The sequence below is a fragment of the Ictalurus punctatus genome, chromosome 6 (genome assembly GCF_001660625.3).
Source record: "Ictalurus punctatus breed USDA103 chromosome 6, Coco_2.0, whole genome shotgun sequence".
Classification (NCBI taxonomy): Eukaryota; Metazoa; Chordata; class Actinopteri; order Siluriformes; family Ictaluridae; genus Ictalurus; species Ictalurus punctatus.
In genome coordinates, this window is record NC_030421.2 from 20711746 (window position 1) to 20783083 (window position 71338).

At 40.2% G+C, this 71338-nt stretch overlaps 4 protein-coding genes across 20 annotated transcripts in view; 2 read left to right on the forward strand and 2 right to left on the reverse strand.

Moving 5' to 3' along the window:
* The window catches only part of med14 (mediator complex subunit 14), a 17987-nt gene extending 16113 nt beyond the window's left edge, over positions 1–1874 (reverse strand). For 2 of the 3 annotated variants that reach the window (XM_017469407.3, XM_017469405.3), the window contains exons 1-3: positions 1484–1873; positions 858–884; positions 551–656 (exon numbers count right to left, since the gene is read on the reverse strand). In XM_017469407.3, the coding sequence (XP_017324896.1) occupies positions 551–656; positions 858–884; positions 1484–1653 (303 nt within the window). In that variant the 5' untranslated portion in view covers positions 1654–1873. Of the gene's footprint in view, positions 1–550; positions 657–857; positions 885–1483 lie in introns of all 3 variants that reach the window. The other variant, XM_017469406.3, reaches the window with a different exon arrangement.
* A 14789-nt stretch (positions 1875–16663) lies between these two features.
* On the forward strand, positions 16664–56903 carry usp9 (ubiquitin specific peptidase 9). 8 transcript variants are annotated; one of them, XM_017469399.3, is made up of 48 exons: positions 16664–16863; positions 20795–21036; positions 26143–26291; positions 26387–26466; positions 28099–28211; positions 28670–28888; positions 29033–29148; positions 29246–29497; positions 29592–29730; positions 29908–30060; positions 30185–30289; positions 30541–30747; positions 31542–31678; positions 31872–31907; positions 32396–32529; positions 32629–32716; positions 35192–35534; positions 39489–39584; positions 39731–39942; positions 40043–40283; positions 40414–40563; positions 40742–40862; positions 40955–41085; positions 41274–41552; positions 42287–42412; positions 42723–42860; positions 43095–43261; positions 43383–43491; positions 43597–43743; positions 43871–44017; positions 44200–44407; positions 45527–45747; positions 46317–46507; positions 46701–46874; positions 47000–47141; positions 47304–47507; positions 47611–48166; positions 48911–49034; positions 49157–49382; positions 49515–49644; positions 49840–50025; positions 50285–50505; positions 51357–51445; positions 51531–51687; positions 51808–52020; positions 52781–52888; positions 53556–53651; positions 53745–56903. In XM_017469399.3, exons 2-48 carry the CDS (start codon positions 20935–20937, stop codon positions 53880–53882), a joined length of 7821 nt encoding a protein of 2606 aa, XP_017324888.1. In that variant the 5' UTR covers positions 16664–16863; positions 20795–20934; the 3' UTR covers positions 53883–56903. The 8 variants fall into 8 exon arrangements, with proteins under 8 accessions (XP_017324888.1, XP_017324891.1, XP_053536957.1 ...); XM_017469397.3 differs by having other exon boundaries at positions 16665–16863; positions 32626–32716; XM_017469398.3 differs by lacking the exon at positions 16664–16863 and adding an exon at positions 16931–17388 and having other exon boundaries at positions 32626–32716.
* Positions 55845–58436, reverse strand: rpl8 (ribosomal protein L8). 2 transcript variants are annotated; one of them, XM_017469019.3, is made up of 6 exons: positions 58291–58436; positions 57264–57409; positions 57048–57189; positions 56686–56904; positions 56223–56338; positions 55845–56036 (listed from the first exon to the last, which is right to left on the reverse strand). In XM_017469019.3, exons 2-6 carry the CDS (start codon positions 57399–57401, stop codon positions 55878–55880), a joined length of 774 nt encoding a protein of 257 aa, XP_017324508.1. In that variant the 5' UTR covers positions 57402–57409; positions 58291–58436; the 3' UTR covers positions 55845–55877.
* Positions 58437–68075: 9639 nt separating this feature from the next.
* The window catches only part of ddx3xa (DEAD-box helicase 3 X-linked a), a 15514-nt gene continuing 12251 nt past the window's right edge, over positions 68076–71338 (forward strand). For 5 of the 7 annotated variants that reach the window (XM_017469543.3, XM_017469545.3, XM_017469546.3 and 2 more), the window contains exons 1-3: positions 68077–68415; positions 70047–70098; positions 70922–70969. In XM_017469543.3, the coding sequence (XP_017325032.1) occupies positions 68380–68415; positions 70047–70098; positions 70922–70969 (136 nt within the window). In that variant the 5' untranslated portion in view covers positions 68077–68379. Of the gene's footprint in view, positions 68416–70046; positions 70099–70921; positions 70970–71338 lie in introns of all 7 variants that reach the window. The other 2 variants (XM_017469542.3, XM_017469544.3) reach the window with 1 other exon arrangement.

Sequence of the window (71338 nt, forward strand, 5' to 3'; positions counted from 1 at the left end):
TAGGCCTTTATACAGCATGAGGCAAATTCTGTAAATGCAGGTCGGAATCGAACCGAAAACTACAAGCGGGACGATTTTCACTGCGCAGATTTCAGGGCGATGAACATATTTACATTTATTCATTTAGCAGACGCTTTTATCCAAAGGGAAACACAAGCAAAGCGATATATCAAGCAGAGAACAATACAAGTAGTACTACCATACAAGACTTATAATTGAGAAGCAAAATGCACGGAGCAGAAGACGAAGACCGAGTTTTATTCAGTCATGCATGTGAACTGAACAGAAAAGACAATAACTAATCTATCTGTAGGTACACAGTCGTATTTTCGATACTATTCCGGTTATCGGTAACAGAGGGGAAAACCACGGTATTAACACAACAATACCATTTAAGTCTTCTGACGCTTTAAAAAAAAGGCAGTCGATATTTTAACCTGTTCCTGATACGAATGGATTCTCTTCTGAGTTATATTACTGAAACAAGGCTTACGGGCTAGAAACTGTTTTTATGAAGACAGAAGAGAAAGGTATTGTCTGAAGCACATACCGCACACCTCTCCACTTTCCCAGCATTACTGGCCCATTTTACAAGCGCGAGGAGCCGTACAAAGAGCTGCCGCGTCCGGCTCGCAAAATGGACAATTTCGATTTTCCTGAACAGGAGGAGACAAACGAGGACATGGACATAACTAGTATGAAATACATTCAATTATTTATTTGACTGATGTAAAGCACAATTAAAACAACAGATCTGTGTTACATGAATGCATGACCATTATTTTACACACACACAAAAATAAAGATTTTGTTTTTATTATTACTACTTATTTTTCTTTTCAGTTGCAGTGACTAACCTTTCCATGTCGGATTTGCGTGGAAGTCTGGAAGAAGAAGAAGAAGAAGAAGAAGAAGAAGAAATGATGAGTTTCAAATACATGCCACAAACAAATCACAGATCAGACTCTCAAATCCAATCCAATCCAAACTCTAGGATTCAATGAGTAACACACTACTACCACATAAATGAACTGTGTGTGTGTGTGTATAGATACTGATTCTGGATCATAAGCGGCTTTCTGTTCCAAAATGCTAGAAGTTATAAGTCAGAAAAATTCTAAGTGTGATAATTATTGTCGTTTTGTTTCATGTTAAAGTGACTCCTATTAGAAACATGCCCACTGAGTCAGCCTGTGCTTACGTCACTGTGGCAGCTAAGCTAGCAGCTACTGTGAGCTAAATCATTCACTGGAAATGAGCTAACACAGCTAATTAATACAGCTACTGTAATTAAGTAACACAACTACATTTAATTTTCAGTCGCATTACGTAAAGCGTTTAATTTGTTTACTAGAACAGCCAATGGAGAGTGTAGAATTGTTAGTTTGTGTAGGAAGCTAAGCTAACTGCTAACGGGAGTTAACAACTCTGCTGGAACCCCAACATGTTAGCTCGTTAGCCGCTAAAACGATGGAGGACTCACAGCTCAGCCAGCAGCGTTATTTCGTGGTATGTCCGCTGAAGCAGGAACTCGATCAGGACGCTGAGGCGGACTCCCTGAGTGGCCGGAGCACCGGGGGCAGGCTGCGGCGCTGAGCTCGGCCCGCCGACGGGCACCAGCTGGCCCTCTGTACCGATCTGCACCGGAGCCATTTTACACGGCCGGTGTGTAGAGAACCGCGCTGCTCAGCCTCGAAACGCGCACCGCGCAATGATAAAGGGTCTGTTTGACTGTTTCTATCGCTCCTGGGTGGGGAAACACGCCTTCACCCCATGGAACAGCACTCTAAACCTGCTGCTGAATTAGCCGAGAAAAAACCCCATGGCTCCCAACCGCCATCACCGCCGAGCAGTGTGTGAAGCCAGCTGCTGTAGTGCTAGCGCACATATTGCTCTAGCGAGTTCCCAAAGTGTTTTGAAATAAAAGTTTGTTGTTTTCTTAGATTTGGACGTTCCTTGACGCAACTAGTTTATAATATCCTGTCATGTAAAGTCTGAAATGTTATATTAATAATTTATTTGTACAAAGTGTTTAACACTGAAAGGGATCAATTAACATCCACCTGATTGCATCACTGTGAGACTTTTATTTTACAAAGAAAAAACCCCAGCTCTGCTCCACCTTCTTTGATCTCCCGAGGAAGAGTCGGTTCCACGCCGTGTTTTTTCTCTCTCTGATTATCACTAAACATGTCTTTACAGGTTACACAGAGTCCACTGTACAAACTCATGGCAGTTTTCCTCTAAACCCTCCACCAGTACCACACAAGCAATCGTCGCAATGTACAGTATGGGGAAATTAAAGGTTAATCCGAAATGAGTATCTAGTGCACTAGAAAGGGTGCGAAAGTCTTGATTTCAAGCCGCATTTAGCGCCCTTTATAGGGAGCATGGAGACATGTCGGGTTTATCCCATATGTGGCACTGAACAGTCATTTCCCATCACACTGCTTTCGCTCTAATCCTGTTTCTACTCTGCTGAAGGAACATTTCGAGAGATGTTTCCAGATGTCAAACAGCAGCCTATCACTAACCAGGTTAATTAAAATCTGGAATAAATGATGACTTATTCAGTTGTTAATGACTGTTGTCGGCTATCATTTAAATCAGTTGTACAGAACATAAAATAGAATCTTTACATAAAAGTGCATGAGTCAGAAAAGGTGGGAATATATTTTTTTTATTATTTTAAATAGTTTGTATACTTTTATGCAGACACTTTATTTTGTACTGTAGTTTGAATTATAATGTAATATTGTGCATCCATCCATCTTCTACCGCTTACTCCTTTTCAGGGTCACGGGGAACCTGGAGCCTATCCCAGAAAGCATCGGGCATGAAGCGGGGTACACCATGGACAGGGTGCCAATCCATCGCAGGGCACACTCACATACACACTCACACACCCATTCATACACTACGGACACTTCAGGCTCGCCAATCAGCCTACCATGCATGTCTTTGTACTGGTTGAGGAAACCAGAGGACCCGGAGGAAACCCTCGCAATACGGGGGAGAACATGTAAACTCCGCACACACACAGCCACTACGGGACTCGAATCCCGGACCCTGGAGGTGTGAGGCGAACGTGCTAACCACTAAGCCACCGTGCGCCCGGTAATATTGTGCAATTGATTGTTTTATCTATTATTTTTTGCACCGTAATGTTTATTGTTGGGGCGCATGGTGGCTTGGTTGTTATCACATTCGCCTCACACCTCCAGGTTTGGGAGTTCAATTCCTGCCTGTGTGTTCAAAGTTTGCATGTTCTCCCCGTGCTGCAGGGGTTTCCTCTCCGAGTCCAAAGACATGCATGGTAGGCTGATTGGCATGTCCAAAGTGTCCGTAGTGTATGAATGGGTGTGTGGATGTGATTGTGCCCTGCAATGGATTGGCACCTGTCCAGGGTGTACCCCACCTCGTGCCCGATGCTCCCTGGGATAGGCTCCAGGTTCCCCACGACCCTGTAGGATAAGCGGTATAGAAAATGGATGGATGTTTATTGTTTGTCACAGTTTTGCACATGTGTACCATGTGCTTAGTACTTATTTTCTAAGAAACTCATCAGTTTCTTCTCACTGAACACCGTTAGAGCAGATAGTTTTAAATAGTTCAAGATTACCTGGCAAGAACAGTTAGTGAGTTTAAAATGTTTGAACCACAGTAAACCATGCTATTGGCACACTTAATTAAAAAATGAGCAAAGTGATTATATAAAATAAACATTACATACAATAAGTTTCCCAGTCAAGTAATAGGAGAAATTATTAACTTTTTAAAATAATATGTTCTCTTAAAAATGTTTTGCCAAAGTGTTTGACACCCTTCATTTTTAAAAAGAAATGCAAAACACATGTAAAATCCACCTGTCATGCATTACAGAGCTTTAAACACAAATGTGGCAGATGGTTGTTGATCTGCAAAAATTAGGTAATAATATAACTGGTATAAGCAGTTAAGAAAACACCGGTGATTCATCGATGGTGATTCATCCCCATCTCAAGATCTTGTGATCTTCCTGGACAGCTCTCAGATCTTACCTTCAGTCAACTGCACACAACCTTTGGGTGACCATGGACAATCAACTGTCCTTTTCCTCTCACACTGCTAATCTGACATGCTCATGTTGGATTTGTCCATTTCTATCCACACAAGTCACTCTGGTGCTTGTTCAGTCTCTTGTAAATTTGAGACTGGACTACTACAACTCGCTCCTGGCAGATCTGCCTCTGCGTGCCATTCAACCTCTGTCACTGATCCAGAATGCAGCTGCATGACTTATTTTTGACCTTCCTAAGTTCTCTCACACCACCCCATTGCTACGCTCCCGCCACTGGCTTCCTGTAGCTTCCCACAACGGATTTAAAACACTGATGCTTGCTTATAAAGCCCAAAATGGACCAGCGCCCTCTAACCTCAAATCACTTATCACACCCCACACTGCAGCATGCTCCTTCAGATCCTCTAGCAATGCTCAACTGGTGCCAGGGTACAAGGACGTGTTTTTCATACTAATATACCCCCCCAACGGAGTATTTTAGACTGATGGTATTCTTAGTCCATGACCTAGTGAGCCAGTATCAGGATGTTTTTATTGATAGAGACTACAAAGAATTTCTGTAAGTTGCTCTGGATAAGGGTGTTTTCTAAATGCCATAACTCTCAACTCAACACAATTTATTTTATTTATATAGCACATTTAAAAACAACAGAGTTGACCAAAGTGCTTCATAACCATAAAAACAGTTAAATGACTGTTGGGAAGCATTGTAAAGAAGAACCGCAGTGTAAAATATCAGTAATGGAGATAGTTCTCTGGCTTGTGGTCCAGGGTCTCTTGTGAAGATTGATGACATCATGAATTCTATTAATATCGGAATATTTCAGTCTGACGTCTGGTTGCTTCTGCCAGGAGGTTCAGATTTGACCACTGATAGAGTCCTCAACAAAATGATGAGCCAAACATACTTCCCAGTCAGAAGAAGAAGAAGCCTTTATTTGTCATATACAGTACATTACAGCACAGTGAAATTCTTTCCTTCGCATATTCTAGCTTATTAGAAATTAACAATAGAAAAAAATCGAATTCCTTTATTGTCATCATACAAAGTACAACGCAGTTCTCACAGCTGTGCTTGTCATGCAAAATTATCAGCATAAATACAATAGAATAAGTACCATAAAACTATTGTAAACAATAAAGAAAATATAAGAGGGGGAAAAAACAAACAAAACACATACACTGAGTCCAGGGTGTGTGGTACTGACTTAAAGGAAATGGTTTAAGAACACAAAATCTGTGTTTCCCAATAATCATCTTAGTTTCTGGGTTTGAACCCATACTGAAAATCTGTGGTTTGTGGTCTGAGTAGGAGCTTAAAAGATTCTGCATGGAGGACTAAACAAAGATCTCTCTATGAGCGTCTCCAACCTTACAGGACATGACAGGAAGAGACTCAGTGCTGTTATTCTCTCCAGGGTAGGGGTCACAAAATATTGTTTGTAAGAGTGCTAATAATTATGAAATCAGTGTTGTAAAAAAACATGGTTTACCGTGTATGTTAATAAATTAAACCATACAATGCCCCTCGCACGGTGGCTTAGTGGTTGGCACGTTCGCCTCACACCTCCAGGGTTGAGGGTTCGATTCCCACCGTGGCACTGTGTGTGCGGAGTTTGCATGCTCTCCCCGTGCTGCGGAGGTTTCCTCTGGGTACTCCCAGTCCAAAGACATGCATGGTAGGCTTTGGACAATGCATCGTAGGCTTAGGCAAAGTGTACGTAGTGTATGAATGGGTGTGTGAATGTGTATGTGAGTGTGCCCTTCGATGGATTGGCACCCAGTCCGGCGTGTACCCCGCCTTGTGCCCGACGCTCCCTTGGATAGGCTCCAGGTTTCCCCGTGACCCTGAAGGAAGGATAAGCAGTATAGAAGATGGATGGATGGATACAATACCCCTGTATGGGTGAGCTTACAATATCACTTACTGTATGTGTCATTCTTTATATACTGTATATTGAGTGTCTATAATTCTCCACTAATATTGGCACCCTTGGTAAATATGAGCAAAGAATGCTGTGAAAAATTATCTTTATTGTTTGACCTTTTGGTCTTTTCTTAAAAAAAATCACAAAAATACTCTGCAATCATGGATATAAAACAATTGGAAACACAACACAGGTTTATCGAAAAATTATCTTTGTTAAATATACGCGTGCAACAATTATTGGCATCCTTTTAGTCAATATTTGTGTTACCTCCCTTTACCAAGATAACAGCTCTGAGTCTTCTCCTATAATGCCTGATGAGGTTGGGGAATTCATGGCAAGGGATCTGAGACCATTCCTCCATACAGAATCTCTACAGATCCTTCAAATTTCGAGGTTCATGCTAGTGGACTCTCTTCTTCAGTTCAACCCACAGGTTTTCTATGGGTTTCAAGTCAGGGGCCTGGGATGGCCATGGCAGGACATGATTTTGTGGTCAGTAAACCATTTTTGTGTTGAAGTTGATGTATGTTTTGGATCATTGTCCTCCTGGAAAATCCAACCACGGCCCATTTTAAGCTTCCTGGCAGAGACAGTCAGGTTTTCATTAAATATCTGTTGATATTTGATCAAATCCATGATGCCATATTTCCTAACAAAATTTCCAGGTCCTCTGGGAGAAAAACAACCCCAAAACATTAAAGAGTCATCACCATATTTAACCGTGGGTATGAGGTACTTTTCCATATGGCTACCTCTCTGTGTGCACCAAAACCACCTCTGGTGTTTATTGCCAAAAAGCTCTATTTTGGTTTCGTCTGACCATAGAACCCGATCCCATTTGAAGTTCCAGTAGTGTCTGGCAAACTGAAGACGCTTGAGTTTGTTTTTGGATGAGAGTAGAGGCTTTTTTCTTGAAAACCTTCCAAACAATTTGTGGTGATGTAGGTGACTTCGGATTGTAGTTTTGTAGACGTTGTGACCCCAAGACGCAACTAACTTCTGCAATTCTCCAGCTGTGATCCTTGGAGATGTTTTAGCCACTCGAGCCATCCTCTTCACAGTCCATTGAGACAATATAAACACACATCCAATTCCAGGTCGATTCATAACATTTCCAACTGACTGGAACTTCTTAATTATTGCCCTGATGATGGAAATGGACATTTTCAATGCTTGTGCTATTTTCTTATAGCCACTTCCCATTTTGTGAAGCTCAACAACCTTTTTCCGTGCATCACAGCTATATTCCTTGTTCTTACCTATTGTTATGACCGACTAAGGGAATTTGGCCTGTGTGCTACCTCATATTTATACCCATGTGAAACAGTAAGTCAGAGAATTCTTGTGAAATTTTTTTAACAAAATATTTCACAGCCTTCTTTGCTCATATTTACCAAGGGTGCCAATATTTGTGGAGGGCACTCTACATGTTCAGATATTTCCAGTTTTCAATCTGCTTAAAACTAAACCCAATAAACACTAAATAAATTTCAAATAAAGAAGGACAATTTGACTGTTGTCCTACATGCTAAATCCTACAATGCTAATCCTACATGCTAGGGTCCTACATGCTAAATATGACAGTTATGCAGGGAGCAAATTTTATGCAGCAGACATCAATTAGTTCTTTTAACATTTTCAGCATATGGAAAATTACTGGATTCTGCCTCACTTTGAATAAAATATCTATTTAAGTTAGCTACTACTGGCTGTAGAAATTACCAGTGAGTGCATTTCAAGTGATTTTGATGTGCACTATGATTTTGTTCTTTAACTATAAACATTTATGTTCACAAATACCTCACACAAGACTCTACAGTGTAGGATTATGTAAAATATTACCATAACAACTTTTCAATGCTTTGATGAAACACTTGGCCTCATTTAGTAAAGTTGTGTGCAAATGTTTGTGATAAGCCAAATTTCCAAAAGTTTCATTAACACTTTCTTTGTACTCGTTTGCACATGTTGATGAATGCCAAGCACCCGTAAATGACCAGACGCATGCACAGCATAGCTGAAAATACAATCTGCTCTGAAGCTATTGGAACAGCAAGGCCAGTTCATTTTATTTTTTGCTGTAAACAAAGGACATTTGGGTTTGAGATCAAAAGATGAATAATGAGAAGAGAATTTATAATTTCAGCTTTTATTTCCTGGTATTTATATGTACATGTATATGTGTTAAACAACGGGGGCGCACAGTGGCTTAGTGGTTAGCCTCACACCTCCAGGGTCAGGGGTTCGATTCCCACACAGTCTGTGTGTTCTCCCCGTGCTGCGGGGGTTTCCTCTGGGTACTCCGGTTTCCTCCCCCAGTCCAAAGACATGCATGGTAGGCTGATTGGCATGTCCAAAGTGTCCGTAGTGTATGAATGGGTCTGTGAATGTGTATGTGAGTGTGCCCTGCGATGGATTGGTACCCTGTCCAGGGTGTACTCCGCCTCGTGCCCAATGCTCCCTGGGATAGGCTCCAGGTTTCCCCGTGACCCTGAAGGAAGGATAAGTGATATAGAAGATGGATGTTAAATGACATAGAACATAGCACATTTTGTATCGCAGCAACCAACATGTAGGCAAGCAAAAATGTCACTGACAGGTGTTTCCTTTTACCCAGTTGTGTCCTGTTAGATTGATTGTGTAAACAATAAATATCTCTGAACACCTACTCTTGAATTTAGCCTTCAGTTTCAACTGTGAATACTACATTTTTTGTTGAAACTGATAAGCCAACATGAAGATCAGCGAGCTCTCTATGGGAGAATAGCATTTTGAATAGAATTTTGAAGCTGAGAAAAGAGGAAAGATCAGTCAAAACTTCATTGGGCATAGCAATACAACAATTAGGAATGTCCTGAAAAAGAAAGAAACCACTGGTGTACTGAGCAACAGACACTGAATGGGCTGCCCAAGGAAAACAACAACAACAACAACTGATGACCAAAACATTGCGAGAGTTGTTAAGAAAAACCCAGAAACAACAGTCATTAACATCAACTACAACCTTCACAGGGCAGGGGGGAAGGTATCACAATCACAATTTGAAGAAGACTTTGACAGCAGAAATATAGAGGCCATACCACAAGATGCAAACCACTCATCAGCAGTAAGTATTGGAAAGCCAGAGAATTCTCGGTGACCTGATGACTGATTTCACCTGCTGCCCTGCTGTTCTTTATTTTTTTATTTTTTTATTTTTTTCAAATATATTTATAATGAGTCTTTATTGGTCACCTATACATTAGAGCACAGTGAAATTCTTTTCTTCGCATACCCAGCATACCAGGAAGTTGGGTTCAGAGCGCAGGGTCAGCCATGATACAGTGCACCTGGAGCAGAGGGGTTAAGGGCTTGCTCAAGGGCCCAACAGTGGCAGCTTGGCTGCACCGGGGTTTGAACCTCTGACCTTCTTATCAGTAACTCAGAGCCTTAACAATTAAGCCACCACTGCCCCCTTATTATTTATTTAATCGTTATTATTTTATATTATTGTGTGTCCGCTGTGCTCAATCGATCCTATATGAATTCGCCATTTGATAATAAATCGATAATAAACCATGTATGTGTTAGTTTTGACTTGCAGCGATACCATTCTCCTCAGCTCCGGAGAACGGTTTTGAACTGATTCATCACTGTACAGAGCGAAGATGAAGAGGAAGCTGCCAGTTGGAGCAGAGAGGAAAAGGGCACGCAAAAGGAAAACCTTCTAAAAACAAGCTGCAAAAGGTAGTAAAATTACTGACTTGTTCAGGGCTTCAAGTGCAGGTCAGTCTCACCTGTAAATACTGTAGCTTTGTGTTCCAAAACTTAGCTCATCAAATATTAACCACAGATTCACTACTAGCAAACGTTAGCACTTTTACTATCATCACTCAAAATATGCTAAAGGACAGCGTTATCTACTGTATAGTTATAATACTAAGTCATTTAGCAGACAAACAGCCAACGCGCAGTACATCTTGTTATTTTAAATGTTGAAATTTCAAATACTGCTAGGGCAAACAACAGCAATAACAACAACACTTTTCCAAGCTATGAGTCATAAAAGGCAATATCATCTTCAATATTATGGTTTTTCTATATAGATATTGTCATGATGTACTTAGTATTGTAATAACAGATGTTTAGGCAATTTAGAAAATTATGTCTGCCCATACTTGAGGTTGAAAAAAAAGCAACACTTTTTTCTCATATTTTTCACAACAAGGTGGAGAGAGTTAACCTGGCACTAGCTCTGTGCAGTGTTCACACTTCAGGGTCAACCTGAGATGACAGGTAGAGGTAAAATAAGAGAAATTAGAAATGCTTTAATATATTTGTATGAAATATAGTATGGTTAAATCTCAGGTATTTTAAGCATTTTTAAAATATCTGAGTATTTAAGTTTCAAAGTTGCCCTAATGTGGTGCTTTAATGTTGACTAAAAGAAATTTAGATTCTGTGCTCACAATTTACAGTGAGGTTAAAAACTTGTCGTTTTCCAACAATGTGGAGACAATTCTGTTCATAGCAATAGACCTGGTAAAGAAGTGACAGGTACATGAAAAATGGCACAAGAAAACAAAACAAAAAAGTGTCTTCTGTTTACCTCTCTTCTGCATTTAATGTACTTCTGTGAGTGAAAAGTAGAGATTTACTGGCAGCTTTGCACTTCTGGTGTTTGTTAAATGCTTGGCATACCCATGTAAGCTGATACAAATTAGGACTGCTTCACTACCTCTAGGTTGCTGGTTTATGTTTTATGGAATGGCCACACTGTGTGTAATCATATCCCAGTCTGGCCCTGTCTATTACTGTACTTTTGCTCACCTAAAAATTGGGTGGTCTGTAACAAAAGTTTCTATCTTTTATGTTGTTTGACATATCTACAGACATCCCAACCTGCAAAAACTCATTTCAGGGTGGTGGCTTCACTGGCTGGTGTGCCTAACACCCCCCACACACACACACACACACACATACACAAATACACACACACAAACACATAATCACACACAATCACACACACACACACACACACAGTCACCAAACATCTATGAACAAGGATGTGATATTTAATTAGGACAGAACACAACTATTTATTTAACAAGGTACAAGGTATTGCAACTACAGTTGCAATCAAAATTATTCACTCCCCATTACAAATCAGGTTTATTGTCAAAATTTACAGACTTTCAGCTGTTTGCAATAAACAAATCAAACAAAAGCAATTGAAATAGTTCAACACACCGAATGCTTCAAGTGGTTTCCCCAAATTCAACTGAAAATGTTACTTATAATGACTTTCAACCCCCTGAATAGACTCTCACAACAGCACAAATATGCAAAACAGGTGTCTCAAGCACACCTAATGCAACTAATCAAGGGCTTCATTCATTGCTCCAGGTGTGCTTCAGCTGGAACATATGAAATACCTGAACTGGCTATGGGCAGAAATACATGAAATGCCTGGAGGAGGTAGAAAAAGGAATCTATCGACGGGTACAGCCAGATTTCTGAGAAGGCAGGTTGTAAAAAAGACCTGCAGCAAGACTTGGTGGAAACAGGCACTGAGGTTTCAGTGAGTGCAGTAAGGCGCGTACTAAACGCAGAAGGTTTCCATGCCAGAACTCCAAGACGAACGCCACTACTGACCCAAAAGCACAGGAAAAGGCAACTCAAAATCATATAAATAAGCCACAGAAGTTTTGGGATTCTGTTGTGTGGAGCAATGAAACAAAAGTGGAACTTTTTGGCATGATGGATAAGTGGTATGTCTGGAGGAAGAAGAATGAAGAAAGAACACCTTGTCCACAGTCAAGCATGGTGGTGGCTCTGTGATGTTCTGGGACTGCTTTGAATCCTCTGCCACTGGAATCCTGCAGCGTGTGGAAAGCAAGATGGATTCATTGAAGTATCAGGAAATCCTAGGACAAAACGTTGTGCCGTCCGTAAGGAAGCTGAAGCTTGGGCATCCTCGGACCTTACAACAGGAAATGATCCCAAGCATACCTCAAATTCCACCAAGGCTTGGTTGCAGAAGACGTCCTGGAAGAATCTACAGGGCCATCACAGTCACCTGACTTGAACCCCATAGAAAATCTCTAGTGGGATTTGAAGAAGGCAGTTGCAGCACACAAACCCAACAATATTACTGCACTGGAGGCCATTGCTCATGAGGAACGGGTTAAGATTCCTCAGAAACACTGCCAGAAGCTGGTGTCTGGCTGTGCACCTCATTTGCAGCAGGTCATAACTACAAAAGGGTGCTCTACTAAGTAATAAAATGCTTGCCATGAAGGGGTTGAATAATTTTGAGAATGGAGAAGTCATTATAAGTTGTATTTTCAGTTGAATTTGGGGAAACCACTTGAAGCATTTGTTGTGTTGAGCTATTTCGATTGCTTTTGTTTGATTTGTTCATTGAAAACAGCTGAAAGTCTGTAAATTGTGACAATAAACCTGATTTGCAATGGGTGTGTGTGTGTGTGTGTGTGTGTGTGTGTGTGTGTGTGTGTGTGTGTGAATAATTTTGATTGCAACTGTATTTACACATACCATTTACACATGCTAATTCAAACAGCTTTTCTGGTTTATGCAGAAAATGTGACATTAAAATATGTACTTACACTGTTTTGTATTATGTTATACTATACTATATTATTGTATTATTCCACCCATTTTTATATTCAATAACTACTTTACAGATGTCTACAGGGAGTTTGGCCTCATCACCTAGACATCAATACAGTAGCTCCTTATAACAGCTAGTTAAAATAACATTAGCTATGCTAATGGACAAATGGCACCTATTAAACTCACATAAACATGTGTTTTACAGTTATTTAACCCACATTGGCCAATTGAGAAATCACTGCTGCAAACAGTACAGTGAGCTACACTGTCATTGTCTTTTACCCCTATTTTGCATGGGTACTTTAGTGTAGTCTGGGGTAAAGTGCGTTTTGTACTTTTTTTATTTGGACACTCTGCCATGGTGCTGCAGACATTAAACTGAACCGAACTGATGGATGAACTGGAGAGAGTAAGATCAACTGTAAAGCCTGCCTACCAAGAAAACTGATAGGTTAGTTAGCACAAAGAGAGACCAATCAGGATATGCACTGTGCCACTCTCTCGCTACATCCGTCACTCACTCTCTCGGTTTCTCCAAAGCCCAACTACCATTAGAAATGACCACTGAACTCTCCATTTCCGGGATATTGTATATAATTTGCAGGTATCAGGAGCGCTATTAGGATGCAGGAGACTCCCGGAACTTCCAGGAGAGTTGGGATGTCTGTATCTAGATGTAAAAACAACGGTTAGGGTTAGGGTTAAATAAGAGCTGAAATGTGGCTTACAGTCATGGCTGCCAAGGCCTACAGCAAACATCAACCTACAGAAATTGTCACATTCACGGCTTACTGATCACAGCCACAGAGTATATAAGGACTTTCACACCACCCACTCAGCATGAAGTATATGCATAGTGTCCTGTATCTTGGTTGATACCAAGCTTTGGGATTATATGCTACAGTGTTTATTGTTACAACTAAGTTTCTGACTCATATATTTGTCTCTTGCCCAAGTATTGTTGTTTGTACATCTCCTGATTTCTGCGTGTTTATTGGCCTTGACTCTGCTTATTATTTTGGATGTGTTTGTTTTTTGGAAGAATAAAGAAAATGAACCTTCAACTTTCACTGTCTCCACTGCCTGACAGTAGAATTCAATAATTTTCCCAAACTTACAGGATTCTCATGAATACCAAATTCTTTGTGTAAATGCTCCTGCAAACTATTTCCGAATAAATCTTTTCATATCCAGCTTGATAAATAAGGCCCAGTGTTATTTGGTTTGTTACTATTTGTCTTTGAAATATTTGTCTTTTATTTCGTTTGTTATTATTTGTCTTTTTAATGCAGTATCAGTGTTGCCCACTTGGCAACTCTGACTCTTTTAGGGTTCCTTTTGAGCAGATGATAATGACTGTCCTGCACTAGGTACGGTTCTCCAGCGCATATCACAGCCACTGGTTATATGAGCTGAGAGACCAGTTCATTCAACTCACCTCCAGTTTGTAAAGAGTGATTGACTGCTTGCATAAGCCAACAACCAACCACTGATCACCACTGTTCCATACACTCAATCACTATTGTTCCAAACAACCAATCACTGATCACCATTGTTCCAAACAACCAGTTCCTCCAGGATTTCATGATTTTAAGAAATTTACGCAAAATCAAGCAAACTTCACAATATTTGGAGGAGCTCGCAATTTTTCAAAATTACAGCAGAATTTCTGCAGATTTGGTCCAAGATGCCTCATGTGAGGTCATCACAATATGCATTCAGCCTAAGCGCTCTTCGATTCACGTGCATCCAACATGAGTACAACTAAACGGTTTAATTTACGAACAAACATCACGCTGAAAGACAGTGTAAAACAATTTTGTGCAATTGCTGTTTCTGCAAAAAAGCACTAAAAATTCTGAAAATTGTATCGCAGTTTCAAGTTACAAAAAATCAAGCATTAATTGTTCCCAACAACCAATCACGGATCACCATTATCCCCAATGTCCAAACACTTATCACCATGCATTGCTTTATTCTTCATTTTAAACTCTCTTTTCTGTCTCTTAATTACTCACTACTACTTTTGGTCTGAGTTCTTGATAGAAATAATAATATTGTCTAAATATTGTGTAATTAGTTTGTGGTACCAAGACAAAATTTTTTTTTCTAAATTCTATTTAAAAAATCCATTCTATTCTACAACCCCAATTCTGAAACAGTTAGGACAGTGTGGAAAATGCAAAATAGCAAACAAAGAGTCATTTCTTCAGTTCAACCTGTACTACATTGGAAACACATTATTTGATGTTTTACTTTGTGAATTTAATTTATTTTTGAAAATATACACTCATTTCAAATTTGATGACTGTAACATACTCCAAAAAAGTTGGGACAGTCGACTGTTTACCACCGTGTAAAACGTTTTCTTTTAATATCACTTAAGTGTTTGGAACTGGAAGACACCAGTTGGTTAAGTTTAGCAAGCGGAATTTTCCCCATTCATCCATTATGCATTTCTTCAGCTGTGCAAATGTACGGGGCCTTCATTGCCTTAATTTGCGTTTCATAATGCGCCACAGATTCTCAATCGGAGACAGGTCAGGACTGCAGGCAGGCCATGCTAACACCCGCACTCTCTGCTTACGCAGCCATGCGCTTGTTATCCGGGCAGAATGTGGTTTGACATTGACCTGCTCTGGATGGCAGCATATGTTGCTCCAAAATGTGTACATATCTTTCTGCATTAATGGTTCCTTCACAGATGTGTAAGTTACCCATGCCATGACAGACACTGGCTTTTGGACCTGATGCTGATAACAGCTTGGATGGTTCTTTTCCTCTTTGGTCCGGAAAACACGACGGCTATTTTATCAAAAACTATTTGAAATGTTGACTCGTCTGACCACAAAACACGATTCCACTGTGCTACTGTCCATCTCAGATGAGACCGAGCCCAGAGAAGTTGGTGGCGCTTCTGGACAGTGTTGATGTATGGCTTCTATTTTTCATGGGAAAGCCTTAACTTGCATCTGTGGATGCAGCGGTGAATGGTGTTGACTGACAAAGGTTTACCAAAGTATTCCTGAGCACATGTCAGGATATCCATTACAGACTCCTGACGTTTTTAAGACAGTGACATCTGAGGGATCGGAGATCACGTGCATTCAGAAGTGGTTTTCGGCCTTGCCCATTATGCACTGGATTCCTTGGATCGTTTAATTATATTGTGCAAGGTGTAGAAGGTGAAATGTCCAAAATCCCACTGATTTGTTTTTGGGGAATGTTGTTCTCAAAGTGTTGGATTATTCGCTGATGCATCTGTTGGTAGATTGGTGAGCCTCGACCCATCCTTGCTCTTGAAAGACTAGACCTTTTTTGGAGGCTCCTTATATACTATGATTAGTCAATTGCCTCACCTGTTTCACATCACCTTCTTATTTCAACTTGTCACATCACTATTAGTCCTAAATTGCCCCTGTCCCTAAATTTTTATAACCTGCAACAATTTCAAAACAAACATTTACCTTTGAAAAAAACCCCAAACCTATGTAGTTGATTAGATAAAACATCACATACCTTGTCTTTACATGTTTTTTGTTTAAATACAACTCAAAGTACATTTACAAATCACCTCCTCTTTGTTTTTATCAGCATTTTCCATACTGTCCCAACTTTTTTGGAATTGGGGTTGTATTCTAAAGTCGTCCTTTTTTTCATGTAACACCTTTTGATATGTAAATGACCGTAATGATGCAATGAATATGATACATTGGCCAATGACGTCATCTAACGACTTCTGAGCTTGCATGATCTTTCTCCTGAAAACGGTTGACAATACTGTGCAGCAGAATTTCACTGTACGAGGAAGTTTCGCATATGACAGTAAAGTTCTTAAATCTTCAGAAGTGTAACAACTTGAATAAATGTGTTAATTAAATGAGTAATAAAGAGGGCACTTGATCTGGATATTTGCTTTCGCTTTTGCTTTTTGTTTAGAAGTGCTTATATTTCTAAATATGTATTTGTGTGTGTGTAAGAAAGAGAGAGAGAGAGAGAGAGAGAGAGAGAGAGAGAGAGAGAGAGAGAGAGAGAGAGAGAAGGGGGGCAGCTGATGTTGGTGACGCAGGAAAAACACCCAACACAGTAGACAAAAAAGCGAGTAGCTGATCGCAGACAGTTTATGCAGGCTGAGCGCCGCACACACACAACACACACACACAGAACTCACACACAGCTGAATGACACAATCGTGCATTAGCGGTGCGTAATTGATCGCGTCTTGGTCAGTTGGAAGAAGGTCCGATTTGATTTTTGGTAAGTGGTTACAAGGGCTTCTGGCTTTCTATGGAGCTAGTCAGGCTTAGCTCAGCGGCTAGTTAAATGGGCAAACCTGCTAAGTGTGTAGCTAACAGGCTGTTTTATCTCTTTGCCGAATTCCTGTCATTGTGAACTTAAATGCTCGCATTTGTCACCACATATAGTCTTAGCCTATTGCTGTTTTATTAAATTAATCACACCACACCGGTGTATCTCTCCCCGAAGGTTAGTCAGCTGTTGGCTAGCTAGTTGCGTTAGGTGAAATAACTTTATTAATAGTAGCACAAAGAGGGTCGCTGGCTAGCTAACGACACCCAGCCTGCTAGATGGCTGATCAACACAAACAAGTGGTTTTATCCGAGGCCTGTTCGTGACAGGACGTGTGTTAGGAAGCTGGTGACCCATTTCACATGTCTCCGCTGCACGTTAAGTCGTGTTTGTTTTTGAATAACTTCCTAAGCCTGATTAAAAACAACAACTTGTCTGCCAGGCCTAACGTAACTCCCAGTGAGCTGCTAGCTGGTGAGTGTGTTCTTTTAAAAGCCGACAGCGCTAAGTTAGCTAGCATGCTAAACAGCCTCTGGTTGCTGTTTATGTAATTTAGATATATGCTCCTGTTAATGGGTGCAGCTTTTTCTTTTGCTATTAAGGACATATTTCATTGTACGAAGACACTCTAATGCTGAAGGTCGGCATTTAATGCAGTTAGCTAACGCTGTCTAACGAACCGAGGAGCTAAAAGCTGGCTGTTTTTCGGTGTTAGCAGTGGAGCTAGCTAGCGTTAATGATGAGGAACTAGGCCGTAGCTTCAGGCCTGAGCGCTTCTTGTTTGTCATAGTTATCTCTGTGTACCTTCAGATATTAAGCGCTGTCCAGTGCAATCGCTGGATATCTTACTGGGAACTGAAATCGCCTGTAAAGTCTGATTGAACATGAAAATGCTCATTTATATATATATATATATATATATATATATATATATATATATATATATATATATATATATATATATATATGCACACACACATATATTTTTACACCACTCAGATGGCTAACTTGGTAGATGAGCCAGTCATCTCTGCTGCCTAGCCTGCAGAAAGTCCAAGAATTTGATCCGTTTCACACGGAGTATGCAGACTTGTTCACTGGATTATTGTTCCACAATATGTTTATCTAATATATAATATATATACAGTGTTTTGTATATTGTAAACGACTGTTTTGGGGGGTTGGAGTCCTTGGGTTGTGGTGTTTTCTACATAGCTGGATTGCTAACCTGAAATGACAACAGTCCATCCGGACACAAGTGTACGGCACACCGAGCCATTTATCTCATTTATTATGGAGACAACATACACTGTGCGCAGTTCCTTTTTATTTTATTAAAACAATAGAAAATTGAGCTTGTGTGACTTGGACTGAGTGTGTACAATGAGCTCAGCTATCAAGACTAGTTAAATGAACGGATATGTAACGTTTGGGTGTGGGGATGTTGTTGTTTATTATTATATTATTATTCTGCCGTCTATTTGTTGATCATTATGAAGGGTAGTGCATTAAAAAGAAAGAAACCAACATTTTGGCTCTGTGGCCTGTGTGTTTCTGTTAGGTGTGACCCTTTTGAATGCTGTATGGTGAGCAGACTCTGTGGCATTAGGCCACTTGTGTAGCTGAGCTGTAGCAGGTGCTTATTTATCTATTGTTTGTTGTTGAAAGCTTGCACTTGCTAGTTTTTTTATTTAACACGAGAGACATTGGGTGCGTCATGGGTACAGTGTACGGGAATGTTGTTTCATTTTTGCGCTGTATATCAGCTGATGTTTGTGGTATCTCACCTGGGATTGTTCACGTTGACCAGCCATAAGTAAGGAATAAACCTCGATGGGTCGTGGTGTTGTAGGAAAATAATCAACGCCAGGGCGGTGTTATGCAGCCCAACATAAAGCGGGACCCTACCACACTTACCACCCCAACGTTGATATAAAAATAATTTTAAAAAAAGGAATTTATTACTCATAAACCACAGCAATTGTCAATTATTAAGAAATGACACCTTGTACCTTTTTAAAGTCCCCGTGAAGGACCTTAAAATGTGCAGTGTTATTCGATGTGCTGACATAATTTTCAATGAAACAGGAAGTCATGGCGGGACATATCAAATTTTTCCTCCGCTTTTTAAAATCGTCAATAGCGTTTAGCTTACCTCACAACCTGGGCTAAGGCGTACTTGACAGTTGGTGCCATAGATTTTTATAATGTTGGGGGCGGGACACTTCAGCTTCTAGAGCAATTGGACAGGAAATCTGATGAGAAGCTGAAGTGCAGAATGATGTCCTCAAAACTGTTGGTCCGTATTGGTGGTTGAAAGAGACCTGCAAATTTTGAATTCATAGATCATCTTCTAAATGCAAATTTTGTCATTGTCTTGGAGCACATTAGCTTATAGAGAACTTTTAGCTAACATATTCATACTAAGAGCCATGAAACCACACAATTTTGGTTTCTTGGGGACTTTGGTACGAGTTTTTACTACAGAAACTAATGTATTATAATGAGCACATTAATATAAACCTGTTTTATATTAATTTAATGTGGTTTGAAATTCAGCCCGTGATATTGTCAGAGCCTTGCTGTTTGAAATCAATCAACACCTTCTGACCAATCAGATTTGAGAATTTGACAGCCCTGCGGTGGTATGATCAATAGATGTAAAATACAAAATCCAGCATATCCATGACACTCGAGGCCCTGTCGTATAGTGAATTATTACAGGCAGAATATAAGCCATAAACATCTCTTTTGACTTTACTATCTGAAGTGTCTGGTTTTCAACCACTATACATGTTCATAAATATTATAGACTGGCATGTATCAGGTCTATTTTTTTGTGTGTGTAACAGATATGCTAAAGCATTGACTAATGGACAGGAACTTTTACATACCACATATATTAAATTATAAAGTCTCTCTGTCAGAAGTCCAATTTAAGATGTCTCACTTGGACATTTATAATACAACGCTAATTTGTTGTCCTCTGCAACAGAGGATGCATTATTAGATTTTTGGTAGAGCCATTTATCATTTGTGTATTGCGTTTATACCAAAAGTAGACCTGTGTCTGAATAGGTCCCTGACTGGATTTCTTTTCACCAAACATGTATAATGCCTGATAACCAATTAAAGATGTTATTAATAAGATGCGTCAATTGGTCAGATCACCTATTAGTGCAGCGAATCTTTCCCTTATTGACCAGTAAACCTGCTGTCCAATATAAAATGAAAATTAACACCTGCCTTTGTTTCCCTGTGTCCGTTAGAAAATATTAAAATTGAAAAAGCTTGAAAAGAAAAAAAAAAGTCATGCGACTCCTTGAAACTTGATAACTATCTTGTCCTGCTCGACTGAGGAGCTTTCTGCATGGGGAATGTTCTCACAGGGCACGAAAGGCAGCTGTTGTGGGGTTTTTTGTGCCGTTTCACAGTCGGTTGCTGTTCCGGTGCAGTGTATCATTTGAATGTTCCATTTGGTTACAGACACACTACAAGTCTAAATATATCCTTCTATGTTAATGTGTTTTGATTTCCTAATTTTTTTAATATTTTCAAAGTTTCTACAGGATTATCTCTTGCTCAGCTTTATTTCTGTACCTTTTGTATTGAAGCAAATGGTAGAATCGTGGGTTTATTTATGTTGGTGAGGATTTAGGCCTGTGTTTAAGCAGGTCTGTCAGATTGTCTCAGTACTTTTGTCCTTCTCAGAAGAATGAGACCTACTTATATTTTTAATAGCCTACTTATGTTTTTGCTAACAGAGAGTGAGGTGGTTAATGTCTTTTATATTTGATTAAAAAAAAATCTTTTTAAATTCAAGAGCATGCCCCATTATACATCATGCACCCTGTGTGATTTGATTCCCGTTTGTGTTCAGGTTATGCAATGGTCTCTGCATCAGCGTTAGCACTTTCAGCTGTGTGCTACTTCTCTATCAGTCCAGAGGAGGCAGTGATTTCATCCCGTGCACCAGTGACATAAGCAGACAAGATTGCAAAGATCTGCCCTGTGTCGAGTATGACTGCCACGACCCGTGGCTCCCCCATGGGGGGGAATGAAAGTCAGGAGCAAGGCCAAGCTCCGGACGGTCAGTCTCAGCCCCCACTGCCCCAAAATCAGGTCAGTGCCACACTTCCTGCTACTCTTCTCCATGTGCTTCTGTTGAGGACCTTTCTCACTCTAGCAGCTGTTGCAGCTTGTTTGTATGATATTTTATTTCCTAAGATATCTTAGGACATGGGTGACTTAAGTTATTGTGTTTTTCTCATTTATTTGTTTGTTCTTACTCATAGGTGTTTATAATATAATAAAATAGGTTATTTCCTGCTTTACCATGTTAAATATGATCTGTGGAAAACAAAGTTGCATTTAGAAATGTATAATACTATATTATAATACTGAATATGTATGTGTGTGTGTTGTGTATTTATTTATTTTAATTAAATGCTCAGTCAAGTCCAAGTGCGAAGGATCATTGGTGGGACTGTCCTCAGGATCTCTTTAAAAGTCAGTTGTAAATTTGTACAGGGGTATTTACCTTGACCGCTTTGTGCAATGTGAGTATAATTGCCTGTATGAAATAATCTGATTGCTGCAAACATTTAAATTTGCCAGCAGATTGACCAGTGTTTGATTGGATCCTGACACATAGTGGGGTCTTTGACAATGAACAAGCAGACATGGCTGCAAAAAAGCCCTCACAGAAACCAAGAGTGCAAAATCCAATTTAAGCCCTTGATCAAGCAATTTATATTCGACAACTGGCAAGCCAACTAGGAAAAATGTCGAATTAAACAAATAGTTTGAAATGAAAACCTGTAGTTGGAAAAATATGCGCCTGCCATTTTAAAACTAGACATGATCAAGTGATGTGTACACAAGGTACCGTGTAGGCCACACCAGACTGACCCATGGGTATTTATTGAAGGGTGAAGAACCACAAAAATGCCAATATTGTAAAACTCCCTTGACCATAAAGAATACTTTTTGTTCTGCCTAAATTTTTTATATTAATTATTTTTGAAACTTTGAAAGACTTGTTTTGTAAGATGGACCCAGGAGAACTTTTACAATTTTGTCACAAGCAAATTTAAAGAATATTTTATGGAATCATGATGATGTACAGAAATGTCTGATTTATTTATTTATTTATTTATTTATTTATTTATTTATTTATTTTAAAGCTAAATTGAATGTCTGATAAATACGTGTATTCGCCATGAAATAGCCATTGAAGCTGGTATGACGATAAACCCAAAAACAAACAAAAACCAATATGTGATTGCTATAATTTATGGGAAACTATACATTTTTAGTAGTGTCACGTAAAGTATACAGCGTACTTTAACTAGATTTTCCAGTAGTGCTGTGATGCCAGTAACAACTGATTTGTGGAGCAACGTTGATAAATCTTCTGGTTACGGTTTAATTGTCAGTTATTTGGAAGCCCATTCGACTCTGCCTGCGTCTAATGAGTCTCCTCTCGATTCAGTCTACTGGTGAATATTTACAGTGCCCTCCACTAATATTGGCACCCTTAGAAAATATGAGCAAAGAAGGCTGTGAAAAATTGTTTGTTTTTTAACCTTTTTATATATTATACATACATACATATCACACACACATCTCTAAGGATCCCAGTTGGAGAATTGCTGAAGTTAGTTGCGTCTTGGGGTCAGAAAGTCTCCAAAACTACAATCCGAAGTCATCTACATCACCACAGGGGTTTCAAGAAAAAAAGCCTCTACTCTCCTCCAAAAACAAACTCGAGCGTCTTCAGTTTGCCAGACACTACTGGAACTTCAAATGGGATTGGGTTCTATGGTCAGATGAAACCAAAATGGAGCTTTTTGGCAATAAACACCAGAGGTGGTTTTGGATCACTCAGAGAGGTAACCATATGGTAAAGTACCTCATACCTACGGTTAATTATGGTGGTGGCTATTTAATATTTTGGGGCTGTTTTTTTTTTTTTTTTTTTTTGCCAGAGGACGTGAACATTTTGTTAGGATTCATGGCATTATGGACTCTATCAAATATCAACAGATATTAAATGAAAACCTCACTGTCTCTGCCAGGAAGCTTAAAATGGGCCGTGGTTGGATCTTCCAGCAGGACAATGATCCAAAACATACATCAAAATCAACACAAAAATGGTTTACTGACCACAAAATCATGTCCTGCCATGGCCATCCCAATTCCCTGACTTGAAACTCATAGAAAACCTGTGGGGTGAACTGAAGAGGAGAGTCCACCAGTGTGGACCTCGAAATTTGAAGGATCTGGAGAGATTCTGTATGGAGGAATGGCCTCAGATCCTTTGCCATGTATTCTCCAACCTCATCAGGCATTATAGGAGAAGACTCAGAGCTGTTATCTTGGCAAATGGAGGTAGCACAATGTATTGACTAAAAGGGTACCAATGATAGTTGTGTACACATTTAACACAGATTTTTAAAAAATAAATCTATGTTTGCAATTGTTTGACATCCATGAGAGCAGAGTATTTTTGTGAATTTTTTTGAACACATGGTCAAAAGGTTAAACAATAAAGACAATTTTCCATAGCGTTTTTTGCTCATATTTTCCAAGGGTGCCAATATTAGTGCCGGGCATTGTATATCGGAGTTATGATGAGAGACAATGCTGTGATTCTTCGGACAATGTTTATTTGAATTGGACAGATAAAATATTTTATTTCTCTGTTTTATTGTCATTATGCATTTGTGCAGGTATTGAAATGAGACAGATGTTAGATTTATTGTAGAAATCAGCAGAATATCCTGGTCATTTGGCTGAAATCCAGGCTTTTGGTTTAAAAAAAAAAAAAAATCCTATTTCTTCAGGCTTTAAAGTGAATTATTGAGTCAGACTTATTGTAGTATGCGGTTTACTTGCCCACTTGAAGAAACTGCTAGCGGTCAGAAATCATGATTGGGTTATCAAAGCACAGCAGTGTAAAGAGCTGGGATGTAGTGCAGCTGCTTGTGTTTATATCCAGTGCATGATGAAGCAGACCAGTCAAAGAACTCTGAGCGCTCACGGTGAAAAGCCAGTTGGTATGAGATGCGTAGAGCTCAGATGTGAGAAGCAAACTGCATATGTAGGTCAGCCAAAGCAGAAGGAGCCTTTTCCAACACTCCCCCACATTTCCCAAGTTCTGTAGCTTCCACTTAACTCTGGTCCACACACTGAGAGATTACTGTGTCACAGAGGAGCCCCCGTCTTCTCCTGCTCCCTGCCACTCGCTCTGTTACTGCGTTTCTATTTTTGAACACGTTTGGATAAGGAGAAGAATATAGCAGTGTGACACAAGTTTTTACTACACTAAAGCCAATAACTGACTTTTTAACAATTGGGTAACATCACTGTCGGTTGTTTTTTTTTTTTTTTTTTTTTTTTTTTTTTTTTTTTTAAACTTTAAACATTGTTGAAGGTCTTATTTAAATTCCTAAAGCAATTTTATTGCAGCTAGGACTTGGCTGGTCACAAAGTTGCTGGTCACTTCTTTATGACAAAGCATTAAGCGTTAGTCATGTGAAAAAATAAATACACCCCATAAATTGTTGTTTTTCTTTTGACCCATTTGGACAAGGACACATTTGATCCTGTTTGAAACTGTGCCTATTAATAAAGGTGATACACTCTATTGAATGACGCACAAAATTTACATTTTGTAGTAATTTTCACTATTTAAATTGACAAAAAAACCAGATCAGTCACATGGAAAAGTAAGTACACCCCTACATTTATCACACCTTCAAATCCATAAAATTTGAATTAGGTGTTCAGGATTGGGTGACGGTGATTAGAATCAGCTTAGGAAGGGCATGTTGAACCTGTCTTGTTTAAGTCTCATATCTTTGTGTCTGGTGTTCCCTTTGTTATTGAGGGGTGTGTTGTCGTCATGCCAAAATCCGAAGAGTTCTGTAAGGCCTTCAGAAAAAAGGTTATGGATGCCTATGAGTCTGCTAAGAGATTTTAAAAGACAACTGGCAATTTGTCCATGACTCGCCGTCTCACCAAATTCAGCCCAAGAGCAGACCGTCTGATGCAAAAAGAAATCTCCAAGAACCCCAAAATTTTATTACAGGATCTGCTAGTAAGTCTTGCAACTGTTAGTGTCAAAGTGCATGCTTCTACAATCAGAAGGAGATTGCACAAATTTGCATGGGAGACGTGCCAGGAAAAATCTATTAGACTACAGTTTGCCAATGAGCATATGGGCAAAGACCAGGCCTTTTGGAATAATGTGCTCTGGACAGATGAATTAAAGATAAAGTTGTTTGGCCACAGTTACAGCAGACATGTTTGGCACTGACCAAACACAGTTTTTCAGGAGGAGATCCTTAACCTCATACCAACTATGAAGCAGGTGGTGGAAATGTTATGGTTTAGGGTTGCTTCGCTGCCTGAGGGACTGGAAAGCTTGCATTCATTGATTCAACTATGAATTCTGCATCATATCAAAGAGTGCTTGAAGAGAATGTGAAGCCATCTGTCCAAAAGTTGAAGTTGAACCGAAAGTGGACCTTTCAACAGGATAATGATCCAAAGCACACTAGCAAATCCATCAAGGAATGGATCAAAAAGGAGGGTTATGGAATGGCCTAGTCAAAGCCCAGATTTGAATCCCATTGAAATGTTGTAGGGGATTTGAAACAGGCAATACATCTTGCAGCTGAAAGAATATTGCATGGAAGAATGGTAAAAAATTCCAGCAAGTCTGGTGGACAATTATGCAAAACGCCTACAAGAAGTTAATTCTGCTAAATTGAGCAATACTTGCTTCTGAGGCCAATGGTGTACTTACTCTTTCCACAGAAGAATATCTCATCTATTGATATTTCTGTAGAATAAATGATTGAAAAAGTTCATTTTCCTTGTGGTTTTGTTCAAGTAAAATCAACTTTATTAATAGGCACTGTTTCAAAGATGATCAGATATTTGCTTTTCCAAATGGGTAATTCCATGGGGTGTACTTATTTTTTCACATGACTGTATATTTTCTTTTCTTGTTCTTGCACCTGCATGGGTTGTTTAGCTGGTAATTTGGATCTTAACAGGCAAACACGGTCCACTTTAACTGAATTGAAATGCAGTTGGAATGTGTAATGGATTTTTTTTTTTTTCCCCCTGAAGAAACGTCTGATTCTAGATCTTCCTCTTGGGAGGGCTGTTTATTTGACTAAACTGCTTGGATTTATATGACAATGTTTTTCCCAGACGTCCACTCCCACATCGTCCAATGAGAACTCTCCAGTGAGTCCTCCAGATGAGCAGGTCCAGGGAGACTGTACAGGCCAGCTGGAGGAGGAGGAGGAGCCGGCTTTCCCCCACACAGACCTGGCCAAACTGGATGACATGATCAACAGGTATGTACAGTGCATGTACCCTAATGCTCAATGTAATGGTCATAGCTCTAATCAGGATCACAATGTACTATAAAATTCTGTTTTTGTACTTGCAGACCCCGCTGGGTTGTTCCAGTTTTGCCAAAGGGTGAATTAGAGGTTCTTCTTGAAGCTGCTATAGATCTTTGCAAAAAAGGTAAACCAATCTGTTCTTGTATGTACGTTACAAATGTTGTCTTGCATCATATTGTACATAAAACAGCTTGTCTAGTGTTAAATGTACACATTCTGACATTCAGATGTTATAATAAGTAAAGAATAAAACATGACGTGGTGTGTGGTTATAGGTAAATAATCTATGCTGGGATTATCTCAGTGAAGTGGGTTATTTTACTGTAACAGCACAGTCCAAAGTATATTGTCATGCCTTTACCACAGCGAGTTGCCAGTGATTGTTGCATTTATTGCTGGTAGACAAGTTAGTTCCTGTCATTTATGATGTACGGTATGGTTTCCTCACCAGCCTTTCTCTTTTTTTTCCCCTTCCCCCCGCTCTCTCTTGAGAGAAATTGACAAAACTTAAGTTAATATGAGAAAAAAAAAACCTACCGAGAAACCAGAAAGCACAGGATCGTCCTGTTGACTCTTCTGTGTTGGAAAATGTATTGACCATTACAGAGTGCTGACACCAGACTCCTTCCATAAACGTTAAACAAATGTCTCCTTACAGTAAGCTTCATGATATCATGGTTATGGTTTTGTTTGTTAAATAACAACATATTACTATCACTTTAATGATGAGTCTTTATTAATGACATATACATTACAGTGAAATTCTTTTTTTCACATACCCCAGCATGTCAGCAAGTTGGGGTCAGAGTTCAGTGTCGGCCATGATACAGCGCCCCTGGAGCAGAGAGGGTTAAGGGCCTCGCTCGAGGGCCCAACAGTGGCAGTTTGACAGTGCTGGGGCTTGAACTCCCGACCTTCTGATCAGTAACCCAGAGCTTTAACCACCAAGCCAGCACTGCCCCTGCCCCCACTTAACCACTGCCCCCACTGCCAATCTTTATTAGCCCGAGATTGTCATACAAATCTCTGTGAATGAGTTATTACTATAAAAATGTTCATTTACTAGACACAAGCACATTAATGCAAACCTCCATGTTAATACACACCTATGCACTATTATAAGCCCCATGCTGTTATAGAAAATAAATCAACACCTTCTGACGAATCAGAGTTGAGAATTAAACAACTCTGTGGTTAAAAAAAGGGACTGATGATTTAAATGATGATGTACCTAAAATGATGCATTCTTTATTGGACTCTAAATTTATTGATTACATGTCATAATGTGACTACAAAATATTAAGAAATAAGAAGCGATAGAATGAGAAATTAGTTGGAGGGATTTCAAATGAGAACTAAATTTTGCACTGACGGGAGAATAATAAGAGAATCTGTGCTCTCTGCCTTCTGTGAGCTCTTTTTTTCTTTCTTGTTCCTGCTACTCTGCACTTCGTGTGCATTTAAGACATTACACAAACAGTATTGGTGAAAACAAATAGACAACCTTCTATCAAAGTACACAGTATATAACAACATACTTTCTGTTCACAGAACTTTTCGTTTTCTCATTGGAATATTCAGATCACCTTGTATGTTTGTCCCTGTGTGTTCTAGTGCATCCCTTTTTTGTTTGCTCTATTAAGGGCTTATTAAGCCTTTGTATGTACTGTGTTTGTCAGGCTTAATAATTGTTTAGACTTACAGTATCTGAAAATGTCAATCCTTTAATTGTTTTTTCTTTGATTTCTTTCCCAAGGACTTGATGTCAAGTGCGAAGCCTGCCAGCGATTTTTCCGTGATGGTTTGACAATATCTTTCACCAAAATACTGACTGATGAGGCTGTCAGTGGATGGAAATTTGAAATCCATGTAAGTTCTGTGACTGGAATTTAGAGACCATCATTAGTTCTCCAATACCATATAGGCTACTCTAATAGTTTGTGTTCCTCTTAATCAAAAACCATACGCAGTGCTTCGAAACAGCATAGTTTCTCTTGAATTGAGTTTTTCATTAGCCAACAGGGCTAATCGGTTATTTTCAGCGCTTTAGTCGTGTTTTTTTTTTTTTTTTTTTTTTTTTGTCCGTTTCATTAAATCACCACAGCAGTGATCAAAGGCCTTCTTTCACTAATGTCGGGGAAGATGCCAGCAGTAGGAGACCGCTCTGACTCATACCCCTCTTAAGAGGCAGTGGCTTCTTTTAGCTCAACACAATTGTCCAAAATAAGATAGAGATTTCTCACAATACTGAGGAGTACAATATATCTTTCACAGTATAACTCAGACTTTGTTTCTCTCTTGTCATCACCTGTGTTTCTTCTCTGCAGAGGTGCATAATCAACAACACCCATCGTCTGATGGAACTGTGTGTGACCAAGCTCTCTCAGGACTGGTTTCCTCTCCTAGAGCTCTTGGCCATGGCCACAAACCCCCACTGCAAGTTTCACATTTACAATGGTACCCGGCCCTCAGAGACGGTGCCTGCTGGGGTGCAGCTGGCTGAAGACGAGCTCTTCGCTCGCCCACCTGACCCTCGCTCTCCCAAGGTAAGGTGTTGTCTTTTTTTTTTTCTTTTTTTTTTCTCCCTCCCCCACACACACATTGGTTTGTTTATTTTCAACAGGTTGAATAATCTGACTTCCATGTGCTTCCTGTGTTTTGTTTTGTTTTGTTTGTTGGTTTTCCTGCAGGGCTGGTTGGTGGATTTAATAAACAAATTTGGCACGTTAAACGGGTTTCAAATTCTGCATGATCGATTCATGAGTGGTCAAGCTCTGAATGTTCAGATCATCGCTGCACTCATAAAGTAAGAGAACTCCAAGGACTTTGACCTGTTATGTATATGTCAGGTGTTGCAGTTCTTATGGTTTAACGTTGATTTGGTTTGTGTGGCTTCTTTGCAGGCCTTTTGGGCAGTGCTATGAGTTTCTCACTTTGCACACGGTGAAGAAGTACTTCCTTCCTGTTATAGAAATGGTTCCCCAGTTTCTAGAAAACCTCACTGATGAGGAGCTGAAAAAAGAAGCCAAGAATGAAGCCAAAAACGATGCCCTGTCTATGATAATCAAGTCATTGAAGAACCTGGCTTCACGAGTACCAGGGCAAGAGGAAACAGTGAAGAACATGGAGATTTTTAGGTTAAAAATGATTCTTAGGTGAGGGCTCCAGGAATTTAATACGACACAATTTCTATATTTATTAGGTTATGGAACTTTCAGAAATAATTCTGACTAACCACCTTTGTCACAGGTTATTGCAAATTTCTTCTTTTAATGGCAAAATGAATGCACTAAATGAAGTAAATAAGGTGATCTCAAGTGTCTCGTACTACACACACCGTCACGGCAACCCAGAAGAGGCAGAGTGGCTCACGGCAGAGCGCATGGCGGTAAGTTGTGCTTGTGGTCCAGTTCGAAGGCTTGTAATATTTTCGAGGTTATGAATAACTACATTTAGTGGGTGGTGTTTAGTCTGCATTAGGGTGTGGTTTGCCCTCTAACACTTGACAAATGTGCTATAGCTCTTACATAAAGATATAAGATGAATGTAAGCTTTTGTCCTTTAGGAGTGGATTCAGCAGAACAACATTTTGTCCATTGTGCTGCGGGATAGCCTTCATCAGCCCCAGTATGTGGAGAAACTGGAAAAGATCCTGCGCTTTGTCATTAAGGAGAAAGCTCTTACGCTTCAGGACCTGGACAACATTTGGGCTGCACAGGTATTTAAAAAAAATTGCTTAATTTTTTAGTTTATTTGGATAAACTGTTAATTGGGCTAATATATTCCACTAATTTGCTTTGCCTTGAAGGAAATAAACAATGTTTTTGCATCCTAATCTGTAGGCTGGGAAGCATGAGGCTATTGTGAAGAATGTTCATGATCTCCTTGCAAAATTGGCATGGGATTTCTCACCTGAACAACTAGACCATCTTTTTGACTGTTTTAAGGTTAGTTTTCAGTCTGATGATGATACCGTGGTGAACCTGAAAAATGTAGTTATTTACTGTAACATATTCTCTTGTCAAATAATTGAGTCGTAAAATGAATGTCAAAAATTCTGCAAGGATTCATAACCTAAACATTTTTATTCTAGATTTTGTATAAATGTGACTTAAGGCAAAGATTATGTATTGCCTATAATTAAGACCACACACATTACTTCGTGTCTGATCCCAATACCTTCTGAAATGGCTTACAGGAAAGCTGGACAAATGCAAGTAAAAAGCAACGGGAGAAGTTACTGGAACTAATTCGTAGGCTGGCAGAAGATGATAAAGATGGTGTGATGGCACACAAAGTGCTCAATCTGCTCTGGAACTTGGCCCATAGTGATGATGTTCCTGTGGATATCATGGACCAGGCCCTCAGTGCTCATATCAAGATCTTGGACTACAGCTGTTCCCAGGTATGAGCATGCACAGAACCTCCGAAAGCACTTGATAGGATAATACTAATTAACAGGAATAGGGATCCTTCTCAAAATTAGATTGAACAAGTTATTCTATCTGTATGCGAAAACTTGTAAATACGGCATACCTTTTTTTTAAATTTTATTTATTTTTTTTATACATTATAAAGTGCTGCTTTGTTTACTGTTGTTGCTGTGAGCAACCATGTTGATTTGTCGTCACTTTTTGAGATTGTCTGTGTTTGAGATTTGAATTGGTCATTGTTATTTCTCAGTCTACAGGAAATTAGACCTGCTTAAAAATCTATTAAAAGCCTTTATTTGTGTCTTAATATGATTTCAGTTCCAGATCAGCGTTGATTCTGCAGCATTCACACCCAACATAAAAACCTTGCATAAACAGAGCATCACTATTCCTACTTATTATCTATGACCAATGACCATACACTATACAGTACTACCTCACCCCTTACCTCACCCCTGACTGTCGACACACTGTAAAGACTGATTCCTCAACCCAGTTAGGATATTTAGCCCATGACAACTTAGTGGGTTCTTCCTGACCTTACAATATTTAACTTTTCTGCATTGTTGGTACTCTCTTACCATTTTATGGCCTGCATTGTTGATATTAACCACATTTGTGTGGTATTTTTGACTGAGCTTTAATTTTGATCAAGCCATTTCAGTTCAGTTAATTGCTGACTGATGATTAAGTCAAAACATGTGTTTATGCATCTCAATTTTTTATGGGTTTTTTTTTTTTTTTTTTTTTTTTTTTTTTTTTTTAGGACCGAGATACCCAGAAGATCCAGTGGATAGATCGCTTCATTGAAGAGTTGCGATCAAATGATAAATGGGTAATCCCTGCACTGAAGCAAATTCGAGAGATCTGCAGTCTGTTTGGAGAGGCTCCTCAAAATCTCAGGTAAAAATGCAGGCCTATGTCATTAGCGATGATCTGTCTCTGTTCTGGTTTCAGAGAAAACTGAGGGACATTTTTTGAAAACTTTCTCAGTAAACTTATACACATAGAATTGTCATATTAACACAGATATATACATCCAGTTACTGTAATATAATTGTAGCAAACACATCGTGCACATGCTGTTGTTTTGCAGAAGGAAAATACCTATTAACTTAACAAGCTTAGCAAGGTACGTATAAAATTAATTTAGGATATAATAATTTGTTTTAAACTTTGCTGGATTACTTGCTCAGATTCAGCATAAATCAGTGGGCCTGTTTTTCAGAGTCAGATTGAATAAGCCTACTTCATAGACTGAAAAGTATTTTCTACTGAAAAACCTGTTCTTTTAACGTAAAACCTATTTAATTTGTCTTTGATAACTGGCCCAAAAACTACAACAGCTTTTAAAAATCTTAATTATTCCTCTTCTCCTCTTTCTCAGCCTAATCTAATTATCAATCGCTGGCTCCAACAGGGTAGCATTTGGATTCAGACATGTACTGCATTTACTCGCACTTTAAATGCTGTTTTCTCTCTAAATCTCATTTGATAAGATTCCTGATTTAAACATGCCTTTCAAAATCGGTAAAACAACTATAGAACAGCTGATTGCATTGGGCTTATACACCTCTCATTTTTTTTGTTTTCTTTTTTTCCTCCCATTATCAATTATAGTCAAACGCAGAGGAGCCCACATGTTTTTTATCGCCATGATCTTATTAACCAACTCCAGCACAATCATGCATTGGTCACTCTGGTAGCTGAGAATCTGTCTGCATACATGGAGAATATGAGGCAGTTCTCTAAAGGTGGGTTATTTAAGATAATAAAAGGTTAAGAAGGTCCATTGTGCTCATGTGTGTTGGATAGGTGTGATTTATGATTTTTGAGTTTTGTTATTTCAGCAGAGCACACAGACTTTGACCCTCAGACGGTCAGGCCTGGAAGTCGATACAGTCATGTGCAGGAAGTGCAGGAGCGTCTGAACTTTTTGAGGTATGAAAATTTTATTTATTTATTTATTTATTAAATGTAAGAATTGGTATACACACAATATTCTAACAGCTGTCAGTAAAGATGATGTTCTGTGGGCAGGAGGAAATCCAGTCTCTTAAAATGAAAATCTCATCCATGTTGAATGTTTTACTCTAAAGCATGGACATGTTCTTGTATGTGTGCCAGTCAATAGGCTGAAGTTGCACCCATACCAAACGGTTAGAAGTAGGATAAAGGGATATAACTTTTTAAATTATGGAGTGTACAATAAAATGTCCAACTTTGCCAGCGAGTAAAAGAATGAAGACATGCCATGTAAATAAATGGACCACTCCAGCAAGTTTAATGCAAAATGCCATTTAAATCTAAACCAATGCTTTGATAGTGCGGTATACAAAACGTCTGTTCATAGATGTGTGTCGAGGACCATGCCGATTACTGAATCTGAAATTATGGTGATATATAGCCAAGCAATACATGATTTTTACTATCAGGCAGTGGTGATGCACCAAGTGGAGACATGGTGTGTATATATGAGAAACAAAAAAGAATTTAGAAATTTATTAATATAAATTTTTGTTGCGGTAATAAAACACTACAGGGGCAAATAAAGGACCTGCCTGAAAACAAGGTCCCCTAAGATTCTATCTGGGTTAAACTTTAAATAAAAAAAAATAATAATAAAAAAAAACATGGTTTGCTTCCATATACACTATATGGCCAAAAGATTGTGGATTTAGATTTCCCTTCCCTGGCACTTAGGAGCCCAAACCTGTTCCAGCATGACAATGTACCTGTGCACAAAGTGAGGTCCATGAAGTCATGGTATTCCAAGGCTGGTGTAGAAGACATTGAGTGTTCTGTACAGAGCCTGAACTTAATCCCACTGAACACCTTTGGGATGAACTTGAATGCAGACTGCACACCAGGCCTCTTCACCCTACAGGAGTGCCTGACCTCACTAATGCTGCTGGACTTGCTCTTTAAAAATGGTTTGTTCAATTATATTTAAGAGGAAAGAGCAGGATAAACACAATTGTGACATCATAGTTGGGATTCAAGCACTACGCAGGTAATATCTGAATGTTCTGAGAAATCAATTTGTGCTTTTGCTTTAGTAGTTGCTGGGGAGTGTTTTTCTTGGTTCAAACCCCAGCACCACCAAGCTAGGTTAAGGGCCTTGCTCAACCTGTCTGCTCCAAGAACACTGTACCATGGTTGACCCCAAATTCTTAACCAGCTAGGATATGTGAAGAAAGGACTTTCACTGTGCTGTAATATGTAGGGATGCACCGAAATGAAAATTCTTAGCTGAAGCCAAATATAATGAAAAACTTGGCCGAATACCGAACACGTTTTTTCCATTTATTTTGCCATTTGTTTCACCCTTGCATAAATTAAATAGTCAAAATGTGCTAAGAAAAAATCAATTACAAAAACTACAATTTCAAAATAGTTATTTAGCACTGAACATTTTTTTTTCATTCCAGCAGGCATAGGCTACCAACAAGGCACAATATAACTTTAAATAAATAAATGAGTAAAATAAAAATATTTTGATGTGGTCATCTTTGAGTCCCCCTTGAGTAGCCGATGTTAGGCCTATAACTGACTGCCGAAAGAATGTAACACTCTGTGGCCTACAACAAAAAGTGCATTGACGAGTGCAAAAAATGGTTATAATCGGTTATATACGGCTGATTATATTGGGGATATATACCGCTTGCTTCCCTGTACACCTCGTGGAGTATTATAGTAGATATAGTATACTTAGATACGTTGTTAATGTTATGTTCCTTGATGGATTTAGTTAGTTAAAAAACTATAGAATAGTTCATTTAGTCCACGCTGGTTTCTCTGCTCCCAGTCCATAGTACTAGTTCATGTTTCTTGTTTTGTGTTTTGACTCTGTTTTCTGTGACTGCAACTTTGATTGCTGCTTTGCCCCGTTTATGCCTGTTTGCTGATCGCCCGATAACCCTTTGCCTGTCTTGACCTACGTTTTTTGGATTACGATTTGGATTTGACTGCCTGCCCTTAAATAAATACGTCTTTACCAGCTTCCGTACTCAACTCCCTTACGTCTCGCGACGTGACAGGATACTCCAGAACAGAAACAAAACAAACGCACGTGTCCACAGTAAACAATGTCACGGTTGTCAACATCCGAAGAGCATGCGCTCGCTGTGCACTCGTGCACGTAGCTCGTGCATGCGCGCGCCCCCTCATCTCTCCGAGCGTGCTGCCGGAAGTGGAGGTCGTGACATTCACGCATCTCACTCTGGTTGCTAGGCTATTTGGTCATGTCATCAAACACGTCATTGTTCGGTCAAATTTATTCGGCCAAACACCAAGAGTGCTTTTTTTTGCTTTTTTCGGCCTAGTGATTTCGGTTGCTGAACATTCGGTGCATCCCTAGTAATATGTATATGTGACAAATAAAAAGGTTGCTTTTTTTAATATTTTTATTCCCAGGTTCTTGCTGAAGGATGGGCAACTGTGGCTCTGTGCTCCTCAGGCCAAACAGATCTGGAAGTGCCTGGCAGAGAATGCAGTGTTCCTTTGTGATCGTGAAGCCTGCTTCAAATGGTACTCCAAACTGATGGGGGACGAGCCGGACCTTGACCCCGACATCAACAAGGACTTTTTTGAGAACAACGTGCTCCAGCTGGATCCTTCTCTGCTGACTGAAAACGGCATGAAATGCTTTGAGCGCTTCTTTAAAGCAGTGAACTGCAGAGAGGGCAAGCTGGTGGCCAAGCGCCGAGTGTATATGATGGATGACCTGGAACTGATTGGACTGGATTACCTGTGGAGGGTATGTGTTTCAACCAAAACGGGGTTTTTTTTGTTTGTTTGTTTAGTTGGGGTTTTTTTTGTTTTTGTTTTTGGTAGTATCACCACTGAGTGGTACAGGAAGAGCTTGATTGGGTTAATTTGGAGTTTTCTAGCCTACATGTAGGAGTGGCCTGCTCAATTCTGTGTCTCCAAGATTTGTTCTCAATTTTTTAAAGTATGATTTTTGTCATCATAATTATTCGAGGACCCGCTTAGATCCTCTTTTATAGGTTTAAAAATCCAAATTCCCAATGGCAATACACACACAAGCCTGAGCGTCAGCCACTGAAAATAGTCACACTAAAGATGTGTTACCCTAGCAACCGAATTTCTATATCCTTAATGTAAAACATGGATTTTGGGGTGGCTGTGACCTAGTTATTTCACATAATGGAGGAACTAATGTGAGGCTTCCAGGAAGCTCCTTTGTTTCTTGATTTAAGCACAACATGGCATAGTGTGTGTCTCTTAAATCATCACATTGCTCATATAGCAGTATAGAAATTAGGCTGTTTTTTAGGCTGTTTTGCTAGGCCGTTTCCTCCAGGCCAGTACTTTTAATGGAAAGGTGTAAATTTAGCTTGAATTTGCTTTTCTAATCTCTGGGCATCCATCAGGTCATTTTGGTCCTTGAGGAGAAATTAAGTGCTCTTGTTTTGAGAATTTTTACAAAGCTATCATGATAGTTTCCCACAGACCAGCAGTTAGCTACCGGAATATTTGTTGGCGAATAATGCACAGTTAATACTTAAAATGAAGGGTGCATCGAGCAGATATTGAGTGTTAGTCTTGAGGCTTTAAAATTTGATTTCGTATTCCATTCAATTCAGTTTTATTTGTAGAGCACTTTTTACAATGGACATTGTCCCAAAGCAGCTTTACAGAAAAATATTAATTCAGGACATAGCTTTTAAATATATGAATTTATCCCTAATGAGCAAGCCAGGGGCGACAGTGGCAAGGAAATACTACCAGAGATGCTACAAGGAAGAAACCTTGAGAGGAATCACTCAAGCAGAAAGTATGCTTCACTTTTACGTGTACGCTAGGAACAGTGTACTGTATGCGCCTTGCCTGATTTTTCTAACCATGAGTACTTTGTTGGCAACAGTGACCCAGGGCAGTTGAATCTCCAGGTAGTTGAAGGAAAAAAATGGAATAAATGGAAGGGACAGAAACAAGTGCAGGTTAGAAAGAACCCACATATGTATAATTCTAGCCTTTGAGTGTATAAGGATTTGTATATGGGTGGTAATCATGGAGAGAGATTGCCCAAGCATTGTTCTTGTTCTCTAACTGACATGCTTTACTGCTCTGTACTGACTCTTCTAGGCCGGGAGGGGTAGTGCAAGTTGTCGTAATGCGCACGCCTCGATCACCTGTGTATGAGTACATGTCAAATGGAGTATACTTTGAAAGGCTATGTGTACGACTGTGCGTATATGCTAATGTACATATAGAAAAACGAAGTATACCAGAGACTTCAAAAAGAAGCCCATCCTCATGTGGGTGACACCAGATAGCACATTTATAGAAGGGATTGATTTATTTATAATTGCACTAATACTACATGGTCAAGTAGTGCAGTTGTGTAACCAGGAAAATTCATTACAGTTTTTACATGAAGTTTGTTTTGTTGAACACTGAGGTGCCATCCTCAGTGATGTTTAGGCTGCACCATGTGGGGCCATCCTCAGCAGCAGCATGTGACTTCCAGTTGATGAGAACTCCAACCAGAAGTAGGGCATCAAGATGGATCAGGCAGGTCTGCAGAGCAGAAGGGGTCAGGATCACTGGTATCTCATTAACGTAATGGTTAAGGACAACATACTTTGCGTGAGTGCAAGCAGGGACTAGGGACAAGACTAGCTATGACGGCATAACTAAAAGTGAAAGCCAGAAGGTAACACAGACATGAGTGCTCCTTAGGTCATAAGGTGGCCAGCCATTCCATCATCATCAAACCTGGGTGAAAGTGGGGGAGGGTGACCTCATTTAAACATCCCAATTCACCACAACACTCTATACCTGTGAGCCCTCTAGATCTGCTCATTTACTTAAGATAAAAAACTATTCACAAAAGGCTTGACTAAACAAATTTTTGGCTTAAACACAGAGACTGTGTCTGAGTCCCGAACACTAATTGGAAGGCTGTTCCATAACTGTGGGGCTTTGTAAGAGAAAACTCTTCCCCTGCTGTAGCCTTCACTATTCGAGGTACCAACAAATTGCCTGAACTTTTTGATCTAAGTAGGTGTGGTGGATCATAAAAGACCAAAAGTTCGCTCAGGTACCGTGGCACGAGACCATTTAGTGCTTTATAGGTCAATAGTAGTATTTTATAATCAGTGTGAAATTTTACTGGGAGCCAATGCAGTGTGGATAAGATAGGGGTGATGTGGTCATACTTTCTGGTTCTAGTAAGGACTCTAGCAGCTGCATTCTGGACTAACTGGAGCTTGTTTATGCGCCTACTGGAACATCCAGACAGTAAGGCATTACAATAATCCAACCTAGAGGTGAGGAAAGCATGAACTAATTTTTCTGCATCGTGTAGTGACATTATTATATGAGACGAAATTACTAGGATAGCCTTGTATTATCTACATGAGCGTCAAATGCAAGACTGGAGTCAATAATCACACCAAGGTCTTTTACTGTTGCACATGATGAAACAGAAAGGCCATCCAGAGTTACTATGTAATCAGAAAGCTTACTTCTAGCTGCATGTGGTCCTAGTACATGTACGTCTGTCTTGTCAGAAGTAAGAGGAAGTTAATAAGCATCCAGTGTCTAATGTCCTTTACACATTCCTCAACTTTACTAAGCTGCTGTCTGTTATCTGGCTTCGCTGAAACATACAACTGGGTATCATCAGCATAACAGCGGAAGCTAATTACATGTTTATGAATAATTTGACCTAGAGGTAGTGTATAAAGAAAAAAGCAGTGGGCTTAAAACAGAACCTTGCGGAACACCAAACTTTACCTCAGTATGCACAGAGAAGTCTCCATTTACATCTACGAACTGATAACGCTCAGCCAAATAAGACCTGAGCCAGGAGAGGGCTGTTCCCTTAATGCCAGCAACGTTTTCTAGTCTATCAGGGAGGAGACTAGTATGATCAGTTGTATCAGAAGCTGCACTAAAGTCAAGCAACACAAGCAAGGAAACACAACCCTGATCAGAGGGCAGTAGTAGGTCTTTTACCACTTTAACCAGTGCTCTGTGCTATGATGAGGCCTAAATCTTGACTGATACATTTCATGAATATTATTTTTTTTTGTGTGTGTATATGTACGAGCATAGCTGCTGTGCTGCAACCTTTTCTAATATCTTGGAGATAAAGGGGAGATTTGATATTTGCCTATAGTTAGACAATTGACTCTGGTCGAGGTCAGGTTTTTTAATCAGGGGTTTGATAACTGCTAGTTTAAATGACTTATGTACATAGCCAGTGCTAAGGGAAGAATTTTTTTATCTTTTAGAAGGGGTTTGATTACTTCTGGAATAATCTGTTTGAAGAAACATGTAGGTAAGGGATCTAGTATACAAGTTGATGATTTTGATGAAGAAATTAAGTTTGTTCTGTCTCTCAAAGTGGGGTAAAACATTTTAGTTCTTGATCTAATAGTTATAGTCTTTTCAAGTCTGATTTCCCAAAGTGATCTGCTGTAATGTTTTATGGCATGAACGTATGTAATACCAATGGACACCATACAGATGTGAGCAACATGTATCCAGCAGAGGTACATGTTGAGGGTACCAGCAGAGGGCTTTAAGACAGTTCCTAAAATTGCTTGCTTACTGTGGATGTATCACTTAGTATGAACTATATTGTGTATTGGTTGATACCCAGAGCTTTGATATCCACATATTTCAATTTCACAGAACAGCATGGGGAAGCTCTTAATCTGTCTTTCCCCCTCTTTAGGTTGTGATCCAAGGAAGTGATGACATTGCTAACCGAGCGATTGATTTACTTAAAGAGATCTATACAAACCTTGGACCAAAATTACAAGCCACTCAGGTAAGACGTCTTTCCAGTGACAGTGTTTAAATCGTTTTGTATGACCGTACAGGCATGTCTGCTGCTGCTCTAGCATATCTAACATATTTTCAGAAAGCTAAATGCTCACTGTTTTGATATCGGTGTTGCGGTGCATTGCGTTGCAGGTGGAGATCCATGAAGATTTTATTCAGTCTTGCTTTGACCGGCTCAAAGCCTCCTATGACACGCTGTGTGTGCTGGATGGAGATAAGGACAGCATTAACTGTGCCAGGCAGGAGGCCATCCGCATGGTGCGCGTCCTCACTGTGCTCAGGGAGTACATCACAGAATGTGACAGTGACTACCACGAGGAGAGAACCATCTTGCCAATGTCCAGGTCTCTCGCACGTGCCATTATTAAAGTTCTTCGGTTTCAGTGATGAACTCCGTATCTTAATGAATTGTAGCCTTTTTTTCATGCTTCTCTTTTTTTGCAGAGCGTTTCGTGGGAAGCACATCACCCTCATTGTGCGGTTTCCAAACCAAGGTCGGCAGGTGGATGACCTGGACATCTGGTCCCACACCAACGACACCATTGGTTCTGTGAGACGCTGCATTCTCAATCGGATAAAGGCAAACAGCGCGCACACCAAGATCGAGCTCTTCATCGGCGGGGACATCATTGATCCTGCTGATGACAGGAAATTGATTGGGCAACTCAATCTCAAAGACAAAACAGTATGGGTTTTCCATTTGTCTTTTTTTCTGATGGTGTGCTCTGGCTGTTTTATTGCATCAAAGCTAGAAGCTCTGGGCTATAAATGATTGTCATGGTGTGTTCCGTCGTCTTTTTTTCTTTACTTCTCAGCTTATCACGGCCAAGCTCACCCAGGTCAGTGCCAACATGCCTTCAAGCCCAGACAGCTCCTCCGACTCTTCCACCGGCTCCCCTGGGAACCATGGCAACCACTATAGCGATGGACCAAACCCTGAAGTTGAGAGCTGTCTTCCTGGAGTGGTGAGGACCATGACTTTCTCTTAATCAGAGTCGAGCTGTATGCTTTCCTGTCCTCTTATTAATCTATATTGATTCCAGAAATATTCTTGCCCAGACAGATTAGCAAAAATTGCTAAAATATTTATTTTGCACTGTTGTAGGATTGTCATTAAATTACTTTGTGCACTCTGTTTTGTAGATAATGTCCCTGCACTTGCGCTACATCTCATTCTTGTGGCAAGTTGCTGACCTGGGCTGTAGTCTCAATATGCCTCTTCTGCGAGATGGAGCTCGGGTTCTTATGAAGCTCATGCCTCCAGGTGCTTCAACTGGTCTCACCTGAATGTGCTTTTGATCGCTATCTGCAATTATTGGATTGCTCAATTCATGCCATACTCATGTTCTTTACCAGATAATACTACAGTGGAAAACCTGAGAGCCATCTGCCTGGATCATGCCAAACTCGGAGAAAGCAGCCTTAGCCCCACCCTCGACTCCCGCTTCTTTGGTCCATCACCTTCACAAGTCCTTTACTTGATAGAGGTTTGTCTGCTGTGCCTGTTCTCTCAGAAATACATGCTTCAGTCCTTGTTTTAATTATTCTGTCAGTCTGTGTTGGGCAAAAAGAATGGTAATAGTTGGCAAAAATTAAATAAATCATGTTACACTACTTCAGAATAGTTTCACAATACATATGTCTGAATTCACTGTATAATTCTCACTGTTCTCAGGTGGTTTATGCCTTACTGATGCCAGCTAGTGGCACACTGGGAGAGGATGCTAGTGACTTCCAGTACAATTTCTTGAGGAGTGGCGGCCTACCTTTGGTCTTGAGTATGCTGACCCGAAATAATTTCCTTCCAAATGCTGACATGGAGACACGCCGAGGAGCCTATCTCAATGCACTAAAAATAGCCAAGCTCCTGCTTACAGCGGTGGGCTTTGGTCATGTGAAGGCTGTGGCTGAAGCTTGCCAGCCTGTGGCAGACGGGAACATCCCAGTGTCACCTGTAAGTTTTCTCCTTTGCAGCTTCATATAGCTTCCTTGTGAATAGGTGACCATGGGATGTATTATCAGATAAGATGTATCAATTGTTTGCTGTGCTTTTTTTTAAAGAATCTCTTCTGAATGTAAGATTAAAAGAAAAGAATATACAGGAAAAAAAACAAAACATTACTGCTAGGTGTGTCAGTGCAGTGCACTTATGTCTGCAAATGTGACCTTTCACTACAAGTTGCTTAAGGGTCCCCCTGCTGAACACTTTCCATCACATTTAGACCATACTGGCTCTCTCTGTCTAGGGCTCAGCAAATGTCAAGAGTATATGGTGTCTTGAGAGTTCGGGTACTTCGATTACAGACCCATGCCTGCCCTTCATAATGATTTGCTCCTTACTTCTTAAAAAAAAAATAAAAAAAATTGCAAGTCATCTCTTAGTCTGAGTGAATTTACTCTGAAAAAGGACGCTCTTGTTCTATAGGAATGATCTAGGGAATTACAGTTCCCTTAAAATCACGGTTTAAATCTGAAACTGAGGCCAGATTTGTGATCAATTTGTTTCTTTGTTTGTTTGTTTACTTATTTATTTCCAACAAGCAAATGTATTTTATTTTTATTTTTTCTCCTTGGCCGTCAAGTGTGTGGGGTGTTTGGGTTTTTTTTTTTTTTTTTTTTTTTTTGCCTTATTTGTTGTCGTTTTCGTTCATTAACCCATCAACATGGCCTCTCTGTGGTTCTCCGCAGATAAACCAGGCCACTCATGACCAGGCGCTGGTGCTTCAAAGCGCCCTGCAAAACATCCCAAATCCCTCAGCTGAGTGCATGCTGCGGAACGTGGCCATCCGTCTGGCTCAGCAGATCTCTGATGAGGTATACTTCAAATGGTTCAAAGCACCTCTAAATAGTAAACACTTCCTTGCTTTTGAGATTGCGCAACCTGAAGGATCTATTTCTAGGCTCACCCGAAGAAAAAACATGACGCAATTGTCCGTCTGAGTTTACGGAGCATGGCACGCTATCTTTTCTCATATTTTGTTTGTGTGTGTTTTTTTTAATTTTTTTTTTTTATTTGTTTCTTTCTTTCTTTTTTTTACAGAACATGTTTCAGTCTTAAAAGCTTCACTTCTAATAAAAGAAAAAAATAAATGTAGAGGTTTTTTTTTTATTCTTTCTCACACAGAATTTTTTCCAGGCCTCTAAGTATATCCCAGACATTGGTGTGATTAGAGCGGTTCAGAAGATTGTCTGGGCCTCTGGTTGTGGTTCTATTCAACTTGTCTTCAGTTCCATCGAGGAGATCAGCAACATCTATGAGAAGGTGCAATGTTATCAACATTGGATTTTATCATTATGCGTGGTTTTAGTGTTTTTTTTTTTTTGTTTGTTTTTGTTTTTTTAAAATGTATTTGTTTTATTTATCTATTTATTTATTTATTTTATTCCAAATCTGAAACTTCCTTAAATTGTATATTACTCCTGGATTACTACAATGCAAGCTTACTTTGTGCTGTGTATTTATTTTATTATTGTTTTATTTTCATCTTTTTTATAGACTAATGCAGGGAATGAGCCAGATGCAGAGGATGAGCAGGTATGCTGTGAGGCCTTGGAGGTCATGACCCTGTGCTTTGCCCTTATCCCGACTGCGCTAGATGCACTTAGCAAAGAGAAGGCCTGGCAGACCTTCATCATTGACTTACTGTTGCACTGTCAAAGCAAGTGAGTACCACACATTCACTCAGCAAGCGTACTGACCATGGCGAACATCCCATTTGCTCAGTATGCTGGGCTGTATCATGGAGCTGTTATTTTTATATTTCTTTTGCTTGCTTGTTCCCAGGTCTGTTCGCCAAATGGCCCAAGAACAGTTCTTCCTCATGGCCACTAGGTGTTGCATGGGTCACAGGCCTCTCCTGTTCTTTATTACCCTCCTCTTCACAGTTTTAGGTGTAAGTGTTTAACTTTTACCTATTGGGAAAAATAAATAACCTGAGGAAAGTGACCTACGGTTTGAAAAGGGTCATTTTTCTGATGTATGTTCTTGCATGTTCTAGAGCACTGCAAAAGAACGAGCCAAGCACGCTGGTGATTACTTCACCCTCTTGAGGCACTTGCTCAACTACGCATATAATAGCAATATCAACCTCCCCAATGCAGAAGTTCTTCTCAACAATGAGATTGATTGGTTAAAAAGGATCAAGGTATGGTTAATTCCAGCAGCTTTTCCACTGAACTTGTTGGGTTTGTTTTCCCCTCAGGAATTTCGATTAAACTTTTAAACACACTTTCTCAAGATTTTTTTTTTTTTCTTTTTTTTTTCTTTTTTAGGATGAGGTTAAGAGAACTGGAGAGACCGGGGTGGAAGAGACCATATTAGAGGGTCATATCGGTGTCACAAAGGAGCTACTGGCTTTCCAGACAGCAGAAAAGAAGTATTACATAGGTTGTGAAAAGGGGGGAGCCAACCTCATCAAGGTGAGCTGTATAGTCCTAGTTTCTTTTAGCTACTTTGTTTTCTGATTGAGTCACGAGGCAGGAGTTTTTAGAATTGTAGCTGCACAGGACAATGGCATCTGAGTAAGAGGTCCGTTTTGGATGTACAGATTTTCTTTTGTGCCACTTTCTTTGCTTACCATTGCCACATTTTTCTTTTCCAGGAGCTGATCGATGACTTCATCTTCCCTGCCTCTAATGTGTACCTGCAATACATGAAGAGTGGAGAGTTCCCCCCTGAGCAGGCCATACCTGTGTGTAGCACTCCTGCCACCATCACAGCTGGCTTTGAACTCCTGGTCGCACTTGCTGTTGGATGTATGCGCAATCTCCGACAGATTGTTGACACCCTAACTGACATGTACTACTCGGGTATGGATCATTTCCTATCTATTTTATCTATAATAGCTAAACTGTGGAAAAGCACTTGTTTAATTTCAAGCTAGTTCAGCATGACCTACAGGTACATCTTATTGAAATTGAATATCGTAGAAAGTTTATTTAAAAAAAAAAAAAAAAAAAATTCTGTAATTTAATTCAGAAAGTGGATATTTCATATATTGTAGATTCATTACACAAAGTGAAATATTTCAAGCCTTTTTTGTTTTAATCTTGATTATGGTAATATTAGAATAAAGAATTTATAATACAGAAATGTGTACCTTCTGAAAAGTATATTAATTTATGTACTCAATACTTTGTCGGGGCTCCTTCTGCACAAATTACTGCATCAATGCGGCGTGGCATGGAGGCAATCAGCCTGTGGCACTGTTGAGGTGTTTCGGAAGCCCAGGCTGCTTTGATAGCGGCCTTCAGCTCGTCTGCATTGTTGGGTCTGGTGTCTCTCATAGATTCTCTATGGGGTTCAAGTCAGGCGAGTTAATGGCCAATCAAGCACATAATACCATGTTCAGCAAACCAGTTACAAGTAGTTTTGGCACTGTGGGCAGGTGCCAAGTCCTGCTGGAAAAGGAAATCCGCATCTCCATAAAGCTTGTCAACAGATGGAAGCATGAAGTGCTCTAAAATCTCCTGGTAGACGCTGCATTGAGTCTCGACTCGAGAAAACACAGTGGACCAACACCAGCAGATGACATGGCACCCCAAATCATCACTGACTATGGAAACTTCACACTGGACTTCAAGCAACTTGGATTCTGTGCCTCTCCACTATTCCTCCAGACTCTGAGACCTTGATTCCCAAATGAAATGCAAAATGTACTTTCATCTTCCCCATGATTGTGGTTGTGTGTACTGAACCAGACTGAGAGATTAAAGGCTATTTTGAGATACTGGATTTTTGATTTCCATGCTGTAAGCTGTAATCAAGATTTAAAAAAAAAAAATTCACTTTGTGTAATGAATATATGAAAGTTACACTTTTATAATTAAATTACTGGGGGGGGACTTTTCCACGATATTCTAATTTTTTGAGATGCACCTGTAAGTTGAGCTAGAATGAATAAAAAAAATTCTGAAAATCCCTTGCAGGTTGTGAGGCACTTACAGAATGGGAGTATTTGCCACCAGTAGGCCCAAGGCCTACTAAAGGCTTCGTAGGGCTGAAGAATGCAGGTGCCACTTGCTATATGAACTCGGTCATCCAACAGCTCTACATGATCCCACCCATCAGAAACGGCATCTTGGCTATTGAGGGCACAGGCAGCGATGTGGATGATGACATGTCTGGAGATGAGAAACAAGATAATGAGGTACCAGTGCCCTTTTTTTGGGTTTAGTGCACACTGCCCTAGTGTAAATATGTCTGAACCCTACATTCTAGATAAGCGTGGTGCTGTTGGCTTAAATCAAGAGTTTTCCTTCTAAAACTCAAATTAAAAACAAGATATTGAGGACACTGTTTGCCCTGCTGTTCTTTATTCTCCATCCTTCCTTGTACATTATTATAACTACAGGGAAATCATTGCCCAATGATGATGCTTATCCTTTCTCAGTGTCATGTAACTGACAAATTGGCCATTTCTGGATGTGAGCGTGCCGTGTTGGCGTTGCCTAGAGCCGAGGGCAAATGTGCACATTTATTCAGTGTAATATTGAAGTGGAAAGCTAGGCTTGAACTGTTTTTGTTTTGTTTTGTTTTTTATTTGAAGCCTCTCTTAAACCCCGCTCATGTGACCTCATTCATAGTTTGGCTCATGTATAAAGGGGTTTGCAGAGAGGTTGCCACTTGAAAAAAGCTAGCTTTCTGCTATCAAATGTTAGCTGAAAATAACCCTGATTGTTCATGGGCTGTGTCAGTAACTGTTGATGTTTTTTGCAGAGCAATGTCGATCCACGTGATGAGGTCTTCAGTTATCACCACCAATTTGATGACAAGCCAGCACTCAATAAATCAGAGGACAGGAAAGAGTACAACATTGGGGTTCTTCGCCACCTGCAGGTGATCTTTGGACATCTTGCTTCTTCCCGACTGCAGTACTATGTTCCCAGAGGCTTTTGGAAACAGTTTAGGTAAATGTTCTTATTCTTCAATCTGTGTGTAAAAGTTTTCTTTCATGTTGAGGACAAGACCCTGCATGATGTTTCACAACACCTAATCACTTCTGATGACTGCATGTTTCTGTGGTGTATGTGTGTGTAGAAAGCTGATAGGTGTGAAGCTTTGTGATCTAATCTGGCTATGCGGCTCTTTCTCTCCATGCAGGTTGTGGGGTGAGCCGGTGAATCTGAGAGAACAACATGATGCCCTGGAGTTCTTCAACTCGCTTGTAGATAGTTTAGACGAGGCTTTAAAAGCACTGGGCCATCCTGCCATGCTGAGTAAAGTCCTCGGCGGTTCCTTTGCTGATCAGAAGATCTGTCAGGGGTGCCCTCATAGGTGTGTCTCGCTCAAACAAAATGTGGTTGGTTGAATATGAATGTTCTTATTTTATTAAAAAAAAAAAAAAAAAAACACTTCTTTTAATAACGTGTCTTTTTTTTTTTTTTTTTTTTTTTTTTAAGGTATGAATGCGAGGAATCCTTTACAACACTGAATGTAGATATAAGAAATCATCAGAATCTGCTTGATTCCATGGAGCAGTATGTGAAGGGTGACTTGCTTGAGGGTGCTAATGCCTACCATTGTGAAAAATGCAACAAGAAAGTAAGCAGTGCTTTTTTTTTTTTTTCTTTTTCTTTTTTTTTTTTTTTTTTTTTTTTTTTTTTTTTTTTTCTTTTTCTTTTTTTTTTTTTAAAAAGATCTGAGAGTTTGTTGAATTGTGAAAAATTTAATTAACCCTGTTTTTTTTTGTGTGCAAATGTACAGGTGGACACAGTGAAGCGCTTGCTTATTAAGAAGTTGCCTCCAGTACTGGCCATCCAGTTGAAGCGATTTGATTATGACTGGGAACGGGAGTGTGCTATTAAATTTAATGATTACTTTGAGTTTCCCCGTGAGCTGGACATGGAGCCCTATACAGTAGCAGGAGTAGCCAAGCTGGAAGGCTCTGATGTCCACCCTGAGAATCAGGTACCATGTCAATGAAAACTACCATGATCCACAGGGTTTAATGAATGCCTTTTGTTTTATCCTATAACCTGATCCATTTGTTCCTTGATTTTGTAAAATACAGGTCATCCAGCAGAACGAACCCTCCGAGCCAGAGGCACCATGCAGCTCACGCTATAGGCTTGTGGGGGTGCTAGTGCACTCAGGCCAGGCCAGCGGTGGTCACTACTACTCTTACATTATCCAGAGGAATGGCAGTGGCAGCGAGGGTGAAACGAATCGCTGGTACAAGTTTGATGATGGCGATGTCACAGAGTGTAAGATGGATGATGACGAGGAGATGAAGAACCAGTGCTTTGGGGGAGAGTACATGGGTGAAGTGTTCGACCACATGATGAAGCGCATGTCCTACCGGAGGCAGAAGCGCTGGTGGAATGCCTACATCCTCTTCTACGAGCGCATGGACTCACTGGACAAGGATAGTGAGCTGGTGAAATACATCTCCGAGCTGACAGTAAGCAGCAAGCCACACCAGATCAAGATGCCACCAGCCATCGAGTGCAGTGTACGCAAGCAGAACGTGCAGTTCATGCACAGCCGCATGCAGTACAGCCTGGAGTACTTTCAGTTCATCAAGAAGCTCCTAACCTGTAATAGCGTCTATCTGAACCCTCCACCAGGTAACCTTACATAACAGTTCATTTTTACATTCACAGTTTATAAAACCTGGGGCAGTGGCTGTATAAATAAAAGCATCCCTCTTGTTTGGTTAGAAATGTGGTACTATTTTGGCTACTACAGCAAACCACTCATGAATGATGTGATGAATAGTGCATCTCCACATTCATTAACGTTAAACGAATTGATCTTTATTCTGTGGCCAGGGTTGCCAGATGAACTCTGCTCAACCTTCCCCACAAGTCTCCACGAGAGCTGTTCGTTACATGTCACATTCTAGTAAAACTTTGGTGCGCATATGACTTTTCCTTTTTGTCCTCTGGGATCCCAATGCACACACTTGGACTACAGCTGATAAAATAAAAATCTCCACCTACAGTTCGGGTCTATATTTGTATTTGTTTGACGTGAATAATGTATTCATATTCCTTTACATATATATTCACCCCCATAAAGCATAGCCATGGGTTCACTTTTTTTCTTTTTTCTTTTTTTTTTTTTAAACGTAAATTTTCAAAATTGGTTAGACTGACAACTGTCCAAGGCTGATATCATCTGTCATTCAAAATGAAGCTTTCTGCATTAAGTTCATGTCTTGAATATAAATTTCCCCTGTGTTAGCAAGAACAATTTTGGCGTTTAATTAATTATTAACAGTGTTAAAATGCTCAGTGTTTTAAGTCCTTCTTTTGCATTAGTGATTTGCATGTTAGGAATTGATTTTTGTTTTATTTTCATTTAATTAGGACAAGAACATCTTTTGCCTGAAGCAGAAGAAATGGCTAAGATTAGCATTCAACTCGCTGCTCGATTCCTCTTCAGCACAGGATTTCATACCAAGAAAGCTGTCCGTGGCCCAGCCAGTGACTGGTATGTAAGCGTTCTTGAAAAAAAAAAAAAGACTTGGATCATTGCAGTGGCTCCTAAAAAATAAGGCTACTTTAAAATTAATTGCACACATTTCATTTTTTTTATTTTTATTTTTTTTTAAGGTATGATGCCCTGTGCATACTCCTTCGACACAGCAAGAATGTACGCTGCTGGTTTGCACACAGTGCCCTATTTTCCTACCCGAACCGCTTCTCGGAGTACCTGCTCGAGAGCCCTAGTGCTGAGGTGCGGGGGGCTTTCTCCAAGCTCATTGTATTTATTGCACATTTTTCTCTGCAAGATGGACCCTACCCGTCACCTGTTGCCTCACCAGGACCATCCAGTCAGGTAAGTTCATCAAATCCATAATGAACTGAACAGTGCAATGTTAAATGGAAAGATAGTAATGTATTTGAATGTTTTTTTTTTTTTTTTTTTCTTTTCTTTTTTTCTTCAACATGTTTCTGAACTTTGTGCTAGGGCTGTGATAATCTGAGCCTAAGTGACCACTTGTTACGTGCTGTGCTCAATCTGTTACGGAGAGAAGTGTCGGAGCATGGCCGTCACCTGCAGCAGTACTTCAACCTCTTTGTCATGTATGCCAACCTAGGTAAGGAATTAAGCCTTGTTCTGAAAAGATTTACACGAAAACAAAAAATCCTATAAGGGTACCCTTTGCTAGCCAGACTGAATACCAAAGGTAAGGGGGCTGATCTCGTTGAAAAGGGTTGTGTAGAACTGAGAACACTCATGTTTTTGGGTATAGGTCAGTACTTTTTTTTTAACGTCTGATCTTTTGGTGTAGGTTTGGCGGAGAAGACCCAGCTGTTGAAGCTTGGTGTGCCAGCCACCTTCATGCTGGTGGCACTGGATGAGGGCCCAGGCCCACCCATTAAGTACCAGTATGCTGAGCTGGGGAAGCTGTACACAGTGGTGTCGCAGCTGGTGCGTTGCTGCGATGTAACATCCCGTATGCAGTCCTCAATCAATGGTGAGTTTCATACCAAGTTTCTTCCCTTCCCCAAGTATTTTGTATTCTGTCCAAGTTCCTGTAGCTGTTGCCTGATGATGATTCACATCCTTGCTCAGTGCCGTATGACTGACAACGCAGCCATCTCCAGGTGTTTGAGCCTCGTTGGCTTTGCCTGGAGCTGAGGGCACATGTACAGCAGCTGTTACCATTACCATACTATGGAAGAACAAACTCTTCTCTTCAAAAGCCCTCATTTTTTCATGTCCATCTTCTATAGGTAATCCTCCTCTCTCAAACCCGTATGGTGATCCCAGCTTGACTCAGCCCATCATGCCTCTGCATCAGCTGGTGGCCGAGATCCTGTTTGTGCGTACCAGTTATGTGAAGAAGATCATTGAGGATTGCAGTAACTCCGAGGAGACCATCAAACTGTTGCGCTTCTGCTGCTGGGAGAACCCGCAGTTCTCCTCTACTGTGCTCAGTGAACTACTGTGGCAGGTAAAGAACATAGAATCAAAGAACATAGTTTTGGACATTGATTTATTAATGCTACGTTATATACAACAGTGTTGAATGATTGATTAGAGGGTATTTTTCTTTGAGTATGGGACAGTAGTAAGAAGTCTAGTGTCGGTGCTTTGTAACAGATAGAGGTAAAGTCTTATTAACTTCGAGTGAAAAATAGAGTCTGTTGAGGAAATGACTGTTTATAGCTGTTATAATGTAAGCGATAACAGGACACTTTCATGAATATTCCACATTAAACGTAACTATAAAGGAATAAAAAGAACAAGTGTCCTGGATTATCACAGTTGGGAGGGTTACTTTAAAATGTATTCCATTACAGTTGCAAATTACTTCATAAACAAATTTAGTCAATAATGTAATCCAAGTATCACAATATAAAAGTAATGTAATCTGATAATTTTTGGATTACTTCAAGGTCACATGTAAATAAAGTCAAGAGAAAAGCAATATGATCTAAAATAATTTTATTTAGATCTTAAAAACATGTTCAATCTATGGATTTGTTTTAATAAAATAAAAAATAAATCATTGTCCCTGATATGGGTAACTTTTTTTTTAATTATTTATTTACGAAATGTACCTGTAATCTGATTTTTTTTTGTTTGTTTGTTTTTTTTTGACGTTTTGATGTAATGGATTACGGTATCCAGTTTTTTTGTATCCGGATTATGTATTTTCCTTTAACAGCATGTCCCATAGTGTTTAATTCTATACTTAGTACTTCACACTAGGCTTAGTAGACTGCTTTTTTGTTGAGCCTTAATGTACATTTTAACTGTTGATATTTAATCCTCCCCCCTGCCCCCACCCTTTATTAATAGGTTGCTTACTCCTACACGTATGAGCTAAGGCCTTACCTGGACTTGCTGCTACAGATCTTGCTTGTTGAAGACTCTTGGCAAACTCACAGGTCAGCCTGTTTGCCCTGCTAGCAAATTTCAAACCAGCACTACTTGGATTACATTGTTAATCATTCTTCATTTGTCATCCACCAGGATCCACAATGTGCTCAAGGGGATCCCAGATGACCGTGATGGCCTGTTTGACACCATCCAGCGCTCTAAAAATCACTACCAGAAGAGAGCTTACCAGTGCATCAAGTGCATGGTGGCTCTATTCAGCAATTGCTCAGTTGCCTATCAGATTCTCCAGGTACCCCAGAACCCCAGACAACTTGAAGATACATGTGCAGGTTTATTTAGAATCGCTCTTTTTAAAAGGTATTAATAATTCCATACTCATTAACATATCCTTCCTCTGTTGTGTTTTCAGAGTAATGGAGACCTGAAGAGAAAGTGGACATGGGCTGTAGAGTGGCTTGGTGATGAGCTAGAGCGCAGGCCATATACTGGCAATGCTCAGTACACATATAACAACTGGTCACCTCCTGTTCAGAGCAACGAGACCTCCAATGGCTACTTCCTGGAGCGTTCCCACAGTGCCCGCATGACTTTAGCCAAGGCCTGTGAGCTGTGCCCAGAGGAGGTATGGGGAAAAAAAAAAATGCACACTGCACAAGCAAATCCTTAAAACTGCATAAAACATGTACTTCAAATACTAATATTGTAACGTTTTATCAGGAGATAAAATTGCTTGCTAGAGGCACGTCATAAATTTTTTTAACATGGCTTCCATTTGCAGTATTTTTATTATTATTTTTTACATTTGCAAATAATTGTAAACTTGTTTGTTACTTTCCCTTTTGTTACTATAGACATATTAAGTGATTCTAATTCAGCATACTTTATTCATTAACCATCTTAAATCTGTTAAAATATTTGGATACCAGATTATATAAGAGAAAAGCATGTATGAATTTGAGGCGAAATGGTTTCTGGATGCTAACTGGGATTTTAACAGGGTTTCTTTATCAAATTCTGTTCGTCTTTGGTTGTGCTTTTTCGCATGGTTTAGTGAGCACAATATGCCAGTGCTATATTGAACTATAGATAGGGCTTTGAGTTTTCGAAAAATTTAATTTAGCTTTTTTTTGTAAATGTTTTGTCAGCATTTTATTTTTAAAAATGGATAAGCCTTTTTTTATTATTCTTTTTTAAAATTCATTTTCTGTTTTTTATAATGGCTTAATTCTTTTTTACATTTTTATTTATTTATTTATTTTCTTAGCAGAATAACCGTGGCCTGTTTGGTTTAGCTTAAAATATTGGCCATTTTTTAATGTTAAAGTATCGCTTGACACTTGTGTAGTATACCGAATACACTATTAACTGCCATTTCAAACTAGTGTCACTTAACGAAGCACGAGGTGGTGTCTGAAGAGGACGCAGGCCGGAAGCTGTCCTCGCCACAGCAGCTTTTGCCAGGGGAAGTGACAGGCCAGCAGCAACACACTGTAAGATTCGTATGCCCCGGCCACACTGGTGCCATCGTAACCTATTGGTGTTCACAGCGCATGGGAAAGCTAAATCCATTACCCAGTCCCACAAACAAAACAATCCCCACTGTTGGTTAACTGTCTTTTGTCCAGATATCAATGTGTTTATGAGCTCAAGCTGTTTCTTCCCACACTGTCATGCACAACATCGAAAACTCTAAGCCTTGGCTATAGTGTTACCCTTTTGTATTAAGTGGTTTTTTGTTTTAAAAAAAAACACCTACATTCACCAAATGATTGGCTTAAATGACACAGTATAACTGGTTGCAGAAACTATTTATTTTGCATGCAAGAGAAGTGTAGGTTTTCTTGTTCAGTTAGGATCTTTATAACAGTCATATCTGTTGGTATGTTCCTAAGAGGAATTTCTAATACTTGTCATTGTTGTATAGTTGGTTGTCTTTTTGTCTGCCACCAGATACCTTTATTTGTTGTCGTCTCGATGATCTGTTTTCTTTTAGTAAAAAATCTGTCCTTTTATGTAGATTCACCACAACAGCTTAGGCCAGCCTTTTTTATAAAGCTGGCTCACCATTATCATACACCCTGATTAGTTTTGAAGGTAACTGATTGATTGGTGTTCGATTTATATCACTTATCATAATAAGTGAATGGTGTTTTTTAGGAGCAGGATGAGCAAGAGGCCCCTGATGACCAGGACTCCTCTCCACCAGAAGACACGTCTCTGTATCCCCACTCTCCAGGGACACAGTATCAACAGGTATTGAATGATCCCCATTTAAAGGGGGAAAAACTTTATTTTCAATTAGTTCCACATTTTAGTGACACTAAAGATTGGCTTTGCCTGTTTCAGCAAAACAACCTTCCCCACGGTCAGCCGTATACTGGCCCGGCAGCACAGCATATGAACAATCCTCAACGTCCAGGTCCACGAGCACAAGAGAACTGGGAGCCCCCAGAAGAGGTGCCACCTGCCCAGACTAAAGAGTAGCACCACATTTTCATCCTGCCCTCCATCCGAGCGCAAGACGTTCGAGCAAAGAGCGAGGCCCCGGGCCCCACCATGCAGCGTCACTCCACAAACTGTGTCTCCAGAAAATTCTGCTCCCTGTCCTCCTCACCCTGGGGTGGAGTATCACTGTCTGCCCTGCAGTATTACAACCTGCCTGCAGTGGATGGTGTATGGTGGGGTAACAAGCCAGGTCTGACGCACTTGTCTCATGTGACGGTGGTGTACATATTCTAATAGTTTTGACTGTTCAAAACCATCAGCACCACATGCTGGTTGGAGACTTGCGGATTTACAAAACTTTAAAACTACAAAAATGCAAAAAAAAAAAAAAGAAAAAAAAGTAAAAGGAAAAAAAAGCCCTGTTTAATCACCTGTGCTCAGTTGTGCAGTTTGGTCTGCCTTTTGGCCCTTTTGGTCATTCAGCTCTACAATATTTTATCCATGTCCACTCTTGGTTAAATCTATCCCATGGCTGGAGCTGGAGATGACTGTACTGTAGGCATGATGGAATGGTTGGCTGATCCTGATGCTAGGTTTGACACAAGTGGTGATACAACATTGTTCTGGAAACTTTCATTGCCTTTCCTGTTTTGGTATTAATTGAATCATTTGAAAGCTCTAGTTGATATGCTGTAACGTTTTAGCATGGCTTCACACCAAACTAGTGTAGCCAAAGGGAAGTTCTGTGATCCTAACCACCGTAGTTCCTAATTGATGACAACTATTTTCCCTCTCCCCAAACCAAATCACTTCTACATTATTATTATTATTTTTTTTAAATCAATGTAAGAAACAAGTGGCTTCTGACTTGCACATATGTATCCTCTGACCTAACATTTGGCACTCAGTTCTCGGTGGGAATAAATGTTTAGTTTGAATTATAGGAATTTTAGAAAGAGAAATGTATATGCAACAGTTTGCTATGCCAGGATGCCTGGAGCATTAGTGGACTATACTCGGTTTGCTTGTTTGTCTCTCCATGGTTGAACCTTGTATTAGACAAACTGGGGGGGGGAGGAAAAAAAAAAAAAAGATTAATATTGGCCACTAAAGTTGACAGCCTTCAGCTGCTGTCTGTTCACTTGCTTATTGTACTTGAACACAGATTCTGCCTGGGGACTCGAGTGGAGCAGAATGGACAGAAGCAGGGTTATACTATAAGAGAACTGCTGGTTAGTTACAAGGCAACTTAAACTAGATAAGGTAATATTTAGGAATAAGGGTAAACACCAGTAAATATTGTATTTAATTGGTAATATGAAAGCATTTTGGATTATCTACACATACCAAATACTCCTGCAAATGAAACTATTCTGCCCACCATATTATATTTAAATATTTTGCTGTTTTATTTTATAGAATTTATTTTGTTGTATTTCTCTGAAAAGGAAAAAATAGAATTTGATTTAAGAGGAACATTTTTTCCTTGTGTTCTTTTTAAAAAAAAAAAAAAAATACTGACTGTACAGAGTTCTTTGCCCTTTTTTGCTGACTTTTGTTTTGGCCATAGTGACATTGAATTCTGGAGCCACAGTCGCAATGTTAACTTTCACTTTGTGAGTTTTTTTTTTTTTGTGCACAGAACTATTACAAACATTGCGCCCTTCAAGAATAAAGAAACTAAATCTTGAAAGTGTATGTTTAAATTTCTACATATGTACTGCAACCTTTCAGCTCCCAGGATAAGTAGCTGCTGAACCTGTGTACATGTGTAGGTATTAACTGGATTATCATGCACCCTTACCCTGTTCTGTCCTTACACCAGTCATATTGCCAAACCATCACACTAGCTAAGCTTGCCTTTTAAACAGCTCACTTGTCATCTCTACAGCTAAATTAAAACCAAACTCCTGTCCACATTCCTCTATTTGTGATGCTCTATGAAACTATACATGCTCAACTACCCAGATGAGGAAAAAGTGGACACTAGACAACCCCGACTTAGTTGGACACATTTTATTATGAACATATAGTTTAGTTTTCTTTCTCCTGGACGGTCTTTGTTCCACGCAGTCTACCAGTACGGCGGGCAGCGATGAGACCGACCTTGCGTCCAGCAGGCGCATCCCTCCTGATGGTTGAGGGTTTGCCAATGTGCTGATGGTTACCACCACCGAAGGGATGCTCAACAGGCTGAACACACAATTCAGGCAGGTCAGAGCAGAAGCACACAAACCAGTATATTCATTTCTAAATCACTGGCAAAATTGTCATCAACTTTACTACTCCAATCAGAGTGTTTATTCCGGAAATACTGACAGATTTAATGAAACGTGAAGAATCACACAATACACAAAGTAGAAAATTGCCACCACTCACGTTCATAGCCACACCACGGACACGAGGCCAGCAGTTCCTCTTAACCTTATATTTGTGGTAGGCACGGCCTGCCTTCAGGATGGGTTTGTCAATACGACCACCACCAGCAACAACACCTTTTATACGGAAGACAATATTTAAAAATTTATTTTTCTCAATGTGTTTTAAATGCACCATTTCAAAAATCAAAGAATATCTAACTCTAATCCAACTGAAATGATAGAAGTAGGAAAGCACTAAATTACACTGTAGTGGTGATTTTAAAGAAATCATAACATCACTAGTCTTTCCTTCTAGGTGAAGCATGTGATTAGGATCTCACTATTCTGAATCAGAAAGGTGGCTCTCATGGAAACTAATGACAATTGTTTGCACATTTATCACCACAGCAGTCGTATTCATTAAACTATTAAACGTTGTTTCAGTGCAAATGTTTTGCTGCCATTACTTCAGTTCTACGTACCAACAACAGCTCTGTTAGTGGAGGAAATGACCTTCTTGGCTCCAGAGGGGAGTTTGACTCTGGATTTCTTGGTCTCAGGGTTGTGGGAGATCACAGTGGCATAGTTTCCAGATGCACGAGCCAACTTTCCACGGTCACCAGGCTTCTCCTCCAGACAGCAGATGATGGTACCCTCAGGCATGACACCAACAGGCAACACATTGCCAATGTTCAGCTGGGCTACACATCAGAGGAGAACAATGTGATTCCAAGCAACATCTGAACACCACAACATGTATACACATCCAGCAAAGGTTGCACACACCAAAATGTAGAAGACAAGGAACATGGGAAAAGCAGGTTCCCGTCACCTTTCACATTACCTTTCTTGCCACAGAAGACGAACTGGCCAGTGTGGATGCCCTCGGCTGCGATGAACAGCTCGGTCCTTTTCTTGAACCTGTAGGGGTCACGAAAGACCACCTTAGCGAGTGGAGCTCCGCGGCCAGGGTCATGGATGATGTCCTGAAAGAGATGGAAGCATTCATTGAGTCTTTCACTAAAGCGGTTAATAGAATAAGTTTGAATAAAAGTCTCACCTTCACAATTCCCTTGATGTAGCCGTGGCGCTCGGCAAAGTCGATGTGTCGGAGTTTAGCAGCACCTTTCCTGTGCTTGACGTGGGCTTTGAACACGGAGCCCGCACCTTTTCTCTGCGCCCTGATCACACGGCCCATACTGCCTCCTGCGCATACAACACAACACAACACAACACATTCAACAACCTGATTCTCTCTCACACACACAACCTAATTCTCCTTCTTTCACACACACACAAAACAACCTGATTATCTCACACACACCCCAACCACATTCAACAACCTGATTCTCTCTCTCACACACACACACACCATACTACAACAGCAGGAGTCAGAGCTCAGACCCCTGGTCCACAACTCAGCCTGATTACACTTCTGTCTCTCTCACACACCGGATTTCATTCCCCTGTCTGTTTCAGTGGTTAGAGAAGTACATTTACATGGCTGTGGATGTTCAGCACTCATACAGTGTTATTAGCATGAGAGTTAAGTCAATAAACCCTGTACTTAACTAACTAACCAATACTACATTACCTTTAACTACATATTTTAATAAAAACAGAGAAATAAACTCAGATTCAATATCACTATGAGAAACTGAGAGACGGGGAAACAGTTACACCGCCAACATGCTAGCAGTTAGCTATTAGGCTAACTTGTGTAGTAGCCGGTCGTGGCACTTAGTTAGCAGTAGTTTCCTGTCGTTAAAACATGACCTCTTCAGTTTTAACAGCTATAAGATTATACAAATCCACTGTATTGTTTATTACAGCAATCACAAAAATCAGCACTGGTGGCTGCCGGTGACACACGCACACATATAAGGCCTGAACATGACTGCAGTAAGATATGAACGTTTTACGCTGAATTTCACCTACAAATCCAGCACTATTTAACCACAAAACGGTAGAAAAAGGAATATAAGCATCATGCCAATGTTTATTAAACGAATTTAAAAATGGATGGTTAAAATTAAAGCGAGATTCCGCCAAGATTCAACGGAGAGAAACAAAGACGGCTCTCATACCTAAACTCCGTTGATGGGGAAAAAGGAAGTAGAAGAGGGAGAGAGCGATTTTCTTCCGGAGAAATAGCGAGAGTTCGCCAGCGCCTCCTAGCGGTGTGAAGGAGTACTGTTGAATTCCAGCCGCTCTCTTTCCCTCAGTGTGTAGTGCACTTCATACTGTAGGGTCTTATTTCCCACCCTGTGGAGCACACTCATATAAACTGAGCGCAAACGTATTTAAGGACAGGACAAGCAGTAAGTGTAAACATCTCGGCGAGGAAAACAGCACACTGGTGTATTAATAGTATGCCAGAAGTATTCAGGCGATTTGGACCTGTACTATTAGTCACACTGTTTAGTATGTGAACTGGAGTTGAACCGGTGTAACTGGACCAGCAGCCATCAGGTCATTGAGATTTGTGCTCTTCATGTTTATTGTTAGTTCTCCGGGAACTCAATATGTTTAACATATTCTTAACCTCTTGAAGGTCCGTGAAGATTTGTGAGACCGATTTGATCTTAGATCAGTACATAATAATAATAATAATAATAATAATAATTAAAAAATGATAAGCAAAAGTGTGTCCTGATGTTCATTATAAATACAATAGTATGCATTTTATGCATTTATTTAACAAGGACAGCCGCTAATTGATCATTTTCCCAGCATTAGATACAAATTCACTTTTTATGTCTAATATTTTTTTTCTCTCCCTTTCCAGATCAGCCAGTAAATGATTAGGTTTTTGTAGAGTTAATCACACAGGGCCCATATTATTCTTGACTGACTAGGCAGTAATTTAAAAGAACCCTGACCTGTATCGAAATATTTAATCTGTGGAGTATTGCCTAGTATTCTCCTAATGGTGGGAAATGAGTCAAATGGGTCAACAGAATAAAAATTATGTTTTGCTGGAGTGGCATCAAGACGTTTTTGATTATCTATGATATGGAGACTGGGTTTTGAAGTTACTCTAATTTAGTCAAAGCAGAAAATAAATGAAGATAAAAGCATGATTAAATAATTTAGACAGTGATATTACAAGTATATTTTTGTTGTTGTTGTTTCTTCAAGCTAACTCTAGGGCCTGCTTCCATTTGACAAAACCTTGCAGTAATTTAAGTTATACTGTAGAACATAAAACAGAAACTAAAAGGGCTTGTATAAACACATGACAGTCTGGCAATTACTTTATATCAGGGGTGTCCAATCTTATCTGCAAAGGGCCGGTGTGTGTACAGGTTTTCATTCCAACTAAGCAGAAGCCACACCCGAGTCTATTGAAAGCCAAGATCAACTGATTAAACAGGTGGAATCAGGTGTGGCTTCTGCTTGGTGGGAATGAAAACCTGCATCCACACCGGTCCTTTCTGGATAAGATTGGACACCCCTGCTCTATATAAAGGTCAACGTTTAACTGTTTTTTCCTTGTCTCATACAGGAGGTAGAACCTCAGGTTCAGACGGGCATAAAGGTGTAGGAGGAAATCACTTCCTTTAGCAGTGGGCTCCAACTCAAGTCTATGCTATGACAAATGCACAATGATGTCCCCCCCCCCCCCCCCCCCCCACATGTGGACGCTTATTAATTACAAGATAAATACAAGGCTTGCTTTAATATCTTCCTCTGTGTTGAGCTCCATGCCTGTGATGATCATAACTGTGATGATTACTATAAGATCATATGATCAGAGAATTAGAAAAGTCTGTGTGACAGTGGGTCCAGAGACATTCCTGGGAACACTGGGCCTGGATGGGATGTCAGTCCCAAGCGCAGCAAGCACACATGCACTAATTCACACCTAGATTCAATTTATCTTAGCCAGTCCACCTACTACCATGTTTTTGGGAAACTCGTGCAGACATGGGGAGAACATGCAGACATTAACCTGAGCTCAGGATCAAACTGGGGACCCTGGAGCTGTAAGGCTGCAACACTACCCACTGCACAAACATGCTTAGGAATAGGTTTGTATGTATGAGTGGATGTGCAGGTCGACATCTAATGATTTGTGTCTAGTCTGCAACAGTAGTCTGTGGTCAGGGAGCTTTGGGGCGTAAGATGTGCGGTAGCAAAGTCACGTCGTCTAACCTCTGTCCTGGCCACGTGGCTATATAGTACGCACTTATGAAGTTCAGTCCTCCTTAGAGTACAGTTTCCGTGTCGTCAACATTTTCTCCAAAAACTACATGTCCGTGATTTTGCAGGCTACTAGATACCACTTAAGACCGTCTATCGTGGAGTCGCCTGGGATTGGTGTGTTGATGTGTGTCATGTATGTGGGTGTGTATATGCAGATCGTTGCTCGTGAGCATAGGTCCTCCTAGAGGCCTCTTGATAGAGAATTACGGTCTAGTTCTCCTATTGCAGTCCCATCTTCTCCAGCTCTCAATGCTTGGCTCTGGCACCCTCCTGCAGTGGCTCGCACACATCCATGTGGCTCTCTGGTTGACTTTCACTGCTGAACGAGTGACAAAGAGAACCTGGAACGGCCCAGACCACCGTGACTTGTTCCACCTGGTCCTTGATCACGATCCACTCTCTGGGCTTCAGATCATGCAGCGGGCCTGTGGCTGGAGCTGGAAGTGCTGCCTTTTTCTGCTTGTGGATAGAGTGCAGAGCAGAGGACAACATTGCACAGTAATTTAACATTGCATCATCACATTCTGCAGCGTTGGGAAGAGGAACTGTCACAGGACCAATTCCTGTGTGTGGAGGTCTCCCAAACAGTATCCCACAGGGGCTAAGCCCATCCTAAGCCTGTTTCAGAACATCATTTGCTTAATCTGTTTTTAAGTGTTCTATTTTCTCTCTCTACCACCCACCACTAGCTGGAGGATATGCTGCTTTAATTCAATACCCAAATATTCACCCACCTATTTAAGGGGATGGCTCACAAAAGGTGTGCCATTATCATTGCAGATTATCATTATTACTACCGCATCTGAGTCCTGTTTGGACACAGGGACGTGGCCTTCTCTACCTTCAAACCTCAACCCACGTTATGAGTTGCACAAACATCGTAAAAATTTATTTATTTATTTTTTTATAGTAATTAGAGAAACCAATGCTTTATGCAGCCATCATTCCCCCTTTTGAAGACAAGGACAGCCCTTGGGGCATCGCCAAAGTCCGTCAACAACCGTGCAGCCTGCTTTGTGCCACACAGCCTTTTCCTTCACCATAGCTCATGCTTGGAGGTCTGAAAGCTGTAAAGAAGGAGTGATTATTTTCTTTTGAGTTTTGGGACCATAGAAACAGCTGCTTGCTTTGCTGCACTGTCCGCTCGAGCGTTTCCTAGGAAAGAAGGTCTAATTTGTTAAATGTGTGCATCACATTTGCATACTGCAATAGATTTGGGGTGTAGGACTGCGTCCAGCAGCTCAGAGAGTAGTTTGTGGTGGGCTGTGTGTTCCTGAACTCATCATTAAGTTCCTGTGTTTCCAAATTGTTCCAAAATCATGTACTACCTCAAAGGCATATCTACTGTCTGTGTAGATATTTACTGACTGTCCCTCAGCATGTCTTCATGCCTCTATGAGGGCATACAGTTCAGCTGCTTGTGCTGAAAGGTTTGAGGGGAGACTTCCTGACAGACCGTCTCGTGTGCGGTCACTACTGCATAGCCGACTCGATTTTTACCTGTCTGTGGGTCACGTGACGCTGACCCGTCCATAAAAAGGATCAGATCTGGGTTTTCTAATGGAACATCCTTCAGGTCAACTCTAGGGGAGCAGAATTCGCTAGTCAGTACAACACAGTCACGTGGTTCTCCGTCTCCCTCGGATGGTAGAAGAGTAGCAGGGTTAAGGACAGTACATTGTTTTATAGTGACATTCGGCATGTCTAGTAGTATAGTGATATGGTGCAGCCACAGTTGGGTGGACAGGTGTGAGGTTTTCTGTTCAAGTAGGAGTAACAACACCTCATGTGGAACCAAGAGGTTCAATTTTGAGTAACCTACCAGGTCTCTGGATGCCACCACAGCTTTCTCAGCTGCTGCTACTGCACGTACACATGGGGGAAACTCTACAGCGACTCGATCCAACTTACCTGAGAATGAGCTGTCCAACCTGTCGCATATGCCATCTCTCTGATCGGTGCTTCTAGAATGGAATAGTTTAGAATGAAAGTTCTTTGATACGAACACATACCTAGGAAAGATAGAACCTGTTTCTTCGTCAGAGGCTTGGGAATCTTCTGAATGGCAGATACTCTGTCTGCAGAGAGTGTCCTTCCACTGGTGGAGATGTCGTGCCCTAGAAATCTCACTTCTTGTTGTACATACTGTAATTTGTAGAGACTGGCTTTGTGGCTTTCTTTGGCAAGATGCTGCAACAATTAATGGTGTCAGTTTCACACTGTGCCCTGGAGAAAGTGGTAGAGGTGCTAAGCTGTCCTTTAGCATTTGGTTGTATTAGTGACTCTCAATACCCTTAACACAAGCGAGTGAAAGTGTAAGGACGTCTGTCAAATATGAATGCAAACCGAAACTGTCTTTATCAAGAGATATACTGAAAAAATGCATTAGTTAAATCTACGACTGAAACCATTTGCTATTTCCTGGAACCTGGCTTAATGTAGTGTAAGAATTTGGCACGTCTAGAGCTCTCTGTTTGACTGCTGCATTAACCGCTTGCAAATCTTGTACAAATCTCCATTAATCACGTACGGTTTTTTGTTTTTTTTTTGTTTTTTTTGCTTCTCACACTGGAAATATTGGAGTCCGCACTGACGAATCAGGACATGGGACAATGACCCCTGCTTTCAGTAGTGAATTAAATACTGGCCTAATTCCCTCAATAGCTTCTGATTTAAGAGGGTATTGAGATTGTCTGGGCCTAAAGTCAGATTTGGATGTTATCACGACTGGTGGTGCACTTCTAATCATTCCCTTGGGCACACAGCCCGAGAGGCACCTTCTTCAATTGTGGGTGTATCTCTAGGGGTGTGGGGCTTGTCCCAAGGTTCAGAAACATTCCCTTGTCATGACACATAACATCCCGGTTAACCTTGCACATTTCCTGAAAGAATTTTTATAAACTCCCAGCGTCAGGCTGTACCATATGTTGGAGGTGGGTTTCTGTTCCCAATCTGTAATTTTCCCGCTCTCACATAATCTGACCCACAGTTCCACGTCTTTCTACTGTTTGTTCTATATTTTGGCTAATGAGATGTGGGGCGCTGATTCTGGGACAAAAAAAATACATTAACAAATGGAGTTCCCAAAGATGACTCATCAGTTATTGTTACTCCCTGAGGTGAGGATATCATCCTCTGGGAATTCACGTGAAACCTTGACCCAGTCTGTGCCAAGTTTTGCCATGAGCAGTCATCGTAGTTCATGAGTCGTGGGTCTGAATTCTCTCCAGAACATCTGAAGTTCATCCCCAAACCTTCATCATCCTACTTGCAGATGCGTCAGATGCGTCATGCTGCTCCTGATGTCTTCCAATGTCCAGGGTCTGTGAACTAGCATAGGGCCTCCTTCTCTGGCCACTTCTAGCATTGGGGCATTTACCACGACGTGCACTGTCCCTTCTCTGTCTGATTTTGTTGGTCTGAAGCCCTCAGGCAGCAATGTTGTTGGTCCCTTCACTTGGGATCTCGTGTGTAACGCCACTGGTGAAGTTAGGACGGCTGGAGCATAGTTCCGTGGGGGTTGGTGGCTGAGTTCTGACAGGTTCGGATGGAGTAGTGTAGGCTGGGCTGCTTGATCGTGAGGAGGAGCCTCTGAAACTGCAGGTTCCTCCTCCTTACTGGCTGTGGGTCCAGGTCGGGATCGGCTTTCTGCAATTTAGCACTCTGTGAAACCAATGAGGGTCTTGACTGACATTTTTTCTCTCTTTTATATCTCTCTTTTATCACTCTGCCATTCAGCAAATGCCTTCCAGTCAGCCAAAAACTGCACTTTGCTCTTTGTTTTAGGGGTCTCTCTCTCCTTTGTCTCTAAATTAAGTTTCAGTTGTTCTAACTGTCTAAAACTACCTTTTTCAGTGAAAGCACATTCTTTAACCCATACATCATATTGGTTCAAACATCCTTCCCTATAATTCACACGCATAAATGTGGTATTAGGATCAACATATGAGCACCCTGTACATACCATAGTATGTGTCACAGGATGTGTTTTGCTACATGTTTTCCCCATATACATATTTTTTCTTTTTACACCTTCTATAACTTTCAAAGTTTTAAAAAATTGCTATGAAAATGAAGTGAATATGCATTCTCGTGCACAGACAGAAAAGGTTCAAAATGTGTGCCAAATCTCTAGACATTTAATTAATCATATAACTTATAGGTTCAATAGAGCAAATCTTAAGAATGTAAAAGAGTTTACCTGTGAGGGCGACTCCACATACAGCAGTTTTCTTTCTTACAGTTTTCTCTTCCCTTCTTTTTTTTTTTTTTTTTTTTAAATTCTTATTATTTTATGTTTTTTTTATCTCAGTGAAATTTACTAGTGCGTTAAATTTGCCAAATATATCATTTACCACTGATATGATGGAATGAGTCAATAGGGAATTCCACTTGATAATAACCCGCTGCAAAAATACTGCGCCTCTTGCGCTTCTTAATAAGTACTCTCTTTACTTATTTATTGCTCAAACTGGACTCTTTCCATTAGCAAATATTTTTACTGTTATTATCTCTCTCTATATATATACAGTGCATCCAGATAGTATTCACAGCACTTTACTTTTTCCATATTTTGTTATGTTACAGCCTTATTCCAAAATGGATTAAATTCATTATTTTCCTCAAAATTCTACAAACTATATCCCATAATGACAACATGAAAGAAGTTTGTTTGAAATCTTTGTAAATTTATTTAAAATAAAAAACAAAAAAAGCACATGTACACAAGTTTTCACAGCCTTTGCTAAGTACTTTGTTGAAGCACCTTTGGCACCAATTACAGGCTCAAGTCTTTTTGAGTATGATGCTACAAGCTTGGCACACCTATTTTTTTGGCAGTTTCTCCCATTCTCCTTTGCAGGACCTCTCAAGCTCCATCAGGTTGGATGGGGAGCGTCGGTGCACAGCCATTTTCAGATCTCTCCAGAGACGTTCAATCGGGTTCAAGTCGGGGTTCTGGCTGGGCCACTCAAGGACATTCACAGAGTTGTCCTATAGCCACTCCTTTGTTATCTTGGCTGTTTGCTTAGGGTCGTTGTCCTGTTGGAAGATAAACCTTCGCCCCAGTCTGAGGTCCAAAGCACTCTGGAGCAGGTTTTCATCAAGGATGTGTCTGTACATTGCTGCATTCATCTTTCCCTCGATCCTGACTAGTCTCCCAGTTCCTGCCGCTGAAAAACATCCCCACAGCATGATGCTGCCACCACCATGCTTCACTGTACGGATGGTATTGCCCAGGTGATGAGTGGTGCCTGGTTTCATCCAGACATGACGCTTGCCATTCAGGCCAAAGAGTTCAATCTTTGTTTCACCAGAGAATTTTGTTTCTCATGGTCTGAGAGTCCTCCGGGCGGGCTGTCATGTCCCTTTTACTGAGGAGTGGCATCTGTCTGGCCACTCTACCATACAGGCCTGATTGGTGGAGTGCTGCAGAGATGGTTGTTCTTCTGGAAGGTTCTCCTCTCTCCACAGAGACACGCTGGAGCTCTGTCAGAGTGACCATCGGGTTTTTCTTCACCTCCCTGACTAAGGCCCTTCTCCCCCGATCGCTCCGTTTGGCCGGGCGGCCAGCTCTAGGACGAGGCCTGGTGGTTCCAAACTTCTTCCATTTACGGATGATAGAGGCCACTGTGCTCAGTGGGACCTTCAATGCTACAGAAATGTTTCTCTGCCCTTCCCCAGATCTGTGCCTCGATACAATCCTGTCTCGGAGGTCTACAGACAATTCCTTGGACCTCATGGCTTGGTTTGCGCTCTTTCATGCATTGTTAACTGTGGGACCTTATATAGACCGGTGTGTGCCTTTCCAAATCATGTCCAATCAACTGAATTTACCACAGGTGGACTCCAATCAAGTTGTAGAAACATCACAAGGATGATCACTGGAAACAGGATGCATATGAGCTCAATTGTGAGTGTCATGGCAAAGGCTGTGAATACTTATGTACATGTGATTTTTGTGTTTTTTATTTTTAATAAATTTGCCAAGATGTCAAACAAACTTCTTTCACGTTGTCATTACGGGGTATTGTTTGTAGAATTTTGAGGAAAATAATGAATTTAATCCATTTTGGATTAAGGTTGTAACATAACAAAATGTGGAAAAAGTGAAGCGCTGTGAATACTTTCCGGATGCACTGTATACCCGTCAATATATGTCTTAGTTTTGAAGCTGTGATCTAAGAAACACCAATACCTCTGCTATCGCAGAGGCGAAGTTCCTGGAACTTATAAGAAATCGCTCCATGTAATACTTCTCTCAATGTAATACACGCATTTCTTATATCATTGACTCCCTTCCATACAGACAGCAATACACTATAACTTCATAAAATTCTAATTGTAATTCTAAATTCTTTAGAATTCCCACCAGTCAGTGGTAAGGCTACATCGGTCTTTCGCTCTGCACAAAAAGGGCAAACCGCCTGCATGTCAACATAGACTTCAGGGTAAAACTTTTCCACAAGCATCCTCCAGTTTGCTTGTTGTCCAGAAAAGCTGAAAAGACTCGCGCAGCCCAGCCTGGAGACGCCAAATTGTCGTGGAAATTAGACAACAATCGCAGACTCGTCCTCTGAAGGTAAAAAGGTTTATTACAGAAAGATGGTTAATACAGGATAGAATAAAGCAGGATAGAATAATGAGAGCGCTCTGAAGCGCTTGTGCTGAACCACTACTATGTATATGAAAAGCAGAGCATGACACACTTCTGTGTACCGATAAGAAGCAGTTTGAAGGAGTTCAAACAGGCTTTGTTGTAGGGTCTTGGAAGATGTGCAGATGAACCTTGAACAGAAGAACATGTGAATATTAGTCGTATTAAACAGCTTTAACCCAAACAGCCTGGCGGTTTTACAACGGGGAAAATTTTCTCATTTAATTGTGAATAAATCTGTTATTTCATTAATAGAGTGTTAATTAAAGTTATTAACTGTGTGACATCTGCAAACTTTGTGATTTGCAGCTGCACTACTGTCAGAGCTGCTGTTATAGAAAATGAATGAAAACCTTCACCTAACACGATGAGCTCTAACTGTACACCTGCAAAGTGTCTAATGAGGTCAGCGTGTGGGAAAAAAAACAACAAACAGTTTGTGTCTCTGTAAGCAGATAAACATTCTGTACTGATCTCAGTGACATGACATGGCTTTCTTAGGTGTTATCCTCTGATGAACAGACAAAGAACAAGAACAAAACTATTACAAAGTAAAAATGAGTAATTTCCCTCACAAGTGCTTATTACTTTCACTAACAGATGCTTTTGAAATCGTAAGCCTAAGATAATCTACTAAGGAAAAAACCCAGACAGAGCCTATATTCAGTTATAGTTTAAATGTCCTCTTGGTTAGCATCACAGTAGACGAAATAAAAACTGCTAGTGGTAATTCACTAATGACTCATTCCCTAATTCATTGAGTTAGATTAAGGTCAAGTATGAGTTTTTTTCACGTTTATAAGAAATGAATGTCATACAAATGCAATGTATAATAGAGATTAATCACGAGCGTTGTTATTTTCTATTATAAACATTCGTTCCAATATATCTGTCACATACACAACTTCCTGTTAAAATCGTCTCGCGATACTTTCTCTTGAGTTGCGTTGCCGCGGACAATGAAATCTCGCGATATCTTCTCAGTTTGGGCTCTATTTCACCTACCGAATATCGCAAGGTGCTGTTAGTAACAGACTGAGTGTAGACGTATAGCTAGTTAGCTGTTGTGAAAATTCAGTGTATGTTTTTTTTTTTTATATATTGCTACGCAGTTAAGTAATAATTATTTTGTACATTTGTGTTATTTGGCTTTGTCGCAGTTTGTGTTTGAACTTAATAAAGAAGAAGAGGACGACTGACGCGGTGTTTGTGAAGGAGCTGTTGGCCGTGTTCTTTTAGGTCGTTAGCCGGCTTGCTAACAAAGAAGATATTTTGTGAAAAGGAGCAATCCTCCTCACTATTTTCTCTAGTTATGAGTCATGTGGCCGTCGACGGTCTAGATCAGCAGGTAAGTTAGGCTTTCCTGAATGGCCTGGAATCTTAAACATTTCAGTTAGATTAAAATAACGACGTATTTGTTTTTTCTTAAACCCCAAACCCTCTCGGTGATCACGGGTTTATTTACACAGCGGGGTCCTGATTACCGGCAATGTTTTGTCGGATCTAAACCGGATCCCAATCTGACTGCGAAACTGTAAGGATTAGCTTACATCCTTGGTTAGCTAGCTAGCTGGCGTATTACGCATTTCGCCAAAATCCCCATCACCGCAGCTACAGAAAAATGTTCTGCATGTAGCAGCTAGTTAGATGGCGACACACACAATGTGAACAGCACTGTGTGTGGCGTATTTGTGTTTCTTTTCTTTCTTTTTTTTTTACCAAGTGAACTTAATTTAGCGTTGTTTTAACGCTGTACTCGACGCCGAAGCATTACACGTGTATACAAGACTAGACAACATCGGCTTCAGCAGCCGTGAAACAGTGTAGCAGTGAGGCCCAGTCAGGAGTCTGCTAATCAGCCCCCGTCACTCCTCGGGGCAGCTAAGGGGGGCCATTAAATATAATCAGCTCGCAGATCTGCTTTTCCAGAACGCTAGCAGCACTTACTAAGTAAGGGATCATGTTGAGAATGATTAGCTGCAACGGCGTTAGCCTTGGCTTCTCTTTCCTCAACATCTTGTCTCTCCACCGTCGGACATTTTGTTCACCTCGCAGATTAAAAAAAACAAAACAAGAAAAACATTACAGAGAACCAGATGTTACACCCGACTATTCAAGTCTGGTAAACAATCTATTAATGTGTGTACATTCACTTTTTTTTAGTTTTCATACAGTAAACACTGTTTCCAGGAGATATTTTATGGCTGGAAGATGCGTGTAAAATGCGCCACACTACAGAGAGCCGCGTGCGCTGCCGGATGCAGTCATCACTGCGCATGCGCCTGTCATCCAGCCTAATATTTCGCACACAAGGTTTACCAAGATGTACACAAACTCTCCAACGATCAGTGCACTGATTACAACCAGTAATCGCAATCTACCCCCCCCCCCCTTTTTTTTTTGTAAGTCAGAGTTAAGGTGTTTGTTATCGAGTTCTTTACAGTTCTTTACTGGTCACTTGACTTGTTATGGCTTTAATCCAAACCTCAATAACTAAAAAAACAAGGCAGTCTATAAATAATGCCAACTTAGACTTCGTCTTCTGTCAGTGGATGGTCCAGAGGAAAAAGCTCTAGAGTCCAAATAACTAGGTAAACTATTACAGTATAATATGCTTAATGTTACATACTGATTACTTACTGAACAGTAAGCCTAAGGTTTAAAAGAATTGGCTTATGTGAAATAAATACGTCTGTACTGGGGGAGTTTGTGAAATTGATTTTCCAGTTAAAGGTTCCAAACTGTTTGTGAACCTCTGTGAGAGACGAGAGTAGTGTGCTGCTAAAGTACTGTGTAGTTAAAGTCTCAGTGGAATTTAACATAAGACCAGGTTCTACGATGTATCCACAATCCAACCCGTGTAGTTTCACGCAGCGTTCCTACTACAGTTAGCATGTACTAAAAGTGGATTATTAGTAGTTGCACTGTCGTATTTAGTGACTGATAGTTGACTTTCTTATCTTTTTCTTTTCTCCCTAGCTTTCTGCCCTAGACTTGAACTCTGCAGACGGGCAGGGTGGAGGCACTGGCAGTAAGTTTGACAATCCCAGTTCACTTTACATTTGCACTTTTAGATGGTGGGGGAATTTCTCCCATCAGCCTTAAGCATTCAGTGATTTGTTTCTCTAGAGGAACTGTTAAAGTTTCTGTGTGGAATCCCACAAGAAATGTCTCTCTTCAGAGAGGAAATACATACACTTTTGAAAAAGTGTATACACATGTTTAATATTTCTCTCACTTACACTATATGGCCAAAGGTTTGTGGACACCTGTCCATTACACCCATAAATCTCATTCCAGATTCAGTCCCCCTTTGCTGTTATAATAACCTCCAATATTCTGGGAAGGCTTTCCTCTAGATTTGATACATGCTGTGGGGATTTGTGTTCATTCAGACACGAGTGTTGGTGAGGTCAGGCAGTGATGTTGGGTGACGAGGCCTAGGGTGCAGTCAGCGCTTCAGTTCATCCCAGAGGTGTTCAGTGGACACTCAAGTTCTCTCACTAAACTCAGCAAATCATGTGCTTTGTGCACAAGAGCATTGTTATGCTGGGATAGGTTTAGGCATCTTAGTTGTAGTGAAGGGAAACTGTAATGCTACAGCATACAAAGACATCCTATACAGCTTTGTGGCAATAGTTTGGGCAAGAACCATGTATGGCTATGATGGTCAGGTGTGCACATTGGCCATATAGTGTATGTTTTGATTGTATTGTACATGCACTCTTGTCAGTCTTTGTTTAGTTTATATAGTATTATGGTTGTATATGATTACAATGTACACGTAATGTTTGAAATTTAATGCTGCACACCCATTTGAGTGTCCATTTATTGAGATTTCTTTTAAACTCCAGGGCGTTACATTCCTCCTCACTTGAGAAACAAAGATGCTGGTAAAAATGGTAAGTGTTTTCATATCGGTTTTACCAACAACCGATTGTTGCTTTTATTGAAATATATCCCATCCCTTTTTTATTTATTTATTTATTCCCTCCCCCCAGCAACACCAAATTAAATGCTGTTGTTTACAGACTGCGCCTTTAGCGTTCTAGGAGCGCGAGTTGCATGTTTAACAGATGTGTGTAGATAAAAGCAGTGATTCAAAACAAACTTATCTAAGTATATTTTAAACACATCAGGTAGTGCAGTATGTTTTCCAGTGCAGTGATTAAGGCTTACTGTGTGTAAGTTTTTATTTACTTATTTATTTTTGACACGAATTGTCACTCTCAACTTTATTTTATGCAGGTTTCTTTCATTTTTGCTCATAA

Excerpts from the sequence above, each read along its gene's own strand:
- usp9 (XM_017469397.3), top strand. The coding sequence starts at position 20,935 with ATGACTGCCACGACCCGTGGCTCCCCCATGGGGGGGAATGAAAGTCAG. Across the intron at positions 39,585-39,730 it reads CAAAATTACAAGCCACTCAG|GTGGAGATCCATGAAGATTT; the intron begins GTAAGACGTCTT and ends ATTGCGTTGCAG. Across the intron at positions 42,861-43,094 it reads TCAGCAACATCTATGAGAAG|ACTAATGCAGGGAATGAGCC; the intron begins GTGCAATGTTAT and ends TCTTTTTTATAG.
- rpl8 (XM_017469019.3), bottom strand. The coding sequence starts at position 57,401 with ATGGGCCGTGTGATCAGGGCGCAGAGAAAAGGTGCGGGCTCCGTGTTC. Across the intron at positions 57,190-57,263 it reads ACATCAAGGGAATTGTGAAG|GACATCATCCATGACCCTGG; the intron begins GTGAGACTTTTA and ends CATCTCTTTCAG. Across the intron at positions 56,037-56,222 it reads TCCGTGGTGTGGCTATGAAC|CCTGTTGAGCATCCCTTCGG; the intron begins GTGAGTGGTGGC and ends TTGTGTGTTCAG.